The sequence below is a fragment of the Dipodomys spectabilis genome, unplaced genomic scaffold, assembly GCF_019054845.1.
Source record: "Dipodomys spectabilis isolate Male_0828 unplaced genomic scaffold, ASM1905484v1 ptg000231l, whole genome shotgun sequence".
Taxonomy (NCBI): domain Eukaryota; kingdom Metazoa; phylum Chordata; class Mammalia; order Rodentia; family Heteromyidae; genus Dipodomys; species Dipodomys spectabilis.
Genome location: NW_024870908.1, coordinates 3,916,836 through 3,987,397, shown reverse-complemented (window position 1 = coordinate 3,987,397; position 70,562 = coordinate 3,916,836). Strand labels below are relative to the sequence as shown.

Here is a 70,562-nt window from a genome sequence, read left to right as displayed (position 1 = left end):
CTACTCAGGAGGCTGAGATCTGAAGATCAGGGCTTGAAGTCAGCAGGGGTGGGAAAGTCTGCAAGGCTCTTATTTCTGATTAACCAGCACAAAACCGGACGTGGAGCTGTGGCTCAAGTGGCAAAGTGCCAGCCGTGAGCATAAAAGCTCAGGGATAGAGCCCAGGCCCTCAGAACTGGCATGAGAGAGAAAAAGAGGAAGAGCGAGAGCGAGAGAGAGGAAAAGAAAAGAAGAAAGAAGGAAGGAAGGAAAGGAAGAGAGGGAGGGAAGGCAGGAAGAAAAAGGAGAGAGAGAGTAAACGATAAAGGAACCACGGCCCTGACAGGGGAAGTAAGCAGGACTTCTGGAACCTGAGGAGCTGGGTTCAAACCCAGGTCTCCGTCTCTCTGGAGCACAGGGCCTTTGCACTTCCCAGGGCCAGTTTCTTCCAGGCTCATCCTTCTTCCCCTGGGAGGTCCCGTCAGCCCCGGTCCTCCAGGCCACTCTTGGAAACCGCCATGTTGCTTTAAGCACATTTCTCTTGGTGCTCTTTCTCGCTTTCTCCTCTTGCTCTGGCTCCCCGAAGAGGTGGGATTGCTTACAGTAAATGAAAACCAGCCTTGTACAGGAAGTACTGCCTGATCCATTACAGGGTCATCCTAGCCTGTAATGTACCCAGCCCACGAGCTCCCCAGACACGGCCTGATGCACTGGACAGAGGCTGGGAAGGCCTTGAGCTACCTGAGGGGCCACAACTCAGACGCTCAGAGCCCAGGGTGCTCTCTCTGGGCCTCTGGACCATCACCCATTCATGCACCCAGGCTGAGATGGCAGCAGATGCTCTGAGGATTCCTAGACAGCCCTGGGCTCTGACCCCCCAGCTGCCCAGGCTGCAGCCCCAGCTGGTGGTACGAGGCACCCTCTAGCGGCCGTGGTGAGAAAGGAGCAGTTCCCGCTAGGTAGGAGCTGGTCTCAGAGGGCATGGCACTGTCAGACGAGGCTCCTGTCCTTCCTGGGGCCTTACCGGTTACAGGAGAGAGAATTCAGCATGGAAGGCTTCCCTCAGACACCTCATTCTGCAGACTGATGACTTAATAAACCCAGGTGGCTAAACCAGGCATGGTGTTACATACAGGAGGCCAAGGGTAGGAAGATCAACTGAGTCCTGGTTTTGCCAGTTAGACCAAGCAACATAGCAACATTCTGATTCTGTGTTAGAAAATAACCTAAGAACTCTCCCTGATCGTAACAAACTCATGTGCCGTCGCCACATTAGGTCCAAAAGAAATATCTTCTCATAAAACCTGTAATCTTAGCTACTAAGGAGGCTGAGATCTGAAGATTGCAGCTTGAAGCCAGCCCAGGCAGGAGAGTCCATGAGACTCTTATCTCCAATTAATCACCAAAAAGCCAGAAGTAGAGCTGTGGCTCAAAGTGGCAGAGCACTAGCCTTGAGCAAAAACAAAAACAAAAAAGAAAGAAAGAAATCTATTCTCAGTTTGTTCAAACTATAGAATTGAGCTAGGTATAGTACCGTACAATTGTAATCCCAGTACTTGAGAGGCTGAGGCAGGAGGCTTTGGGGTTTGAGGCCACTCTGGGCTATGTAAAAACAAACAGAGAGCTGGGCACCAGTGGCTCACACCTGTCATCCTAGCTACTCAGGAGGCTGAGATCTGAGGATCATGGTTCAAAGCCAGCTCAAGCAGGAAAGTCCTTGAGACTCTTATCTCCAACACACCACCAGAAAACTGGAAGTGGTGCTGTGGCTCAATGGTAGAGTGCTTGCTTTAGCTGAAGAGCTCAGGGACAGTGCCTAGGCCCAGAGCGCAAGCCCTATGACTAACAACAACAACAAAAAGACAGAGAAAAAGAAAAAGAAAGGAAGAGAGAAAGAAAGAAAGAAAGAAAGAAAGAAAGAAAGAAAGAAAGAAAGAAAGAAAGAAAGAAAGAAAGAAAGAAAGAAAGAAAGAAAGAAAGAAAGAAAGAAGGAAAGAAAGAAAGAAAGAAAGAGAGAAAGAAAGAGAGAAGGAAAGAAAGAAATTCCTTTAGCTGATTATTAGAAAAACTTTCTCAAGATCTCTATGGCAGGCTGGGAATGTGGCTTAGCGGTAGAGTGCTTGCCTAGCATGCACAAAGCCCTGGGTTCGATTCTTCAGCATCATATAAACAGAAAAAGCCAGGAGGAGTGCTGTGGCTCAAGTGATAGAGTGTGAGCCTTGAGCAAAAGAAGCTCAGAAACAGCACCCTGAGTTCAAGCCCCAGGACTGGCAAAAAAAAAAAAAAAATCTATGTGGCATGTTGGGCACAGGCAACTGAAATCTGTAATCCTAGCCACCCAAGAGGCTAAGGCCTGGAAGATTGAGTTTCGAAGCGAGTCTGACCACAAAAGTTCTCTGATTCCATCTCTAATCAACTAGCACCAAGCCAGACTGGAGTAGTGCCTCAAAGCATACAGAACCAGCTGTGAGCTGACAAGCCTGGAGATGCAACCCAGGACCTTGCACATGCTAGGTAAATGTTCTACAGTCTGAGCTGTGCCTTCCAGGCCATTTACTTACTTACTTATTTTGATTTCATGTCTTTGACAGAGTCAACAGTGCCTTTTCTTGAGCTTGAGATCTTCCTGCCTCTTCCTCCAAAGTAGCTGGGATGACAGGTATATGACATCACACCGGGCTTGCAGCCGTCTTCCATACCCAGCTCAAGTATCCATGTCTGAAAGCATAGGCATGTGTGCAATGCTCCCTGCCTGCCTTCTCTTCCCCACAGCGTGCAGAGCACCAGCTACCTGACACCCAGCCTCTTCTTCCTTGGGTCCTTTGGCCCTGTGTTTGTGCCAAGCCCAGCCCCTCTGAGGATGACTACACTGGACACTCAATGGATTCCTGGGGAAGTTGTCTTCACCCTGCCACTTACAAGTCCCTCCTCCTCTCCTTGCCTTTGTTTCCCAACTTATGGCTCTCCTAAGGCCTGCACCATCCAGCTGGGCCCCCCTCTGCTTGTGTCGGGGTGGGGCTGGGGCTCCCCATTCCAGGACACACAGATTTCTCTGCCCTCCCCTTGTCTTCTGTCTTCGGTGAACGGGAGTAGCTCTGCCCTGCTGGAGAAGCCTCCTTCTCCTGCTTCTGTGTAAAGCACACGGACTTGACTGGCACATGCCATACACTTGGGCTTGAAATCAGGCCTGGGTGCTGTCCTTGAGACCTCAGCTCTTTTGCACAAGCCCAGCCTCTACCATTTTGAGCTACAGCTCCACTTTCCGTTTTCTGGTGGTTCATTGGAGATAAGAGTCTCATGGATTTTTCCTGCCAAGGCAATCCTCAGATCTCAGCTTCCTGAGTAGCTAAGATTACAGGCGTGAGCCACCAGTGGCCAGCTTGTCCTTGAGCTTTTATGTGCAAGGCTAGTGCTCTATCACTTGAGTCACACCTCCACTTCTGGCTTTTTGGTGGTTAATTGGTGAAGATGAGTCTCACAGACTTTGCTGCCCAAGCTGGCTTCAAACAAGGGTCCTCAGATCTCCTCCTCCTAAGTAGCTGGGATTATAGACATGAGACCCCAGCATCTGGATACATGTCATCTGTGTGCGTGTGGTCCTGGGGCTTGAACTCAGGGCCTGGGTGCTGTCCCTGAGCAATTTTGTTCAAGGCTAATGCTTTACCGCTTTGAGCTACAGTGCCATTTCCAGTTTTTGAGTGGTTAATTAGACATAAGCCTCTCATGGACTTTACTGCCTGGGTTGGCTTTGAACCATGATTGTCCGATCTCAGCCTCCTGTGTAGCTAGGATTACAGGTGTGAGTCACTGGCGCCCACGGCTCTTGTCATCTTTTTAAGTGGGCCACTCATTTGCTTAAGGGGTACTGAGGAACCCCCGGTGGAGTTTCCTTCTCTTGTCCATCCCCTTTGCCCTGTTCTCATCTCCAGATGGCCACTGGGCCCTTCCTTTGGGCTCCTGAACCTCCGTGCCAATCCTCACAGCTGGTTCTATACTGTCCCCTTCCCACATGAACAGTTTTTCAATTTTCCTTAAGGGTAATTCCAAACAGAGGCCGAAGCAGCCCCCAGTCTCTGTCCCCCTCCCTCCCCCCCCATCTGGTGTGTCAGCAGCAAACTCGAGAAGATTCGGTTATTTTGAACAGAATTATTTCAGAATAGGGACTCCAAAGCACAGGCACCATATTATCACATGTAAGGACGGCGCCGTGTGTGCTAGGTAACAAGCACCAAGCCCAAATAACTCATAAACACTAGGCGTTTCTTTTTCTGGCGGCTGTGAAGTCTAAGGTCAGGGCGTCAGAAAGTCTGGTGTCTGAGGAGGAGCTATACCTGGTAGATGATACTGGCTAGGTCTCCTCACCTGGAGGAAGGGATGGTAGATGGCATTCTACCACTTGAGCCATGCCTCCGACCTGGCTTTTTGCTGGTGATCTTGGACATGGAGTCTAATGGACTTTTCTGCCCGGGCTGGCCTCATTTTGTAATCCTCCAGGTCTCAGTGTAGCTAGGATGATGGCAGATGTGAGACACCAACAACTTGTTGGGCCCTTTGCTTTATGCCTGGATTTGGTCCCAGACTGTGATCTTCCTACCTGTACCTGCCACATAGGTGTACTCCAACCATGCCTGGCATTTTTGTTGAGATGGGGTTCTCACTTTTTCACTCAAGGTGATCTACACTCTGGATCCTTTTAATCTCCACTCCTGAAAGTAGCTGGGCTTACAAGCGTGAGCCACTGTGTGTGGGGGGGGAGGGGGGGCACAGTTACATTTTAGTGCAGCCTGCTGAAAAATTCTTCTCGAGACTCAGATAATTCAGGGCATGCTGAGACCCAGCCCTGCTCGGGAATGTAAAGAATATACTTTGTCGGTCTCCTTTCTTCCAGATCCTCACAGGCCTTTCTTCTCTTTGGTGTCAAGATTGCAGCAGTGAGGCAAGCTGAGTTTCCCAAGCTCTGATTCTCTCTTTTCCCTTCCCCCACTGCCAGCCGGCTCCTTCCTCACCTGCCAGCTTCACAGACCAGGTGGAGTTCAGAAGGTAAAGTTCATGGGACCAAATGCCAGCCAGCCTTCAGGACCCTTGTTATGTTTGCGTAACAAGTTAGAACTGAAGTTACTTGTCAAAAGACTTTCCATTTTGAAGCTGGGCGCCGGTGGCTCACGCCTGTCATCCTAGCTACTCAGGAAGCTGAGATCTGAGGATCGTGGTTCAAAGCCAGCCCGGGCAGGAAAGTTTGTGAGATTCTTATCTCCAATAAACGGCTAGAAAACCAGAAGTGGTGCTGTGGCTCAAGCGGTAGAGAGCTCGCCTTGAGCTGAAGAGCACAAGGACAGCGCCCAGGCCCAGAGTTCAAGCCCCACCACCACCAAAAAAAAAAAAAGGACTTTCCATTTTGAGACAGGATAACCTCAAACGTGGGCTCCTCCTGCCTCAGCTTCCCTTGCTGGGATTACAGGCAGGCATGACTCCACCCCACCCAGCTAGCTAAGCTTTTTTTTTTTGTCGGTTGTAGGGCCTGAACTCTAGGCCTAGGTGCTGTCCCTCAGCTCTTCAGCTCAAGGCGAGCACTCTATCACCTGAGAAACCGTGTCACTTCTGGCTTTTTCTGCTTATGTGGTACTGAAGAATCAAACCCAGAGCCTCATGCATGTTACCACTGAGCCATCTCCCCAGTCTGTCAGTTAGCTAACCATAACCACCTTCAACGATCAATTCAGGGGCTGGGAAGGTGGTTCAGTGGTAGAGCGCTTGCCTTGCATGCCTGAGGCCCTGGGTTCGATTCCTCAGCACCACATAAGCAAAAAGAAAAAAGCCGGGAGTGGTGCTGTGGCTCAAGTGGTAGAGCGCTAGCCTTGAGCTGAAGAGCTGAGGGACAGCGCCCAGGCCCAGAGTTCAGGCCCCACAACCGGACCCAAAAAAAAAAAAAGATAAAAAAGGATCAATTCAGTGGTCGTTAATGCAAACACACTGCTGTCTTCTGCTCTTTTGCAGATACACCTAGGAGAGGAATTGCTATTCTCTGTAGTAACTCTGGGCTTGACTTTGGCAGGAGTCCACAGCTCCACTTTTGGCTTTCTGCTGGTTCACTGGAGATAAGAGTCTCATGGGCTTTCCTGCTTGGGCTGGCTTTTGAACTGCGTGATCCTCAGATTTCAGCCTCCTGACTAGCTGGGATTATAGATGTGAGCCACCGGGCCTGCTCCCATAGTTAATGGCAGCAATGTGATAAAGCTGAGACACTCAGGCTGGAGGCCTGCCAGGAGCCCCCCCAGCCCTGCAGTGCCACGGTCTGTGCAGGGTACCCCATCTTGTTCAGGGCACCCCCTGGTCTCAGAAGGTAGCCAGATTTAGGAGGGCTGAGGCAGGCAGACAGGGTGCAGGTGTGGAAAGCAGACAGGGAGCAGGAGAGCTAAGGAGGGTGAGTTCACAAAGGGTAGCCTGAGAGCCAAGCTAGGGGTGGAGCAAGGAATTTTGAGGTCACCCCAACAAGGTGAGCCACCGTTAAAGGGGTTCAGCAAGGCCTTTTGATTAAGACCATGCCAGCTGCAGTATGGAGAGTGGACAGCAGGTGGTGCACACGGCCAGGGCAGGGTTCACTCCCTCCCTCCCCCCCCCAACCAAGTGGCCCAGAAGGGTCCAGACACCTGTTCACCAATCCCGGGCTGGGGCACACTGAAGCAGGAAGGCGTTCCCGTATTGTGCATGGGTAGATAAAATAGCTGGACCAAGGAAGATGAGGTGGGGATTTTATTTTCGCTTTTTTGGTGCTGGAACTGGGCTTCAACTCAGGGCATCTTTGTGGTTTACCCTTTGTGTACATCCTTGCCTATTTCCTTAGAGACTGCTGAGCACTGTGTCTCACGCTTGTAATCCTAGCAACTCAGGAGGCTGAGATCTGAGGATCTTAGTTCCAAGTCAGCCAGGGAAGGAAAGTCTATGAGATTCTTATTGCCAATTAACCTCCCCCCCCCCCCCACAGAAGCCAAAAGTGGAGCTGCGGCTCAAGTGGTAGAGCACTAACATTGAGCAAAAAAGCCCAGGCACTGAGTTCAAGCACCAGGACTGGCACAAAAACAAAAAAATCCACACAAGTATCATTTTAGAGCACCTGCCTAGCAAGTGCTAGGTTCAAACCTCAGGACTGAGAAATAGGAGTAAATGCAATCTAACTCATTTTGATAGGATCCAAACCCACGACTATAGCAGATTGTTCTGCAAGGACTCAACCCTCGGGTGTTGATGTGGAGACCCCGCCTCACGCGCCCTCTAGTGTCTGCCAACCGCATTGCAGCGGTTCTTCATTTGGTGCCAGGGAGGTTGTGCATCCATCTCCATTAGGCGATGGTATGGATGTGTGTGTGTGTGTGTGTGCGTGCGCGCGTGCACGGGCGCCTCTGTCCATGAGATGGAGACTGCACTCATCTTCATGGGTTTCCTGTGGGCTGAGGATCCAACACAGCTGGGCCTTTTGGAGGTGTATCAGGGACCAGAAGCCAAATTCCCTCCTAGTGTAGAGGAAGCTATTTGAGCTCTGGTTCTGTGTGCTGAAACACACCTCCTGCAGGACCACTCTGAAACCGCACTTCTGAACATCTGCTCTGCGCTGGACATGGTGGTAAGGTGGCTGGAAAAGCCGATTCGTGATAGGTGGTATGTAAGACTTCCACCTGCTCCCCACCCCCAGCCTGTATGTTTCTGTTTCTCTCTGTGTGTCTGTGTCTCTGTGTCAAGATGCTTGGTCTTGACCTCAGCCATGGCACTCTGAAGAGGCTGCAGGGCCAAGCAGAGGGAAGTCCAGGCCCAGCCTACAGAAAGCACCAAGTTCCACAGGAGCAGGAGGGAAGGAAGGTGGGGCCTTTGGATCACCCAGAACTTGACCTTCATCTTCAGAACTTGACCTTCATCTTCCAGCTGAGACCAAAGTCCAGGTGAAAAGAGAAAAGACCAAGACCATTGCCCAAATCGAATCTGCATCTGACTTTTCACATCACAGCACCTATAACATGTTAGTGCTAAGTTTTAGGTGCTTTGTTTGGAAGAGTAGCAGCTAGTAAGTGAGGGACAGGGTTGAATGCAGCGATCCAGACTCTCCCCTCCACTTGCCTGTGAAACCTGAGCACCATCCACATGCAGTGGCTGCCTCTCTCCTTGCTCCCTCAGCCTGGTGGCCTCTGACTAATCTCAAACGCAGTCGTTTCCATTTTGGAAAAGAAAAAAGGAAATTCAAAGGCAACTGTGCCCAGAATGTGAAAACACCTCTCCTACTGACAGCTGTAATTTGTGCTATACAAAAGAACCACCAAGCTGGGCACCGGTAGCTCATGCCTGTAATCCCAGCTACTCAGGAGGCTGAGATCTGAGGATTGTGGTTCAAAGCTAGCCTGGACAGGAAAGTCTGTGAGACTCTTATCTTCAGTTAACTAACAGAAAACCAGAAGTGGTGTTGTGGCTCAAAGTGGTAGAACGCTAATCTTGAGCAAAAGAGCTCAGGGGCAGTACCCAGGCCCTAAATTCAAGCCCCACAACCAACAAAAAGCATTGGATAGGCTAAAAGCTACACTGAGAACCCTTTGTCTCTGTTTCCCACAAAGTAAGTTTTTATTTTATTTATTTTTTTTTGGGGGGGGGTCCGGTCGTGGGGCCTGAACTCTGGGCTTGGGCGCTGTCCCTCAGCTCTTCAGCTCAAGGCTAGCACTCTACCACTTGAGCCACAGTGCCACTTCCGGCTTTTTTCTTTTTGCTTATGTGGTGCTGAGGAATCGAAGCCAGGGCCTCAGGCATGCAAGGCAAGCGCTCTACCACTGAGCCACCTTCCCAGCCCCACAAAGTAAGTTTTTAAAAAGTGGAAAATGTTCTGGGCATAGTGGTTCAAGCCTGTAATCCTAATTACCTGGGGGTCAGCAATGGTGGAATTGTCATTTGAGGCCAGCCTGAGGGGGGAAAAAAAAAGGTTTGGGAAACATCCTCTTCTTATTCTCATTTTGAAGCCCAGGTTGGCCTGGAAATAATGATCTTCCTGCTCTGGCCTCCCATATTCTGGGATTACAGGTTTGTATCACCAGGCCCAGCTAGGAATCAACTCTCTCTTTTTTTTTTTTGCCAATCCTGGGCCTTGAACTCAGGGCCTGGGCACTCTCCCTGCGCTTCTTTTGCCCAAGGCTAGCGCTCTACCACTTGAGCCACAGCTCCACGTCTGGCTTTTTTGGCTTCTGTGGTGCTGAGGAATCGAACCCATGGCCTCATGCATGCGAGGCAAGCGCTCTGCCACGGAGCCACCTGCCCAGCCCAGGGAGCGTCTCTTCTAAGAAGCCTTCTGTGGGTTTCTCACAAAAGCAGACAGACCCTCCTCTATGGGTGGCCGTCCCACACTTCCACGTGTTCCCCTCACAGCAATGGGCGGCTTGCAGTGCTTGTGCCTGGCTTATGTTTTTATTACGTCCATGCCCCCACTGCACCATAAAGCAACTTGAGGCCGGGGCCTATCCTGCCCTGCCTTAGGTCCTGTCTCAGGACCTAGCTCCGGGTAGGAGCTTCATAAATGTTCCGTGCACCTGGAGCGCAGCTTTATAATTAAATTAAGGAACCCAACATACGACACACACTGATGTCATGTTTCTGTAGGCCTGCCACACACAAATTGCACTGTTTTCCAAACAGTAATTAATGAAGACTCTGAGATTTCCCTGAAGGCTTGGCTGCCTTGCCTTTGTTCACAGGATCCAGGACACAAATAGAGCGAAATGATTTCTGCTGGGTCACTGGTGACTCAGTGTCTGGGAATAGACACACACTTCTAAACCTTTGCTCTAATTAGTCAAGGTAATTATTAGGCACACTAATTAAGCGGGAATGACCTCAGCAGGCTGCCTGGAAGCTCTGGAATGTGATTTTGTGTACTCATTTTGCTTTATTGACGGCATTCAGGTTGTGGAGCTCAATGCCCCCAGACCCTTCTTACATTTTCTGAACATCATTGTCTTTTGGAAGCATGGATCAGCTGGTAGCACGCCTGCCAATGAGTGAAAGTGGCAGGTACCAAGTTCGAGTCCCAGTCTCACACCTAAAAAAAAAAAAAAGAAAAAAAGTAAAGAAACATTGTCTTTGTCTCAAAATCCAAGGTTTTCAATCATGGATGCTTTGATCAAAGTATTGCCGCATTCTGGAGTTGATTGTCAATGTGTTTCAATCTTGGATAGTGATATGGTCCTTATCTTTAGAAAAAAAAATTTAGCTTTATCTTTTAGAGTCCAGTTTTAGTCTCATTAGAAACTGCTGCATGGAACAGATCTTGAAAACATTTCTCAATGAAATGGTTTTGGAAGATCCTATTTCCATAGGTCTCTGCAATTTGGTCTCTGAAACTTCTAAGATTTTTTGGTTGTTGTTTATTTTAGCTTTGAGGTATTTTTTTTTACTTCTTTTCCTGTAGTGTTGATAATTCTATCTATCTATCTATCTATCTATCTATCATTGATTTTTGTTGGTTGTGGGGCTTAACCTCAGGGCCTGGGCACAGTCCTGAGCTTTTTGTGCTCAAGGCTAGCTAGCACTCAACCACTTTGAGCCACTGCTCCACTTCCTGTCTTCTGGTGGTTAATTGGAGTTAAGAGTCTCAAGGGCTTATCTAGTAACTCAGCTTGGCCTGATTTGAACCAAGATTCTCAGATCTTAGCCTCCTGAGTAGCTAGGATTACAGGGGTGAGCCATCAACATCTGGCTTATTTATTTTTGTGCCTGGGGCTGAAAATGTGACTTAGTGGTAGAGTGCTTGCCCAGCATGCATGAAGCCATGGGTTTGATTCCTCAGTACCATATACACAAAAAAGCTGGAACTGATGCTGTGGCTCAAGTGGTAGAGTGCTAGTCTTGAGCAAAAGAAGGTCAGGGCAGTGTCCAGGCCCTGAGTTCAAGCCCCTGGACTGGCAAAAAATTTAAAAAGTAAAAAAAAAAACCTTTTGAGCCTGTACTGGGGCTTGAGTTCAGAGTCTAGGCACTGACCCTTAGCTTTTTTTCATTCAAGGCTGGTGCTCTGCCACTTGAACCACATCTCCAATTCTGGCTTTTTGACAGTTACTGGAGATAAGAGACTCATGAGCAGTTGGGCGCCAGTGGCTCACACCTGTAATCCTAGCTGTATAGGAGGCTGAGATCTGAGGATCACAGTTCAGAGCCAGCCTGAGTAGGAAACTCCATAAGGCTCTTATCTTCAATACACCACCAGAAAACCGGAAGTGGCACTGTGGCTTAAGCTTGAGCTGAAGAGCGCAGGGACAGCGCCCAAGCCCAGAGTTCAAGCTCCACCACGGACCAAAAAAAGAGAGAGACTCTTGAGCTTTCCTCCTTAGGATGTCTTTGAACTGTGATCCTCAGATCTCAGTAGCTTAGTATTATAGGCATGAACCTATTGAGAGAAGGAAGAGAGGAAAAAACAAGGGACAGAAAAGAAGAAGAAAAAGAAGAAAAAAAGGAAAGGGGAAAGCAATGGAACAGGAAACAAAAAACAAAAAATAAAAGCCTCTCAGCTGGGTGCCGATGGCTCACGCCTATAATCCTAACTACTCAGGAGGCTGAGATCTGAGGATCATGGTTCAAAGCCAGCCCGGGCAGGAAAGTCAATACAACTCTTATCTCCAATAAAACACTAGAAAAATGGAAATGGCAGTGGCTCAATGGGGTAGAGCACTAGCCCTGAGCTGAAGAGCTGAGGGACAGCGCCCAGGCCCAGAGTTCAAGCCCCATGACTGACCAAAAAAAAAAAAAAAGCCTCTTTTGCAAATCTTGCAAATAATTAGTCTTGGCTTTCAAAATTACTGTCATGAGTTCCAGAAACCTTTTTAGGAACTTCTATGAGCCAGAAATTTGGCCCTTTTCTCCTCTTCCCTCTTTCCTTTCTTCCTCCTTCCTATCCCTCCCTCCCTTCCTCTTTCTTTCCTTCCTCCCTTTCCTTTCTCCTTCCCTCCCTCTCTCCCTTCTTTTCTTAAACTAGTTTTGGTCAAGTGTCTCCAAAGGGCTTGTCCCATGACTCAGCCTGAGCTTCCATGCAGAGATTTGCCAAAGGAGGGACTCAGGATTGTTTTTTTGTGGTTTTTTTTGGGGGGTTCAGTCGTGGGGCCTGAACTCTGGGCCTGGGCGCTGTCCCTCAGCTCTTCAGCTCAAGGCTAGTGCTCTACCACTTGAGCCACAGCACCACTTCCGGTTTTTTTCTTTTTGATTATGTGGTGCTGAGGAATCGAACCCAGGGCCTCGTGCATGCAAGGCAAACACTCTACCACTGAGCTACCTTCCCAGCTCGGTTGTTTGTTTTTAAACGAACAAACACAGCTCATCCAGAGGATGGCATCCACTGTGTGTGTGTGTGTGTGTGTGTGTGTGTGTGTGTGTGTGTGTGTGTGTGTGTGTGTTTTATGTTGGGGACAAGACAAGGGCCTGGCACCTAGTAGACAACCACTGAGCCTCACCTCTAGTCTTGCGCTGCTATTTCTAGTTTGTTTCTGTGTGTACTGAGGTTTGAATTCAGGGCCTCATACTCTTGCTTGGCTTTTGTGAGCTCAAGGCTGGCTCTCTACCACTTGAGCCATACCTTAACTTCCAGGTTTTTGCTGGTTAATTAAAGAGTCGAGTTTTCTGCCTGGGCTGGCTGGCCACGAATCTCAATCCTCAGCCTCCAGATTAGTTGAGATTACAGATGTGAGCCACAAATGCCTAGCTCCATTGCTATTTTTAATTGTCAAAATAATAATACTCAGGCTGAGCTGTGGCTCAGTAGCAGTGCATGCACTTAGCACCTGTGAGGTTCTGGGGTCAATTATCAGCAGTAAATGAAGAACTTTTTCAAAACTTTGGTTGTTGTTGGTGGTGGTCATGGGGCTTGAACTCTGGGCCTGGGCACTGTCCTTGAGCTCTTCAGCTCGACTAGCCCTCTACCACTTGAGCCACAGTACCACTTCTGGTTTTCTGGTGGTTTATTGAGATGAGTCTCACAGACTTTCCTCCCTGGGCTGGCTTCGAACTGTGATCCTCAGATCTCAACCTCCTGTCAAAACTTTTTTTTTTTAAAGCACACTTACATTATTTCTCAGAATAGTCACAGGTGATATTTCCCCCTGTAGCTTTAATTTCTTCTATGGAGGTTTCTTTTCTCTTTTTTTTTTTTTTGGTCAATCATGAAGCTTGAACTCAGGGCCTGGGCACTGTCCTTGAGCTCTACGGATTTGAGCTTCAGCTCCAACTCCGGTATTCAGGATTAATTGGAGATAAGAATTCTCACAGACTTTTACTGCCCGGGCTGGCTTTGAACTGTGATCCTCAGATTTCAGCCTCCTGAGTAACTAGGATGACAGGCGTGAGCCACTGGTGCCCTGCTCTGGACGTTTGTTAACACAAGTTTCTCAAGGTGCTCATTGCCAATTTTTCGGTGGAGGGCTCATTCAGTCTTATAGGTGATCTGGGAAGAGAACACCTGGGGCTCTGCCTGTTGCATGCTTGTAGTACAGTGTCCTGCATGTTACCTGTGTCACCCCAAGTCCCCTGTGTCCTTGGGAAGTCTGACTCCATCTGGCCTCCTCGGTCAAAGGCCTTGTGTTGACTTTGCTGTTCGTTACCCAGTAAAACAAAGGCGGACCCTCCTTCAGAATGCCCACTGCAATCATCCATTCATTTGCCAAACCCAACATCCCAGTCCAGGGTGGGAGAATTCTTCTGTAATCCCAGCCCATGGAAGACTGAGATAAGACGACGATGAGTTCCAGGCCAGCCTAGCCACAGAGCAAATTCCAGCACGGTGTGACCTAGGTAGTGAGCCCGAGGCTCAAACTCAAAAATAACAAAAACAAGCACACAAAACTCCCCAAAGCCCAATCTCCTAACGTCACAGACTCCCCCAGACAGAGTGATTCAGCCCCAAACCCGATACCTTCCAACAGAAGGGGAAGGAGGGCTGGTTGCAGGCACAGCCACTGCTGAGAATAGACACTCTCGTGTTTAGTTTCTCCGAGGGCTGGCCAGCAACCTCCCTGGCCACGTGACAGGCCACAGTGGGGCTCAGTTTGCTGCCTGTGGGCAGTTCTCTTGGTGATAAAATCAGAATAGCTTGTAGCTGAAGCCAGATGCAAGAACTTTTTTTTTTTTTTTTTAAAGGGGCCCAATTTGTCATGAATTGCATGTTGCCCATGGCTTTTTAATAGGCATTAAGTTTTAGGACAGTTTTGGGTTTCTAGAAGAGTGATAAAGGATAGGATTCCCGTATCATCTCGTATCCTCGGATTCCCTGTGCTATTCATTCCCTACAAGACCACTGTGGCATCTCAACTTTCCAATATGGAGACATTAGAATTAACCGGAGTTGGGGGGAGGGGGGGCTTGATTGGGTGGGGGGGGAGGGGGGAGGGTGGGAAGGGAGGTGAAGGGTAAACAAAGGAGGAGGCTGCAATGCTTGGTAAGAAATGTATGCATTATCCTGCCCATGTAATTGTAACCCCTCTGTACAGTATGTTCTCAAATAAAATAAAATAAAATTAAAAAAAAAAAAAAAAAAAAAGAATTAACCGGAGTTCATGCCCTGTGAATAGTTCCCTAGTTTTCTTTTCCTTCCTTCTCTCCCTCCCTTCCTTTTCTCCAAGGGTCCTTTATCTGGGCCAGCATCTTAACCAGAATGTCTTCTCTTTTTTTGACAGTCATGGAGCTCATACTCAGGGCCTGGGCACTGTCCCTGCGCTTTTGCACTCAAGGCTAGTACTCTACCACTTTGAGCCTCAGCCCTACTTCCAGTTTTCTGGTGGTTAATCAGAGATGAGTCTCACAGACTTTCCTGCCCAGGCTGGCTTTGAACTGTGATCCTCAGATCTCAGCCTCCTGAGTAGCTAGGACTACAGGTGTGAGCCACCAGTGCCTGGCATTTCTTTTTTTTTTGTTTTTGTTGCTGTGGATGGAACCCAACTTGGAAGGTGGTAAGCTTAGTCCCAGTTTTGCTTTCCTCCTCCTCCTCTTCTTTGCCTGTACTGGGGTTTGAACCCAGGGCCTTGCACTTGCTTGGCTGGTGCTCTACCAATTGAGCCAGTCCAGCTCTTTGATGGTTATCTTGTAGACAGTCTCATAGTCTTTCTTGCCTGGGCTGGTTTCAAACTATGACCTCCAGGTCTCAGCCTTCTAAATAGCTAGGGTTACAAGTGTGAGCCACTGGCCTCTGGGAGCAGTTTTTGTGTAGTCACCAAGTTGTTACCATTACTCTCACCTAATCTGGCACATTTATACCTCCTCTATTAAAAACCACATACATATAAGCCTGGCACCAGTGGCTCTCACTTATAATCCTAGCTACTTAGAAGGCTGAGTTCTGACAATGGCAGTTTGAAGCCAGCTTATGCAGGAAATTCTGCGAGACTTTTATCTCCAGTTAACCACCAGAAAATGGGAAGTGGTGCTGTGGCTCAGAGTGGCAGCCTTCAGCAAACGTGCTCAGAGATGGGGCCCAGGCCCATTCTCCCTCTCTCTCTCTTCCTGTGCTGAGGCAGTGAACTGTCCCGTGGAGAGCTAATTAATACAATTACCATCCAAACTATTTCCTTTCCCAAGGGAAACAGAACTGAGTCCTCTGGTTAACCCCTTTTATTCTCTTTCCTGTCTTCCCGTGTCCTGGGCAAATGGACCAGATCATTTTTGTTTATGACTATAGGTTAGTCTGCATATTCTATACTTTCCTGAAAAAGTATGTTACTTTTGCGTTGAAGATTGAACTTAGGTTATTTCTTGTGCATGCTAGGCATATACTCTACCATTTGAACTACCACCTGTACCCCCCCTCAGCCTTTTGCATCGATTTTAGTGTTTGGTGATTCTGGGGTTTGGACGTAAGATCTCACATGCTAGCTAGGTGCTCCACATTTCTTGTATGTGCATGTGCACGTGGGCTTGTACTAGGGCTTGACCTCAGGGTGTGGTTGCTGCTTTTTTTTTTTGCTCAAGGCAGGCACTCTACCACTTGAGCCACAGTTCCACTTCTGGACTTTTGGTGGTTAGTTGGAGGATCATGGTTCAAAGCCAGCGGAAGCAGAAAAGTCTCTGGAACTCTTATCTCCACTTTACCAGCAAAAAGCTGGAAATGGAGCTGTGGCTTAAGTGGTAGAGCATCAGCCTTGAGTGGGAAAGCTAAGGCCCGGCATCCGGGTCCTGAACTCAAGCCCTAGTATTGGCACCACTATAAGTAAGCAAACATTTTGGCATATAGCTTCAGAGGTCTCGGTCTTGATGAGCTGCCTCCATCACTGTGGTCCTGCCGTGAGGTAGAATCATCATGGCATGCGTGATGCATGGCCGCTGAGCTGCTCACCTCATGGCTGCCCGGAAGCGGAAAGTTGGAGGGAGAGGAACAGGAGGAGCAGGAGGAAGAGAAGAATCCCAGGATAAGATTCACCCTTTAAGGGCACATCCCAGTGACCTGCTTTCTGAAACTAGTTTCTATCCCCGAATGGTCAGCTCTGCAGTGAACTCACCAATGGGTTAACTCATGGTCCAATCACTTTCAAAACCACCGTCCGCTGGGGACCGACCGTTCACATGAGGACCTTTTTAGGGGACCCACCCTTCATCTTCAGATCATCACAAGGGGTGAGGGGGACCTTCTTGCTTCTGCTGTCTTTTCAAATGCCAAGGTGCCACAGGTTGGGGTCAGACCATGCACCTTTACATTCTGAAGTCAATCCACAGTGGCCAGTTTTGCAGGATAGTAATCAGAGTGGGCTGTGGCTGTGCAGAGTAGGTCTCGCCTCGGCCTGTCGTCTTGTGGTTCTCTCGTTTCTCAAAAGACCAACAACTCACTCTTTGTTTAAGGAAGCAGGGTTTCAACAGGCAGTGGTGAATCTCAAGGTAGTGGTTAATGGAGTCAGATGACCTGTTTGCTTCCTATTCTTAACTTTCTCTCAGCACACAGCCCCCAGAGCCTCTCTGGAAGTAAAAGTAAGTGTTTGGTAATCCTGAACTAAAAGGTGGTATTTAAATCGTAAGAACACCTGAACTCAGCTAATTTGCTCTAATCACCTACATCCGCCTGGCTTAACAGCCCAGAAAATGCCTCTGACATGCAGCCATTGGGCATTTGTTGCAGAACCCAAACTGCAGATGAGATCTGGGTTTTTCCCTCCTCTGCAGGCTCTCAAGGCTTCCATTCTCAAACTGGGGTGCAGACCAGAATCCCAGGATTTAAAACAGATCTGCTGAGCTCTGCCCTACAGGGCTCCATATACTTGAGAGGTGCCTCAGAATTTTTCTTTCTCCTTATTTTCCTTCTCTGTCATCTTCCTCTCTTCCTCTCCCTATTTTTCCCCATTTCCCTCTCTTTGTCCTGGTACTGGTATGTTGTGCTGGGGCTTGAACTCAGTGATCCTGCTTAGCTTTTTTGCTCATGGCTGGTGCTCTACCACTAGAACCACACTCCACTTACAGCTTTTTGCTGGTTAGAGATGAGTCTCCAAGGCTTGTTTCCCTCAGATGACTTTGAACTTCAATCCTTATTAGATCTTAGCCTCTTGAGTAGCTAGAATGACAGGCAAAGGCCACTGGTGCCCAGAGAGAATTTCCATTTCTTTTCTTTTTCTGTCAGCCATAGGGCTTGAACTCGGCCTGGGTGCTGTCGCTGAGCCTTTTCAAGCCCAAGGCTAGAGCTCTACCACTTGGAGCCACAGATCCACTTTGGTTTTCTGGAGATAAGTCTCACAGATTTTCCTTCCTGGGTTGGCTTTTCAAACAAGGATCCTCCAATCTCAGCCTCTAGAGAAGCTGGGATGACAGCCATGAGCCACCAGCACCCAGCAAGAATTTCCATTTCTAACAGGCTGTCAGATGGTATGGATGCTGTTGGGGCTGCTTCAAGGACCAATAACCTGGGAGCCTTAAATCCCCTCTAAGAAATGGTTGTACCTATACTGAACATGTGTAGATTTTTTATTTCCCTAAACAATGGGTATAACATTTACATACTATTTGCATTATATGTTTATTATAGGTAATGTAGAGAAAGTATTCAGATAGATGTATGTAGGTTATATGTGAATATCTTTTTTTGGTCAGTCATGGGGCTTGAACTTTGGGCCTGGGTGCTGTCCCTAAGGTGAGCTCTCTACCATTTGAGCCACAGCACCACTTCTGGTTTTCTGGTAGTTACTTGGCGATAAGAGTCTCATGGACTTTCCTGCCGGGCTGCTTTGAACCGTGATCCTCAGATCTCAGCCTCCTGAGTAACTAGGATTGCGGGCATGAGCCACTGGTGCCCAGCATTTATAGAAGGGATGTGTGCATGTGTATTGTGTGTGTGTGTATCCCTACCTCCAATCCAAGTCTTAAGGAGCTACCATACAATGACTGCATGTTGGGAAATCCAGTCTGTCTCTCAGGAAATGCATTTAACTGCCTGTGATTCAACCCTCAGTGAACAGCCAGACTGAGCAATCACAGTGCTGTGCTAACTGCTGTCTTCAATCAGCAGTAACTTGTGGCCACAGTTCCAGCCTAAGGACTGACTGGAATGAAGGAACGTACTGTTTTGCTTGTTTGTTTTGTGCTGTTATTGGAGCTTGAAATCAGGGCCTGGACACTGTCTCTTAGCTGTTTTTGTTCAAAGCTAGTGCTCTATCTTTGAGTCGCAACTCACTTACAACCTTTTCCTGGCTGAATGGAGATAAGTGTCTCTCAGACTTTCTTGCCCTTGCTGGCTTTGAATCTCAGTCCTCAGATCTCAGCTTCTGGAATAACTAGGATTACAGGTGTGAGCTTCACGTGACTGGTTTGGAACACACTGTTTTAGTGGAGAAAGTTGTATAAACACAGTGGGAAGAGCAAAAGAAGAAACAATGACCTCAAATCTCTCCACATTACAAAATATCACAGCTGGGTAGCAATTTGCAAATAGCCATATTTGGTAATATTTAGCAAATAGCCAAATAGTACTATTTGGCAAATAGTAAAACAGTATTATTAGGAGTAACAATTTTAATTAAGTTGGGCACTGGTCTCACACCTGTAATTCTAGCTACTCAGGAGGCTGAGATTTGAGGATCATGGTTCAAAGCTGGCCTGGGCAGGAAAGCCTGTGAAACTCCTCTGATTAACCAACAGAAAACCGGAAGTGGAGCTGTGGCTCAAAGTGGTAGAGCATTAGCTTGAGCACAACAGCTCAGGGACAGCACCAAGGCTCTGAATTCAAGTCTCATGACTTAAAAAAAAATAGAAAACAGACTTGTGTTTAGTTACTTTTATAACACAGATGTTTATTTTTCTCTCTACTTAAAAAAAAAAGAGTTATCTAGGGATAAGGGCCTGGGGAGGCCCACAGATTTATCAGGGGCTTCCTCTTTTCTGCACCACCACTACTAATACTTGTTTCCTTCCTTAAGATTACCTCATGGTCAAATATGGCTGCCAAAGCCCAGGATATCTTGTTTGTGTTCCAGGCTTCAGGAATGCGGAAGTGGCAAGAGCTAGAGGGCAAGCTAGGTCAATTCCTTTTAAAAAGACTTTCCTGGAAACTCTATCCAATGACTTCCTCTTATAATTTCATCATCTCCCTTAGGCTGCAAGGGAGGCTGGGAAATGTGGTTTTTAAATTGGACACACTGCTCACTGGAATAAAACTGAGGCTCTAAGAACCAGGATGGAATGGAAATCAGGATGGAATGAGGAATGGAATGGAAGGAAGTTAGCAGATATCTATTGTGTGTATATTATGCCATCATCTACTCAGTTTTGAGATCGTTAGTGGTACCTTTTCCTACATAAGGTCTGAGAGTATTTGACAATTTTTTTGGTCCAGTCCCAGGGGTTGAACTCAGGGCCTGGCCACTGTCCTTAGGCTTCCTTTGCTCAAGGCTAGACCTCTACCACTGAGCCACAGGGTCACTTCTGGCTTTTTCTGTTTATGTGACACTGAGGAATCGAACCCAGGGCTTCATGCATGATAAGCAATCACTCTACCATTAAGCCACATTCGCAGCCCTATTTGACAATTTTAAAGGTTCACTGTTCAGTGTGAAGGATACATTGATAGCAAACTTGAGGCCTTGGGTTATACTAGTTTTTTTTCCTTTATTGTTTTTGTGCCAAAACTGGGACTTGAACTCAGGGCCTCACACTCTCACTGGCCTCACACTTTCACTTGGCTTTTTCTCAATTTGGTTCTACCACTTTGAGCCACACTTCCAACTTGTGGCTTTTGCTTTTTGGTCAGCCATAGCTTGAACTCTGGGCCTGGGCATTGTTCCCGACTTATTCTGTTCAAGGACAGCACCCTACCATGTTGAGCACCAGTGCCATTTTTGTTTTTTTTGCTGTTTTAACTACAGATTAAGTCTCAAGGCTGGGCGTCATTGGCTCACACCTGTCATCCTAGCTACTCAGGAGATGAGATCTGAGGATCACAGTTCCAAGCTAACCTGGGCAGGAAAGTGTATGAGACTCTTATCTCCAATAAACTACTCAAAAAAACCAGAAGTGGAGCTGTGGCTCAAGTGGTAGAGTGCTAGCCTTGAGCAAAAGCAGCTCAGGCACAGCATGAAGGCCCAGAGTCCAAGCCCCATGACTGGCAAAAAGAAAAAAAGAACATCAGATCTTGCTTGTGACACTGCAAGCAGCAGTTGTTGTTGGAAAGCAGCGAAGTGAGCAGGTTGTGTTCTTTTTTTATCAAGTTGACAGTGAAAAGCTGCTTTCCTCTCATCCCGCTGTGAAGAGTGAAATGCAGAACTGACAAGGCACACTTCGCAACACTGGCCCTGGATTTGAGGTTACAACAACACAGAAAGACTCCTCTTATTTAGATGCATTTGATGATTTCCATGTTGTTCTGTAGACATTTTCCCCCTCAGCTGAGCATGGTAGTGCCTGTCTGTAATCCCTAGCACTGAAGAGGCTGAGGCAGAAGAACCAAAGCGTAAAGCCAGCAGCTGTACAACTCAGAAAAGAATAGCCATGTCCTCCCTGGTGGATCACACCTACTCAGGCAGCTGAGATCTGAGGACTGAAGTTCAAAGCCACCCTAAGTAAACTAATCTTTTTTGTTTGGGTCCGGTCCTGGGGCCTGAACTCTGGGCCTGGGCGCTGTCCCTCAGCTCTTCAGCTCAAGGCTAGCACTCTACCACTTGAGCCATAGCGCCACTTCCGGCTTTTTTCTTTTTGCTTATGTGGTGCTGAGGAATCGAACCCAGGGTCTCATGCATGCAAGGCAAGCGCTCTACCACTGAGCCACCTTCCCAGCTCCAAGTAGACTAATCTTTGAGACTTGCATGCAAGGTTAACACTCTACCACTGAACCAGCTTCCCAGCCTCCTTGAGACTTTTATCTTCAATTAACCAGCAAAAAGCCAGAAGTTGGAGGTATGGCTCAAGTGGTAGGCTACTAGCCTTGAGTGAAAAACTTAAGAACTCTGGGACCCTGAATTCAAGTTCCAATGTGAGCACAAGGGCTGGGAATGTGGCTCAGTGGTAGAGTGCTTACCTACCATGCATGAAGCCCTGGGTTCAATTCCTCAGTTCCACATACACAGAAAAAGTCAAAAGTGGCACTGTGGTTCAAGTGGGTGGACTGCTAGCCTTAAGCAAAAGAAGCTCAGGGACAGTGACCAGGCCCTGAGTCCAAGTGCCAGGACTGACAAACAACAAAACAAAAACAACAAAAAACCCACAACAAAAGAGGAAGACAAAGAGAAAGGAAACTAGAGTGATAAAGAGTTGGGATATGCCTGATGTGGTATAGAACTTGCCTAGTAAACACAAGGCCCTGAGTTCAAACCCTAGCACCACAACCATCACCAAGAAACAACACAGAAAACCCGGAAAAGATGGAAAGGATATTATTGAAATAATATAGGACAAATGAAACATCTTGAAACTCCATTAGAACGAGGGGAGATGAGGGGGAGAGGAGCTGGACGAGGAGAGTACACAATGGAGTAGCATTGCATACTTGTGTGGAACTGTCACACTGAAATCTCTCCTTGTTTTGCTAATGTACACTTAACACGAGGAAAATGAAGACGTTTTATCGTGTTTGATTTTTCAGACTTAGAATCGTATTTCATTTTTCTTTAAGCTTTCTAGGGTTAATTGTGCAAGGGGTTCACTGTGATACTCACATAGATGTGTAACCACACACTTTGGCTCATGGCCTGTCTCTGTGCGCTGTGGTCTCCCAGGCTGGATGACCTCAAGGACTCAGGGTTCACCATCAAGCCCACTCCCCGCTTTCTGACAGCTTTACACCACGGCACCTCTTTCCTGTTCCTTTTTTTTTTTCTTCTTGCCAGTCCTGGGGCTTGAACTCAGGGTCTGGACACTGTCTCTGAGCTTCTTTTTGCTCAAGGCTAGCAGTCTACCACTGGAGCCACAGCGCCACGTCTGGCCTTTTCTGTGTTATGTGGTACTGAGGAATCGAACCCGGGGCTTCATGCATGCTAGGCGAGCACTCTACCACTGAGCCACATCCCCCAATCCCCCTGCGGTTCTTCTTAAGTCCACACCTGGGCCCTCTTAGAACCTGTGTGTGCGGTGGGTGGGTCCCGGGGCTTCCTTCTGCTGCAGGATAATGCTCTACCACGTGAGCCACGGCGACACTTCTTTTGGGGGGTGGTGGTTGAACGGAAGTGAAGAATGTCCAGGACTTGGCTGCAGGGACTGGCTTCAAACTCAGATCGTCAGGTTCCCAGCCTCTTGGTGACTGTGAAGAGGGTTTGTGGGCTGGGCCCCCGGGCGGCCGTGAGGTGGCCCTCACCCGGCCTGGTCAGGCCGCGCCCCGGGGCCGGACCCCTTCCCCCCCCCCCCCCCCCCCCCCCCCCGCCGGCCCGCGCCCCCTCCCTCCCCTCCCGCTGGGCCGGCCTGCGCCCCCGCCCCTCCCCCCCGATCCTCCCTCCCCCCCCCCCTCCCCCCCCCCCCCCGGCTGGCCCGCGTCCCGGACCCTCCCTCCCTCCCTCCCCCCCCCCCCCCGCCCGCCCGCGTCCCGGATCCTCCCACCCCCCCCGACCCGCCCCGCGTCCGGGACCCTCCCCCCCCCCCCGGCCCGCCCGCGTCCGGGGACCCTCCCCCCCCCCGGCCGGCCCGCGTCCCAGATCCACCCCCCCCCCCGCCCGCGTCCCGGATCCTCCCCCCCCATCCTCCCCCCCCGTTGGGCCGGCCTGCGCCCCCGGCCCTCCCCCCGATCCCCCTCCCCCCCGGGCTGGCCCGCGCCCCTCCTTCCCCCCGCCGGCCTGCGCCCCCGACCCTCCCCCGGATCCCCCCTCCCCCCCCCCCGGCCGGCCCGCGTCCGGGACCCTCCCCCCCCCCCCCCGGCCCGCCCGCGTCCGGGACCCTCCCCCCCCCCGGCCCGCCCGCGTCCGGGACCCTCCCCCCCCCCCCGGCCCGCCCGCGTCCGGGACCCTCCCCCCCCCCGGCCGGCCCGGGACGCCGGGCTCCGGCCGCACATGGCTGGGAGCGCGGTTCGCGTCCCGCCGGCTCCGGCCCGTCACTCCGGGGATCCCCTCTGCCCCCGGGACTCCCCCCCCCCCACACCCTTCCTCCCGGGGACCGGGAAGGGGCGGACGGCTGGCCCTCGTCCCGCTCCGACGCGCTACTTGCCCGGCTGCGTCGCGGGAATCCAAGGCGCAGCCTCGCGTTCTCCGTTCCCTTGAATAAGCTCGCGCGGGAGAAGCCCGCCAGGCCCCGCAGCGCCCCCCCCCCCCCCCCCGCACCGCGCCGCCCCGCCGGCCCCGACTCGCCGGAAAAGCCCCCCGCCGGGCGCGGTCGCGGGGTCCGGTCACGTGCCTGCCGCGCCTGCGGCTCCGCGACGTGGGAAGGGGGGGCAGGAGTAGTGCCACAAGGACCGCGCATGCGCATCCCCGGTCCAAATTTATTATTATTTTTTCCTCCCTCTCCCCCGCCCCCTCCCCTTGGCAGGCGAGACGCAAACTCCCGTCAACTCCTCCCCCTGCTTGCCGTCTCCGTCCTGCGTGACATTTACTTCCCTTTCCCCACCCATTGATGACGTCAGGCAGACGGGCCCAGGAGCCAATCAGGACGTTGTGTTCTGGGGCCGGCACGCGGAACCGGTCGGATCGCACCAATAAGAGGCTTCGGAGCGGGCGCGCCCTAACCGCCCCGGGCAGCCGCGGCCCGGTGGGCGGCGCTTTCCAGTCAGCATGTGGGCGGGGGAGGGCGGGGACCAGCAGCCGCAGAGGCGTCGAGGGCGGCGAAGACGACGACGTTGCTCAGTCTCCGGGGTGGGCTCGGCGGCGCGGGCCGGGCTGCGTGCAGGAGGGTTCGGCGGGCATCGGCGGCGGCCCTAAGCAGGCCGCGGCGCCATGGGCGGGCGGTAGCGGGGCTCCCGCGGAAGACGCGCAGGGCGGCGGCGGCGTTGTTGTTGTTCTTCCGGCCCGCGGCGTCCTTCAGCGGGGCCCCGGGGGTTGGGCCGGCCCCGGGTCGGGGTCGTGCGGGGCTACGCGGGGCGGGGTCGCCGGCCCGTCGGGGTGTGGGAGGAGGAGGAGGAGCCGCCGCCGGCCGCCGGGCCCTGTCTCCGGGCCGCTCGACGACGACGCTCCCGCGGGGCCCCCGCCTGAGGAGGACGCGGCGGCGGCGAGGCCGCGGGAGGCCGCGGGGGATGGAGGAGCGGAAGGAGGAGGGCGAGGCCGAGATCCAGGAGCACGGGCCCGAGCACTGGTTCTCCAAGTGGGAGCGGCAGTGCCTGGCCGAGGCGGAGCAGGACGAGCAGCTGCCCCCCGAGCTGCAGGAGGAGGCGGCGGCCGCCGCGCAGCCCGAGCACAAGCAGCAGAAGCTGTGGCACCTCTTCCAGAACTCGGCCACCGCCGTGGCCCAGCTCTACAAAGGTGAGGCCTCGCCGCCATCTTGGCGCCGCCCGGCCCCCCCCACCACCCCGGGGTGGATCCCCGACGATTTCAGACTCCCCCCCACCCCCCCGCCTCCCCCCTCCCACCCCCCACCCCCGGTGTCCGTCCGACCGGGAGGCCCTGGGAAGAAACCCCGGCCACAAAATGGCGAAGGAGGAGGAGGCGGCCCTATTGTGCCCCGGGGCCGGCCTCGGGGTGGGGACTCCGGGACAGGGGCGCCTCCCTGTGGCTTTCCGGTCCCCACCGGGGCCTGGCCCCCCCCTCCTTACCCACCCCCCGCGGCCTGGTTCTCCCCCCTCCAAGTGTGGCCCCCATCTTCCCCTGGTTCCCGATCTCCCGCTGCCTCTGGGATCCTGAAACCCGTGAACAAAATGGCGAAACCTAATATGGCCGTTCTGGAGTGATTGACGCCCAAATAACATTCTGTTTTCTCTTTCTCTCCTCTCCGTCCTCGTGTGTGTGTTTTTGTTTGTGTTTGTGTGTGCGTGTATGTGTGTGTGTGTGTGTCTTTCTCTGTCTCTTCTCTGTCTCCCCCCCCTCCTCTCATTTCTGTGTTTTTATCCCCTTCCCCCTCTTCTGTTTCTTCTCTTTTTTTCCTTCCAGATCGAGTATGTCAACAGCCAGGACTTTCTCTCTGGGTCCCCTTCCAAAACGCAGCCACGGCCGTCACCAACCTCTACAAAGGTAAAGATAACCTTGGTCTGCATTGTCACCCAAGGGGAAATTGGGGAAGGGGGGGGGGTAACAAATGGCCGTCGCCGGGTGTTTTCTGTTTCTCTTGTTAACCTTGAATACTTTCTTTGCAACGTGAGAATCTTGGTGGTGGTCCAGCTAGATCAGTTCTGGACGATTTTGATCCCTCTGCCACCTCCCTAAGATCTGGGGTTGTGACTGGGGACATTGGGTTGTCGTCGTTCAAGGGTCTGCTGTTAGCATTCAGTTGGTAGAGGCCACTGATTGTACCCCAGGGCCTAAGCCCCCTAAGACCCTCAGGGCTCAGTTAGGCTTAAGCAAGCTGTATCCCCAGGCTGACCCGTGGGTGACTTGGAACAGGCCTCAGGCAAGAAAGAAGGGTTCCAGCCCCAAGCAGGCCTGGACCTAGACCTTATTCTGGCCACTTAGAGCATGGTAGTATGGTAGTGTTGAGGTGAACACTCACTAGTTGCAATTATTCTTTTATTAGAACTGTTGCTCTTCCTTAGCAGTTTCATATGCTGTTTTTTTTTTCCCAACTACCTCATACCTGCTTGTACATTACCAGCAGGAAATCTGCAACGAGTTTTGAAGTGCTAGTCTTAGGTTTTTATAGTGGTGCCTTTGCTGGACTTCATTTTCTTTCTCCTTTGTGATGGCATGAAGTCTTGGCCTTGGCCATTGTACTCTCTTTAACAATGAACTTGATTTTGTGCCTTGCTGATGGGGTAAGATTTGGAGCTCCCCTCCCTTCCCTGTTTTTTGGGGGGGGGCAAGGTTTCTAAGGAAAAAGATTAAAGTTTTGACTGTTAATAAAATTGTAATTAAGTCAAATACATTCAGACTTCTGTTGATGGGGAACCGGGCGCTAGGCTAACCTTCCAACCATTTGAGCCACACCCTTAATCTCCTTTCAGCCATTAAGAGCTGAGGAAAGTAATGGGATTTTGTTTTGATTCGAAAATATCAAAATAGGTTGAAATAGGATATAGAACATCTCCTTGGTTCTCAGATTATTTTTGCCTAAGAATTTGCAAATGATGGCACTTTTTGTAGGATGAATGTCTCCTATTGTGAGAATCTTGAGTTTTTGAGGACAGTATTTGAGAACTTTAGCAGAATCTTGTGAATAACATTGCCAATTTTAGGAAGTCAGGAATAGTCCAGCTCTGTGAAAAGTGGTGTTTCACTGGCCAGCTTTTGATTTTGTGTAGCTGAATTGCTTACTTTTATTTTTTGTGGGGGAAGGAGGTCTTGGGGATGGAAATCAGGGTATCATACTTGCTAGACATGCATTCTACTGCTAAGCAGCATCCCGTGTATTTTGACTAATGAATAGATTGCTTACTAACATCCATCAGTACTTAAGAGTCTTAGCATACCCTTTGGAATGGCTTTGATTTCATCTGAAAGGGAATTTTGAACATGTACAAAATTCAGTTTTTGAAAGTTTCTTAGAGTATAATATATATATATATATACAGTAAAATTCCTTTTTTTAAAAGATGTAAACACTTGTAAGTGCCTACTATTAACTAAACAGAAGATGCTCATTCCCTCCCCTGGCAATGGCAGTCGCTTTTCTGGTTGCTGTGTATTTTCTGTATATAGTTTTCCCTTAGGACCAAATGGTCTGTAGTCTTCTGTTGGTGGCCTTGACTTAGTATAATGATTTTGAGATGGATCCACTTAGTTTATATTGCAGGCAGTAAGGGCCCTGTGTTTTTTAATTACGGAGTATAGAATTGTGTTGTTTGGTGGTACTATGGCTTATCGTTTTGCATTTATGTGAAGGGAAAGGCAATCTATTTCTAGTATTTCTTTGTGCTGGGCTCTTATACCAAGTTACCTATAAACATGAATGTCCTGGTTTTGGTGCCATTGTTACAGATGGATTATAACCTTGTGGGACTAAAGCTAGCAAGTTTCTTTAATGCTGATTATAGAAGAAGGTGTACTCAGAAATGAATGCTGAACTCTTTGTGTTTATAAATTTTGGTTGTTTAAGACATTTTACTCTTGGAGACTTGCAAAGAGTGGATTAGTGTGTGTGTGCACCCAAGTGTGCATCACTGGTCCTGAATCTTGAACTTTAGGGTGCTGCTCAGGTTTTTTTTTGGGTGGTGACTTGGAGTCTCATGGACTTCTGCAACACTTTTCCTGGCTTCCAACAGAAATCCTCAGATCTCAGCCTCCAGAGTAGCTAGGATTTCAGGCATGAGTCACTAGTGCCTGACTTAGAGAGTGGATTACTCTTATCCTTTCTCCTTTCATTATTTTTAGGACTTTTTAGAGAATGGGCTGTAGGAATACTTCGTTACCTTAAATAGAACTAATAACAGTGATAAATTTAAATCAGATTATTCACAGTTTTCATTAAATACAAGGGAGAAGATTAAGATTTGGGGTATTCTTTTTTTTTTGTCAGTCGTGGGGCTTGAACTCTGGGCTTGGGTGCTGCCCTTGTGCTCTTCAGCTCAAGGCGAGCCCTCTACTGCTTGAGCCACAGCGCCACTTCCGGTTTTCTAGGGGGGGGGGGGGTGTTTATTGGAGATAAGAGTCTCACGAACTTTCCTGCTTGGGGTGGCTTTGATCCGTGATCCTCAGATCTTAGCCTCCTGAGTAGCTAGGATTACAGGCATGAGCCACTGGCGCCCGGCTTGGGGGTATCCTTTAAGATAACTTGATGAATTTTATGTAATTTGGACTTAGCTGGCAAGCTAAAAATGGCTCCTTTTGTAACTGGGGAAAAACTCATACCATCTTCTTGATAACTTCTAAAATGATTGGCATGAAGGAAGGTCAGAATTGAGGTAGAAGTTAAGAGGGTTGGGGCTCTTTTAATTTCAGTAGGCTTCTGAAGAATTGAAGGTTCAGTTGGTTTGGTTGGAATACACTAGCTTGAGAATGTAAGATGGTCTTGTAACCTCAGTGAGGACAGATGCAGTTCAGTAAATGGAATACATGGGCCTTTACTCCACATAGCGATCAAACTTTGGCTTCCTTATTTTGAAAAGGGGAAGAAGGTCTTGATTGCTGGTTCTTCTCCCTCCCTCCCTCCCTCTCTGTCTTTCTCTCTTTCGCTCTTTCTCTCCTCTTTCTTTCTTTCTTTCTTTCTTTCTTTCTTTCTTCCTTTCTTCCTTTCTTTCTTTCTTTCTTTCTTCCTTTCTTCCTTTCTTCCTTTCTTTCTTGTTGGTTGTGGGGTCTGGGCGCTGTCCCTCAGCTCTTCAGCTTAAGGCTAGTGTTCTACCACTTGAGCCACAGCACCATTTCCAGCTTTTTCTGCTTACGTGGTGCTGAGGAGTCGAACCCAGGGCCTCCTGCATGCAAGGCAAGCCACCTTCCCAGCCCCTGATTGCTGGTTCTTGATAGTTCCAAAAAAATGAAGTCTCTTCAGTATTGGGGAGGCCCTGGCAGAAGGTTGTTTTTAATAGCTGCAACTAAAGGGAGTGAAAAGTTAGAGGTCATTTTAACTTTGACAGGATTGATGCTTACCTGGGAAATGGGGTCAAGTCTGAGTTTGCTTTGTTGGGGGCCTGAGTACTCCCTGAGCTGCTCTTCTAGCATGGTGCAGTTTAAATCCAACTCCTCTGGCCAGGGTGGGGGTGGGGTGGCGTATTTCAGACCCAGTCTCCTGATTTCTCCATAGGAAGGAATTCTGTCTAATCTGGAATTCCTTCTACTGTTTTGGGCTCCTTGCTCATTTACTTATTCTTTTTTTTTTAAGTTCTTCTTAAACTGGAATTTGAATTCAAGTTTTACACGTTAGGCAGATGCTCTACCACTTACGCTATGCCTACAGCCCTACCTTTACATTTTTATGTGCATTTGAAGCATTGATTGTCACACATATACACACATCTTTTGATGCTATTTTTTTTTGGGGGGGGGGTCCGGTTGTGGGGCTTGAACTCTGGGCCTGGGCACTGTCCCTCAGCTCTTCAGCTCAAGGCTAGTGTTCTACTACTTGAGCCACAGCGCCACTTCCGGCTTTTTTTTTTCTTTTTGCTTATGTGGTGCCGAGGAATCGAACCCACGGCCTCATGCATGCAAGGCAAGCACTTTACCACTGAGCCACCTTCCCAGCCCTTGATGCTATTTTTATTAAAAGATAATTCTGAGTGTCCTTGAACAGATCTGCCCCCAAGTGTCTGTCCTAGCAGTACTGAAGTTTCATTATGGTTGAGTCTTGGAAGTCTGCTGTCAGACTGAACTCAGATCTTGGCTCCAGTACTTGTTTGCTGTGTGGTTCTGCAGACATGTTGGAGCCAGGTATTTCTCCCATTGTGCGCTCTGGTTTTCTTAACTGTGAATGGGCCTAAGTGCCCACAGATTACAGTACGAGCTCTTAGTTTTGTGCCTTTCATGTTGGGAGTAAATGTTGATGGTGCTGTATTAGTGATCAATTTTCCTCCAATGTCTCCTACAGTAAGTAGGCAGTGTTTAATAGGAAAGGAAGTAACTCTAGTTTTTTGTGTGCTAGAATAAGCTTTGTTGGTTGCACCTACTTCTATCTCCTTTCCTAAGATGTAAACATGCAGCCTTTCTCAGTTGGCTCAAGGCAGGAGGGCTAAAAGAACTCTTATTTTGAATGCATTGGCATCAATTTGAGGCTTTCTATTCCTTGAAATAACTGAAAATAGGTTAATTTGGTGAAATGAGAGAATATATATATACTGTTAAACCAAGTACTAAACTAAGTAATGAACTCAGTGCAAAAGGCATGTACCCAAAGACCTTAAAAGTTGTTTCTGCTTCTTTTCTCTTGTTCCTTTCAGTTTGTAAATGCTTATACAATTCCTTTTTTTTTTTTGCCAGTCCTAGAGCTTGAACTCAGGGCCTGGGCTCTGTCCCTCAGCTCTTCAGCTCAAGGCTAGTGTTCTACTACTTGAGCCACAGGGCCACTTCTGGTTTTCTGGTGGTTTATTGGAGTTGAGTCTCAAGGACTTTCGTGCCCAGGCTGGTTTTGAACTGTGGTCCTCAGATCTCAGGCTACTTACTTAGTAGCTAGGAATACAGGCATGAGCCACCAGTGCCCAGCTCTACAATTCATTTTAAAAAGTTAAAAAAAAAAATCGAACTCTTGGATCTTTTATTGAGGCTTGGTCAGAATGGTTGGTTAGTGGCATAATTTCATAAAGAGGTTGAAAGGGCTGGGAAGGTGGCTCAGTGGTAGAGCGCTTGCCTTGCATGCATGAGGCCCTGGGTTCGATTCCTCAGCACCACATAGGCAAAAAGAAAAAAGCCGGAAGTGGCGCTGTGGCTCACTTGGTAGAGTGCTAGCCTTGAGCTGAAGAGCTGAGGGACAGAGCCCAGGCCCAGAGTTCAAGCCCCACAACCGGACCCTAAAAAAAAAAAAAGAGGTTGACATTTCTTTTTTTAAAAAAGTCTTTTAAACCATGGGTGAAAATTGAGTTTTCCAGGTTCAAATCTATGCCCATTGCAGACTGACAATTCTTGGCCCTCTGTCAAAATAACTTAAAACTTGGCTGTCACTTTCTTCCAGTACTAATAGCTTTTTTTTTTTTTTTTTTTTTTTTGGTTGGTTGTGGGGCTTGAATTTAGGGTCTGGGCTATGTCCATGAACTCTTTTGCTACCACTTTGAGCTACAACTCTACTTCTGATTTTTGAGTGGTTAGAGATAATAGTCTCCTGAGGACTTTTCTGCCCAGGCTGGCTTGATTCTCGGATCTCAGCCTTCTCATTAATTAGCTAGGATTATAGGCTTGAGGCCCCAGTGTCTGGCTTTTTTTTCTTTTTGTTGGCCAGTCCTGAGGCTTGAAATCTGGGCCTGGGTGCTATACCTGAGCTGCTTTTGCTCACGGCTAGCGCTCTACCACTTGAGCCACAACACCTTTTCCAGCTTTTTAAGTAATAAATTGAAGATAAGAATCTCACAGACTAGGCTGAGGGCCTTGCCTTGATCCCCGATCCTCAGATCTCATTCTCTGGAGTAGGATTACAGCCATGAGTCGGATTATAGCCATTGCCATCAGAGTGTTTAGCAGCTTTGGGGGTCCTCCCTTTCTGGAGTTTTGTTGTCTTTTTACCTCTGACTTGCTACATTTGTTTCCATATCTACTTAGTTTTCCCTGTCCTGCTTTTCTAGTTGGGGCTGACCATCCTCTGGTTTTTCCAGAAAAATAAAAAATTTCTTCATGTACTTTGGAAGCAGAAACTTCGATCTAGTGGACATTTAGATAGGACAAGTTTGTAGAAATTTAATTGCTTCTAGGTTTGCACATTTTGGGTTTATCCTCTTTATTTTTTTGGGGGGGGGGGTCTGGTCGTGGGGCCTGTACTCTGGGCCTGGGCACTGTCCCTCAGCTCTTCAGCTAAAGGCTAGCACTTGAGCCACAGCGCCACTTCCCGGCTTTTTTCTTTTTGCTTATGTGGGTGCTGAGGAATCAAACCCAGGGCCTCATGCAGGCAAGGCAAATGCTCTACCACTGAGTCACCTTCCCAGCCCCGTATCCTCTTTTCTTTGGTTCTATGTATAGGGTAGGCTTGAGAGATAACTTCATTTCCCTTAAATGATTTTTAGCTCATTTCAGAATCATTCAAGTTCTACATAGAATTTTCTAGTCATCTTAGGCTTATCTACTCTTTTAAAGTTGGGGTTCCTGTACATCTTTGCTTGAAGAGAAGATAGAGTGCTGTTTCCCTTTAAAATGGAGTTCATTCCTGTTCTGTTATGAGGAAATGAGAAATCAGATACTGACTGTCGTGGTGACTTGGCCATTATTCAGATTGTGAGACGTGAGAAATGGCTTCCCTCTTCGTTTTTTTTTTTTTTTTGGAACTAGGCTGACTTGTAAATTTTCTGCTTCAGTGCTGCAACAGGATTCAGGCAGGTGCCACCACATGACCTTATTCTTGAGCTACTATTTTTCTCTGGCTATACTGGGTCTTAAAATCAGTGTTGGATGCTTGCTTGGCTGACTTGCTCAGCTGTCACTCTTATTTTTTTGGTTGGTCATGGGGCTTGAACTCTGGGCCTGGGTGCTGTCCCTCAGGTCTTCCAGCTCAAGGCTAGCGTTTTATTGAGCCACAGCCCCACTTCCAGTTTTCTGGTGGTTCATTGGAGATAAGACTCTCATGGACTCTCCTGCCCTGGCTGTCTTTCAATAGCGACCCTAAGATCTCAGCCTCTTGAGCAGCTAGGGTTATTTGCATGGGTTACTGGCGTCCTGCTCACTCTAGTTCTTGAGACACACTTCCAGCCCTGCTTTTTGCTGGCTTTTGTAGAGATGGAGTCTCAGTAGACTTTCTTCCTGGGCTGGCTTTGAACTGTGATTGTTTAGCGCTTAGCCTCCTGATAAGGTAAAATTATAGCATCAGCCACCTGCATCTAGCTTAAGCTTTTTATTACCTGCAAAATTAGGTTAATTTTCTCAAAGTTACAGTGATTTAAGTGATATGTAAGTGAAAAAAATTTCTCACTTTCTTTTGAATCTAACCATGAAGACTGGTCACCTGGGGCTGGGAAGGTGGCTCAGTAGTAGAGTGTTTGCCTTGCATGCATGAGGCCCTGGGTTCGATTCCTCTGCACCATATAAGCAGAAAAAAGCCGGAGGTGGCGCGGTGGCCCACAAGTGGAAGAGTGCTAGCCTTGAATTGAAGAGCTGAGGGACAGCACCCAGGCCCTGACTTTAGGCCCCATGACTGGCAAAAAAAAACAAAACAAAAAAGATTGACCATTTGTTGAGACGGTCTTGTACACAGCTGTACTTACTTTCCTCTGAGGATTGAACCTTGGGATTGGTGTGGGCTGAGCTACCTCTGAGCTAGAGCCTAGTCTTTTTCATTAACACAGATTCAGTCAGTGTGAGATTGATTCATGTTTTCTTTCTGGGACATAGGTCTTTATGGTATGACTGATTTTGCTTTTAGTCTCCTTTACATATGGCATACATAGAAGTAAAGCCAGGAAAAGTAAGAGACAGAAGGTTCAAGGATAAGACAGCAGCTTACTGGATGTCTTTAAAAACACTGTTGATGTTTTGCTAGCACAGCAGCTGACTAAAAATAACTTTCAGTGACTTAAACTTTCAAGTATGTTTTTGAATTCCCAGGTTTGCTACATACCTCAAGTCCAGAGGGGAATTTTAAGGCAAAGTTACATAGGAAGACCTTGTCTCAAGGGAGAAAAAATCACTTCTCCAGCATTTTACTAACAAAACAATAGCCAAGTCATTATGCCAATCATGTATCTGATTTCTCATTTCTTCAGACACAAGCCAGTCATAAATGAATGGAAAGCAGCATTTTTGAAGATTTTAAGTTAAAAAAAAAAACTATTGGGAATTAGAAGCAGAATGATCAAAAACTTTGTTAGTCAACATTTTTTTTTCCTATTCTAAAATGTTTACCGCAGTGTGTGTATTTCTATTTTTGGTGCTGAGCCTTTTGGTAGGACTGCATCTCCAGAATGACTTGGTAAAAATCAGATGAGCATGGATGGCCTGAGTTGTGTGTAATATTTAGACATCTGTTCAGTGGTGTGCTTGGTGCTTCTAGCTAGCTAGCTTTCATGAGAATTCATTCTTCTGAATTAAAGTGTGTCCAACTGTTAAGGAACCCCCTCCATTACCTTGCTTTCCTCATTTGTAGCAAAGGGAACAGAAAAACCTGTCTCAAGGTACACCATGTTACTTCCTCTCTTTTCTCATGAAGTTTTAATAAGCACTTTATAACTTTACTGATAATACTGTTGTTATTTTAGGTAACTTGGCTTAAACAAAAGTCTCTGTATTTCTAAGTTACTGCTCTTTTTTTTTTGCCAGTCCTGGAACTTGAACTTAGGGCCTGGGTATGGTCCCTGAGCTGCTTTTTGCTCAGGTTAGCACTGTACCACTTGAGCCACAGTGTCACTTCTGGCATTTTCTGCTTATGTGGAATTGAACTTAGAGCTTCATGCATGCCAGGCAAGCAGCCTTACCCCACTAAGCCACATTCCTAGCCCTTGTTTTGTTTTTAAAGAACAAGGTAAGCTTTAGGACTTGTAATTTGTGAACTCCAAATTTAGACCATTAAGATTAAATAAGTGAGCCTGGTGCCAATGGCTCATGCCTATCCATAATCCGAGCTACTTCAGGAGGCTGAGCTTTCAGGATTGAAGTTCAAGGCTCTCCTGGGCAGCAAAGTTCATGAACTTATTTCCTAATTAACTAGCAAAATGCTGGAAGTAGAGGTATGGCTTAAGTGGTACAGCATCAGATTTGAATGAAAAAGCCAGAGTTAAAGCTCCCAATATCAATACACACACATACTCAAGCACTCATGCAAAGATTAACTGACATTCCCAAGTACATATATTTCAAATTACCAGATCACTTACAGGTAGGGTAATTCATTTTTATTAACTCATAAACAGTTTTCTTTAGGAGGAAATGTAATGTGGCTGTAATGATCATCCATGTATCTTTTCTTTTTTCCTAATAGAAAGCGTGGATACCCATCAGCGAAGTTTTGATATTGGAATTCAGATTGGCTATCAGCGACGCAATAAGGATGTGTTGGCTTGGGTTAAAAAACGCAGAAGAACTATTCGTAGAGAAGATTTGATCAGCTTCCTGTGTGGAAAGGTTCCTCCACCACGAAACTCTAGAGCTCCCCCAAGACTGACTGTAGTGTCCCCTAACCGAGCTACTTCAACGGAAACTAGCTCATCTGTAGAGACTGATTTGCAACCCTTCCGGGAAGCCATAGCCCTGCATGGTAAAGCCGTTTAAACATATTTCTTTGGAAAAATGGTTAAGATGTGCCTGTGGACCTTTTTTATGTTAGGGTTAGGTCTAGATATATCGGCTGTTTCTGTCTATTAAGTAAACAACTTGCTCTAGAAATGTTAAGTAGACTGTAGGCTAAGGATTTAGGGGCAATTTTTGACTGTCAGCCAGTTTAAAAAAAAAAAGTTTTTAGGAGCTTAATTTGACCTCGTTTATGTTACAGTATTCTTTCTGCAACATTAACTAAAATTCAACTTACTGTGTGTTGTACATATTCTTTTCTGAATCAAAGAGGAAGTACTTGGGTCTTAAGAATTATATTACATGTTTAGTTTCTTCAAAAGCTGGTCTATGACAAGCAAGCACAGAAGGTAATTGTTGAGTTAGTCCTCACAGGAACTGCCTTTAACACCTCTTAATCAGTGTGCTGTGGAGGGCTAGATAACCCAAACGAGAGGGAAATGTCATTGATTGTCCTCCTGCGCGCTGTCCTTTGAGTCCTTACTTCGATAGGATTGTGTAGAGGTGCAACTGCACCTCTCCAGATCCAGATCCATCATCAGAGGGCATTATTGGCTCAGAGGCTTCACTGTTACTGGAGAAGCCTGGGAATGCCCTTATTCATACATCTGTTTCTCTCTGCTTTTTACTACAGACTTACAGAACAGACTGTTAATGTCTCTATGATGATATGTCAGGAAAAACTAAAACAATAGCAGCAAAATGAAAAAGGTAAAACAGAGAAGCAAGATGAAAAAAATTGATTAAATCTAACAGATGATGGAACAGGTAGAAGCAACTGCTAGTGAGGCAGGCCAGTGAATCCTGTTAAAAGTCTTCCTAGGCCATGGAGTGGGTCATCTGAAAATTAGCCTGGTAATTAATAAATATAGTGGGATATGTATGATCCAACTTTTAATGCCTATAATCTGAAAACTTTTTTTTATTCCTTTTTGTAACTAGAGTATGGAGTTGGGAAGTAGTTTTTCCTGATAGCAAGTTTTTTTTAAAAAGAAAAAACACTGCAAGAATCCCCTCTTGTATGGATTCACTGCTATGCATTCTACACTGTTTCCAAATACTAGAATAGTAAAGCTGCTCAGAACTCTTTTTTTTTTTTTTTTGGTCGGTTGTAGGGCTTGAACTCTGGGCTTGGGCGCTGTCCCTCAGCTCAAGGCGAGCGCTCTACCACTTCAGAACTTTTTAAACTTGGGCACAAATGAGCTTAATCTGATCCTACTGAACTTGGGTTTCACATATTTCTTCTTTGGGTTGGAAAGTCAGTTACAAGAGGGATACATAGTTGGTCAGGTTAATGTCAGTGATATAGTGAGTTTTCTTATCTCTTGACTTTTCATTAAGTGGCATTTATGATTCATTCCATGCTAGTATTCTGTCAAAGACAGCTTTAAGAAACAAGCCTTGCTTGCTGTAAAATCTTTTGATCTTTTATTTAAAATTTTCTGAGACTGGGACTCAAACTTGGTACTTGACACTTGATAATTGGCTAGCAATCTACCACAGTTCCAACCCCTGTAAAACCTTGTGTGTGAGTGACACTGGGTCCTGCTAGACAGACTATTGCTGAGCCACACATTGGCCTGCTGTAAAATCTTTTTTTTTTGGGTCCAGTCTTGGGCCTGAACTCTGGGCCTGGGTGCTGTCCCTCAGTTCTTCAGCTCAAGGCTGGTGCTCTACCACTTGAGCCACAGCGCCACTTCTGGCTTTTTTCTTTTTGCTTATGTGGTGCTGAGGAATTGAACCCAGGGCCTCATGCATGCAAGGCAAGCGCTCTACCACTGAGCCACCTTCCCAGTCTCTGCTTTAAAACCTTAATGCAATAGTGTGTATAGTAAGAAGGGCAAGCTATCCTCCTCCTCAAGAAAAAACTCTGCTCTTGACTCCTGTTACATTTGCTCAAATTGAATCTGCTCAACCAGTGACAATAATAGCTACATTTGAACTTTGGGAGTTCCAGTGATGATACAGTTATAGAAGAGACAGTTTAAGCACAAATTGTGAGATGGGGGCTGGTTGTTGAATTCAGGGCCTTGTGCTTGCTAGGCAAATGCTTTACCACTTGAGCTAGGCCTGCAGCCCAGTTCTCCCCGCTTTTGGAAACAGTCTCATCTCACTCAGAAGACCAGGCTGGCCGGGAATTGGAAATGGTACCCCACTCTGCATCACACAAGTGCTAGGATTACTGGTGAGCATACTCTGCTCAGTTTTAAATAGTGATTTTTTTTTTCCAAACTTGTCAATGCTGGGCATGGAACCAATGCCTTGTGCATGCTGGGCAAGTGCTGTACTACTGAGCTGTATCCCCAGCCCAATTCTGAGGGTTTTAAAAAGCCGAAATAGGGTTGAGGACGTTGCTCAGTGATAGGGTGCTTGCCTAGCATGCATGAGTCACTGGGCTCATGCCCTGTCACTGAATAAAACCAAACAAAAATTTTAAATATAAAACTTTTGGGGTGGAAAAGTAGTTATAAAGTAGCTATACATGAGAGACAACTTACTATTCAGGTTCATACCTCTAGTTCATGCAAGTAAGATTAATTAAGTAATAAGGCCTCTTGAAACAACAAGTAGTATACTGAATTTTACAGCTTTAGTGATTTGCAAGAATATCAGTGTGCTGAAAAAGCTAGTCTGATCTGAGTGTTTAAAGGTAAGCATTTAAAGGAGGTTTAGGAAGAAGGCCTTCCTTACTAGAAATGTATATTCACAATTATCTTTACCTGGTATCCTTATGAACTGATTTGTCATAGTTAGTAAATTTGAAGTAAAAACTGTTAGGGAGGTCTTCTATTTTTTAGTTTTTTTTTTGTTATTACAAAGGTGATGTGCAGAGGACTTAACAGTTACATAAGTCAGGTTAAGAGTACATTTCTTTTTTGGCCATTTCTGGGGCTTGACCTTGGGGCCTGGTCACAGTCCCTGAGCTCCTTGGTTCCTCAAGGTTAGCTCTATCACCCAGCCAAAGCACCTCTTCTGGTTTTGTTTTTGTTTTAGTGGTTAATTGGAGGTAAGAATCTCAAAGACTGGCACGTAAAGCCTAGGCTGGCTTCAAACCCATGATGCTCAGATCTCAGCCTCCCGAGTAGTTAGGATTGTAGGTGTGAGCCAGCAGCACCGGCTAATAGTACCAATGGACAGTGTTACCCCTGCCCTTGTTCTATCCCAATTTTTTTCCTCTAAAGCGGTCTTTTAAAATGTATTTGGAAGCTTTTCATAAAATTTTTTTTTTTTTTGGTCATTTATGGGCCTGAACTCTGGGCCTGGGCGCTGTCCCACAGCTCTTCAGCTCAAGGCTAGTGCTCGACCACTTGAGCTACAGCAACACTTCCGGCTTTTTCTGCTTATGTGGTACTGAGGAATTGAACCCAGGGCTTCATGCATGCAAGGCAAGCACTCTACCACTGAGCCACCTTCCCAGCCCTAAAATATTTTTCTTATTGGTGGTACTAGAGATTGAAACTAAGTCTCCATAGGTCCCCTCCTGGCCATAAGCTATGGCAATCTGCCTTTTAGGTCTCCCGTCCTTGCTGGGATCACAGGTGTGTGCCACTGAATTTAGCTTCCCATTTAACTTGGGATAAGTGGACACACTGGATTCAGCTATGGGTTGAGGAGTAGTCTTGCCAACATTTCTTCATGCAGACCTCCCAGCTGTCATTCTAGCCTCCCAAGTAGCTAGGATTAGAGGTGTGAGCCACTGAATCCTTCCTTAAGGAAACATCTTAATTAGGGTATATTCTGTGTCAGAACTTAGTTTTGCATATAGTTGACTTTGTCAAATTTGAAATATTACTGAGGACAAACCAAAGTTTTTCAGATCTTTCCATTTGAGGAAAAGTCTGCATTTTAGGTTTCCATAGAAGGAACAAAGAGACATGGGAAAAGAATATGAGGCAGACTTGTTCATAAAGTATATTTCACTTTCCTCCTTTTATCTCTTTTCTGTCTTTTATCTCTTTATGGAGGTGGTTTTTCTCTTAAGTATTTTCAGCATTTTCCAAACACTGCCACAACCAATATCTACACCAAACACACCGGTGTACCAAACATTTGTGTTTTATTTGAAGAAAAAGATGAGGTATTTGCAGAGTAATTCATGTACACAGAGTGTAACAGTAAGTTAGAGCTCCTGATAGATAACCTCAATGAATCTTGGGGTGGCCCACTTTAGCAAGAGAGAATAGGTAAAGAATTTCAATCAAAAGCACATCGTTCAGTTAATGGTTCTTAAAACAGTTTCAGTCAAAACAGCTTTAATTAATGATTGGCAGAGTGTAAAGCTATAACCAGTACTTATATTTTTGACATATCTTGAACTTGTTAATACTCAGTTGATTTTTTTTGTGTGTGGGGGGGTCTTAACCTTGTTAATCTTCATCTTAAAATAACATTGAAAATTTACTGAAAGCTGAATTAAACTCAGTATAAACAGATTTCAAGTGGATTAAAAAAATCCCCCTCGACTACTTTGGTTCTCGCCAATGTTTTTCATGATAATTCTTGGAGCCATCCTTGCTCTAAAAGAAAGAGCCTCTCCTTTTCTTTTGCTTGGGTCTCAGGATTCTAGGAATAGCTACCACCTTTGCAGGTCCTTCAAGGGGCCAGATTCGTAAGTCTTTAGATTTCCCTAGTCTTTCAAACTAGTCATTGTCTTCTATCATTGTCCTGTGGAGCACACCTCCTAGTGGATTCTGTAGTCATTTGTCTTCAGATGACATTCTCACACAACTCAGCCTTCTGTTCCAGTGATAGCTAGCACACATCAGCTCCTACAGCTTCTTCAGTCAGGAAGATAAGCAACTGGAGAGCTTCCTTTTTTCCTCCCTCATAGTTGTTGGATTTGAAGTCCTAAATGTGATATGTGTAAGATAAAACCTTAGGGTTTTGTTTTCCTTCTTACTAGTACCTGGATTTGAACTTTCAGGCCTTGCTTTTTGCTGATTATTTTGGGGATAGAATCTCAAGAACTTTTCTCCCTAGGCTGACTTTGAATGTCTGTCTTCTAGATCTCTGTCTCCCAAGAAGCTAGGACTAGCTAGGATTATAGACATAAGCTTAGGCTAATCTTTCTGCTCTTGCTTCCCATTTCTGAACTGTCAGTTTTTCATGAGATCACTGTAGGTATCTTTTCTCTTGTCACATTTCTTCTAAACATTACAAGGTAGTATGGTCCCCTCTTAACTTGTCAGAAATTCCAGCTATACCATGTTAACCCTAAAGTGCTGTGTGTGCTCTTGTACAAGTCTTACCTCCCCCACCTTTTCATTCTCTTTAAGACTGATCACCGGGGTGGGGGAATGTGGCTTAGTCATGTAGAGTGCTTGCCTAGCATGCATGTGGTTCAATTCCTCAGTACCACATAAACACAAAAAACTGGAGTGACTCAAGTGGTAAAGCACTAGCCTTGAGCACAGAGGCTCAGTGACAGTGCCCAGGCCCTAAGTTCAAGCCCCAGGACTAACAAAACAAAACAAAAATCACACAACGCTTCTGTAGTGCTGCTTTCCTTTTTTACTTTTTTTTTTTTTTTTTTAAGCAGAATCTGCTGTGTGGGCTAGAGTGGACTCAAACTTTTGCAATCTTCTACTTTAGTTAGCTTCCTAAGTGCTGGTATTTCCAGTGTTTGCCACCATGACCAACCGATTTTCCCTTCCCTCCTTCTTAGTGGGGTTTGACCTCTGTAAGTTAGGCGTATGTAAATTGACACTGTAGAATTGACACTTAATTCTCTCATTCTTAAAGCCTTTCCTAAATTAGGCCTTACTTAATATCCAGGCAGTTCCTTCCTGTTGATTGGGGCTATGTTAGTGTGGGGCTCCTTGTTTGGTTCCTTTTGACTTCTGTAGAACCTACCAGAGTCTGGTACAGTTGTAGTTTGAAGTTATTTACAGAGGTAACACATAGATCTGAGAAGCGAGTGACTTCACGCAGTAGGATCTGAGACCTGGAAAGAGTTGAGGATTGCAGTCCCCAGATGACTAGAGGATGAAACCTGTGTGTAAATCTAAGGATGCAAAAAATAGAATCTTAAATTAGAATAAGCCCTTTGAAGGGCTTGAGGCCTTTCTTTAAAGACATGAGCAAATAGACAAACTTCCTGTGTCTCTGATCTAGATTTGAAGATGAATATGAATGGTTTGTGGCCAGTTCACTCCACTATGTGTCTTTGGCTCACCATAGCGGGAAGAATGCTGTCATGCCCTATAGAATCTTGAACCACAGTGCCACTCCTGGCCTTTTCTGTTCCTTGGGTACTGAGGAATCCAACCCAGGGCTTCATGCATGCTAGGCAAGCACTCTACCACTAAGCCACCTTCCCAGCCTCCCAAGTCATCTTTTCGAAGGTAATACACTTATGTAGTATGAGAGCCTGTTCTCTATGGTACTGTGTTCTTTTCCTTGAGAAAAGGTTTGTTGGTTAGTTCTGAGTCTGGTGTGGGTGTCTCTGCCTGCTCGTGGTAGACAGGACATAAAATAGTGGACTTAGCACTTAACCCTGGATGTCATGTCGCAGTGGTCTTTGAGGATCCTTTGCCTCTATAAACTGCAGCTTTCAGCGCTGTTAATTTAGACAGCCATACTACTCCTTCCTTAGATATTACTTGCTAAGCTCTTGGACTTGTTACCTGTTGCCAAGCTAGGGAAATAGGTTACATGCTCTTTCACCTCACTGAAGAGACATTAGGGTAGGTAGATAGGTAGGTGTTTGTTGGAGTAGAGGAAAAACTGCTGGGATTTGAATTCAAGGCTTTGCCAGGCAGGTGCTCCACCACTTGCCATACCACCCGGCCTGAGAGCTTCTGAGTTCACTTGCCAGGCTTATGTTGTCTCAAAAGCTTAGTTTGAATTGTTTGTCTTTGTGAACTCTGTTGTCATTGCTGGAATTGGTTCAAGGGTACATAGTGAGGAGGGGCATGTATTCTGAAGGCAGAGCCAGATGCTGGGTGAAACTTCACTTATCTCTCCCCCCCCATCACGTCACTTCAAAGCCCCCATCATTTTGTAGCTTGCTGACCCCGGCTCACGGATATTTGCTGCTGGGTGCCATTAGCTCAAGCCTGTAATGAGGGCTGAGGCCTTAGGATTGAGGTTTGAAGCCAGCCCAGACAGAAGAGTCTGTGAGACTCTTTAACTCCAATGAATCAGCAAAAGACTAGAAGTGGAGGTGTGGCTCAAGTGGTAAAATGTCAGTTCTGAGTGAAAAAACCAACCTATAGAAGCCTGAGGCCCTGTGTTAAGCCCCAGTACAGACACACAAGAAAATCAGATACTTAGTTTTTATTGGCTAGATAACTGACCATCTTGACTGCAGTACTTGGAATCAACATCAGTATGCTAGAGTTTTTAACACTGAAATGATGCCTCATTTCACACAAAGGCCAGTAACAGGCAGGATCTGGTGTTATCATTAGGCACTGATGGGGAACACTGCCAACATTGGCACTTGACTGACATTTTCTTAGCAAAGAATAAAGAACAACAAGAAACAGTATCTTCTCGATTTCAAGTTTGTCTAATGTTGAAAGCAAATTAATAAGACTGTGGGCTAGTGCTTTTTGCCAGCATATGTGCTGAGAGGGACTTGAACAGATTCAGGCAATCCAGCCTTTACTGTGACACTTGGGAATTTCAAGAACAAAGCAAGAGATTGAATAGGTATTTTTTCTTTTCTTTTCTCTTTCTCTCCTTTTCTCCCCCCCCCCCCCCCCCCCCAATGGGATTTTGCTGTATTGCTCAGAGGATCTCAAACCCTTGTGTTCCAGCAGCAGTTGGTTGAACATTGAGTTTGGTGTTAGGTTTTCTGATTTGTGCTATTAAGTCCTGCAGAGGTGTGGCGGTGTTGTTTCTGGCCATTCTATAGCCCTTTCTATAGCCCACCACTATCTAATTCACAGAGTACACAAAAACACTCTTCGTTGGAGGGATGGGCAGGTGGCTAATAAAGATGGATAATTGTTTCTGACCCATTAGGAATCTGTTAGTGTGAAGAGTTTGATCAACAGGGAATCTGTTAAGGTCTAGTGGTTTTTTTTTGTGTGTGTTTTTGTCGGTTGTGGGGCCTTAAACTCAGGGCCTGTGTGCACTGTCTCTGAGTTTTATTGCTCAAGGCTAGGGTTCTACCATTTTGAGGGACAGTGCCACTTCTGGTTTTCTGGGGGTTAGTTGGAGATGAGAGTCTCAAGGACTTTCCTGCTCGGGCTAGCTTGGAACCATGATCCTCAGATCTCAGCCTCCTGAGTAGTCAGACTTACCAGGCATGATCCACTGGTGCCCGGCCAGGCCATTATGTCTTACATACCTTAAAACCTTCATTTCTAGCCTTTGCCCTATCTCAACTAACATCCTATGGGCTATATTTTCTTAAGGTCATTAAATTGCTTGACATGGTTGGATCTGGAGAATCTGGGTGTGGGGACACTGTTAGAAAAATGTGACTATTTGGATTTGGATTCAGGGGTTTTAAGTGAAGTCAGAAAAACAGTTCACCATGAAAAAATACATAAGGCAAATTCCTAAAATGGCAACCTCTTTAGAGTTCGTAAAAAGCTGTAATTTTTTTTTTTTTTTAGCTAGTTGTGATTTTAGCTAAACTTGAGTCAGCTTTTTTTCTTCTGAGTACAAGTGTTTTTGTAATGCCTTCTTTCTTTCTTTCTCTCTCTCCTTCTCTCCTCTCCTCTCCTCTCCTCTCCTCTCCTCTCCTCTCCTCTCCTCTCCTCTCCTCTCCTCTCCTCTCCTCTCCTCTCCTCTTCTCTTCTCTTCTCTTCTCTTCTCTTCTCTTCTCTTCTCTTCTCTTCTCTTCTCTTCTCTTCTCTTCTCTTCTCTTCTCTTCTCTTCTCTTCGAGTGAGTAAAAACGTTCTTTGGCCCAGGTATGCCAGAGTGAACCACATTTGTGAGAACCAACCTTTCCTGATGAAATTCCAGTTACTTGATAACACAGGAAAGAACTTTGTGTTTGGTTCTCTCATCCTCCCTGCCACTCACCCATCCCTCACATTGATGTAGCTAAATGTTTGGAAACATATTTTGACATTAAAAAAGAGAGAAACTTCTAGAAATTACCAGTGACAAAAGGGTTTATGTCCTCCCATCTTGCACTCCTGGCAGTGTGTGGAACATAGTATGTATGTGGAACGTAGTATGTCCATCGATTCTTGATGATGCTAATTGAATATTGCTGTCTGAACTTAAAAAAAAAAAATCAGTTGTGGGGCTTGAACTCTAGGCCTAGTGCTGTCCCTGAGCTCTTCAGCTCAAGGCAAGCACTTGAGCCACAGCGCCCCTTCTGATTTTCTGGTGGTTTATTGGAGATAAGAGTCTCATGGACTTTCCTGCCTGGGATGGCTTTTGAACTGTTATACTCAGATTACAGGCGTGAGCCACCAGCACCAACCCAGCTTGTCTGAACTTTTTGAAGTAACATAACTGATGGCTATTTACACTGAAGTGTGTCTCTGAAAAGCTTATCTAGAAATTAAGATGTAAGAAATTAATGCGCCAAAGCAATCTCTTCATTGTTCTAATTGATTATACTATAATTGATGATACTATTTCAGTCTTAAGTTCCCCCTAAAGGCTGGAACTTGTAACTAAATTGCTTTTCTTCCACTAGCCTCTAACAATGAGAACAAGTCAAGGCAATTAGATGGCATTAACAGTTGGAATTTTTTTTATTGAGGTGAAGTTGTTTGAAGTAGGACATTAGATTCAACATCAGTAATAAGAGTTGTCTTGAACGTGTAGTAATATTTTGTTGCCCTTTTTTTTTTCATTACAGTGAAAGAGGAGGCCATGTCTCAAAGCCAGTTTACTTACGTAGCACTTAATTTAGTAGTTACTGAGTTTAATATCCTTTTAATATACTCATTAATTTTCTTAAGTAAATTCTTGGAAAATTTGAAAATTTCCAAAAATAAAGTATTCAGTATCTTGTGATCTTACTATATAGCGATAAATGCAGTTCAATGTTTGGTGCATTTTCTTTTTTTAATGTATAAATATTAAACTTATTTCATAGTTGAGATCATATTGCATATATGGTACTGTATCTTGCCTTTTTCATTTTAACATGAGCATTTTTTTCTCCCATGGCTTTAAAAACTGTCTTCGAAAAATGGAAAGCATTTTGGGCTGTCAGCATTAACTGAAAATGTTTTCTTGGTGTGACACATGTATCTTTGTAATTGGTTTGATTTATTTAGTGTGCTTTACTTCAATAAAAATTCAGTATTTCACTGTACAGCTTGGGGTGGGGAGTGGTATCTACTTCACATTACCACTGTCTTCCTAGTAGAGTTGTTTTTAAGCTTGAGCTCCCTGCACATGTAAAACACTACATCCACACCACAGTACTTGTCTGCCCTGTGTGCACATTTGAATAGTGAGTACACTTCATTCCAAGGAGTGGAAATGCCAGGTTAGGGCTTCCAGGCAGGGTGGTACCCACTTTGTTCCAGCTTTGGGGATTTCAGATCCTGAGCCTGTGCTGGTGGGTCTCCAGTGCCTGTTCCCTTCCACCGGGCGGAAGCCCCTCTGGCCACTGCAGTGGACCAGTGCAGTGAGATTGATTGGGTGGGCATTCACTCCTCTGCCTGTGTGTGACCTGTGTGCTAGAGGATGAATTACATGTAATTGACTTTGCGAACAGCATTTTATGACCCTAAGCATGAATTTGGTATGACAATAATAGCTGTGCTACTTTTAATAATTGCCATGTAACTTGGATTCCTATAATCTGGACTGTTAAGTTTGTTTTAGCTCCATTGAAAGTTTTCAGAGTATGATTAAGTCATCCTAATATTTTTCCTACTCCTGCACTAATCATTTTAAATGAATACAAAAGCTTTAAGACTGATGAGTTTTATTTATCTTGTATTAAGCAATTGAGACTTTTCTGTCTAATGCTACTTGTTCTGCTTGCTTTTTGTCAATTGATATTCCCATAGCCATTTTGAAAAAGTGTGTTTTTAGTAGAAATTAAGTTGTATGCCCTCAGGACGTACAACTTAGTTTTTTTTTGTTCTGAAGCATGTTTAGATTTTTTTGTATTTGTATAGGCCTGTGTTCATGTGGCTTAGCTAATAAGGTTTCCTAAAGCAACTTCCAGTAGTTGTCATTGGTTTATAAAATAAAATTTGGGCTGTTTAAAATGCATATTTTTTTTGGTTGTTAATCTTCAATTTTTTTTGTTTTGATACTTGTGAAAACTTTTGGGGGACTATTAGTGAGTCAAACTTTGAAAAGATTTTCACTACTTAGAGTAGGTTATGTGATTTTATTTGAGTTGTTAAACCCTAAGTCACAACCCATTAGAGAAAAACAGATTTTCCAGGAATAACAGCATTTTTCAAATTGGCCAAATGATGTTTAATGTGTATATATTTTTTAATGGAGAAGTTGAAACAAGAAACATTTGCTTGAAGTGAGTAGTCCCCTTCTGATGTAATGTTTTTATGAGGCTTTGGTATTTGTTTACTGCCATGGGACCCTAGGGACTCACCATTAACAATGGGTGGTTGTGTTGAATTCTTTGTGTAGTTTCAAACGATAAAAGGGGATCCTGAGTGTAATAACTGAAGTAGCCCAGTTTATTGCCAAGTTCTCAAATGTAATAGTTACCTCAGAATCTTTTGTATTATGGAGCAAATAATAAAAAGGGTGTATGAAAATATTGGATACCTTCTAGTAGTATATTATCTTGTGAGATTAGGGGAAAGGAACAGACAGACAACTCTCTCCCTGAAGAGTTTGTCTACATGTAGAACTGGGGATAAAAACCCCCCAACAATTTGTGAGTAATTGTAAGTGTGGCATTTGGTTGACTGACAAACTTGATTTTAGTTTAGTGAGCAGCCAGTAGCCTTCATTTATTTGCTTATTTGTTGAAGTCAGCAGCTAACTGAGTTTTTATTTCAGTGTATTTCAAATTGTGGGATAGGATTTTAACATATTCTTCTGCAGTATTCAGTGTTACTATGTTAGTTCACTAACCAGAGATGAAAAGACTGCTTAGAGGAACAAGAGATGATTTTCTTAGCCCCTTTTACCTTCTGTGTGTGTGTGCGTGCGTGTGCGTGCGTGTGTGTGTGTGTGTGTGTGTGTGTGTGTGTGTGTGTGTGTGTGTGTGTGTGTGTGGCGGCTGGAATTTCCTTTTTATTTTTTTGAAGTGAGCTTGTGGGTTGGGATGAGGAAGGTACAGTTCCCCTTTGAAGATGTTATTTGAAGAAGCAGGCAGTCAGAACTAAAGTGTGGGCCTTTGAGCATAGGAAAGAGGTTGCTTCTGTGGTCCAGATCTGGAAAACAGCTGCCCACAGGCACGGCTCAGGGCTGGGGTAGCTCACCCTGGTGACACCTGTCTGGTAGGCGGAAGGGAAATGCACAGAGGGGAAGGAAGCAGCTGGCAGGCTGGAGAACAGGAAGGAGTGGGAAGTTTGAGTCAGGAGAGGAGGCCACAAGTGCCTGGGAAAAAGAGGAGGGACAGGTTAGGAGAAGCAGGGAAGTTGCTGGAGGAGCTTGCAGGCCTTGGGTATTGGCCTGAGTAAAAGAATGCCAGTTACTGATGCTGGCGCTGCGTGATTCATTCTTAGGGTGAAACAGGAAGGAAGAGCTACTTATGGATCAGAGAGATGCTGCTGCTTGTCCTAGCCCCTAGGCTGCTGCCGCTTTGCCTAAAACAATTGAGGCTTTAAGAGGAGGTGGTGTAACAGTGAAGTTGGAGTATGGATTGCACCTGAAGGGCTGGTCTAAGCCCTTGCCTTTTGACCTTGAGTATAACCTTTTTTTGCTAGTCCTCCAAATGTTAGTATCTTTACCTTTAAAAAAAAATAGGTGATGGTCTTTTAGAGGTAGTAGAGGAAGGGACATGTAATTTTCTGAGATCATCAGTGGGAAGAGGGGGTGCATCTTCTAGGGAAGGCCGGGGGGGGGGACTGGTTGGGTAAGTGCAGAAAGGAGAAGTAGAAGCTGCCTGGAGGAAGGTCAGCAGTGGGAATTGGTTGGGGCCATGGAGGGGAACATTGTTCCAGAATATTTTAGAGAGAGAACATTTTAGAGTGAGAACTAGTGTAGGGGGGGGCCAGAGATTATTTTGTGTGTGTGTGTATGCGTGTGCGAGCGTGCGTGTGTGCGCGCGTACTGACTTTGGGGCTTGAGCTGTTGTGCCAAAGGCTGGTGCCAGAAGCCCCAGTTCTAGCTCTTGTTGATTAATTGAAAATAAGATTTACATGGACTTTTCCTGCCTGGGCTTGCTCCCAACTGTGATCTTCAGATCTCAGCCCCCTGAGAAGCTAGGATTAAGAGCCACGAGCACCTGGCCAGAGATTTTTTTCCTTTCAATTTCATTTTTAAGTTTAAGCCACATAATAGTTCAAAATTAGAGCAAATGGGCTTCTACCAAAACAAGCCACTAAGCTTATATTAAAATCTCAGGTACAGGCCCCTAGTCTTCAAACATGGGTTAATAATCATTGTAAATTTAGTCAGTAACAAAGTCTCTAGGTGAGGTTGGAGTAATCCAATGAAAAAGTCATATAGGTGGAGAGTCCACAGGCCAATTTAGGCTTCCAAAATTCAACACTATTACGATCTTTGTGGTCTGACCTGACTCAGGCCTTGCACACACAGTTTGATCTTGATCATTCAGTGTTGGAATATAAGTTTGCTCCTTAACTGTTTAAGATTCTAAGGAATGAGTGTTCCACAGTTAGTACTGGGCCTGTTGTGGGTTTCAGGACTTAATAGTAAAGCAGAATTCCTTACCCAACCCTGCCTTCCAGACTTGGGGTGTCCTGAGGGTATCAGATAATGTCCACACCTGGGAGTGATGATGATATGCCATCTGCCCAGGGCTTTGTATTCAAATGTCCTGGCATTTTCAGCTTGGCTGCGTGGGCACCTTGCCTAGGGGGCTTGTGGGACCACTCGGGCCTGGTAATGATTTCCTGCTGCCCCCATTTATTTATATTACATGTAGACGTGGTCCACGGATTGCGAAATGAAATGATCATGATCCAGTGATCATGAAATCACCGTGAAATGGTGATTGGATAACCAGATGTTCTGGTTAGAGCAAGCACTTCCCATCCTCATCTGAAAGTCACATAGAGTATCCCCCCGAAATAATAAGGGAGAATTTCATGATGGATATGACACATAGTAGGCTTTCTGTAACTGCTGTCAATATCACACCTATTGGTAGTATTGCCAAGGTCAGAGCTAGAGGAAGAGTTCTTCCAGAATAAAATGGTGACCCCTTACCAATATAACCAGCAGACATCGTTGACACTGACAACATGAAAGAAAAATAAAGTGGGTTGCTTTCGTAAGGGTCAAATAATTGAGCAACTCTAAAACCTCTTTTCTTCTTCCTAGGTCTTAGTGGTGCAATGGCTAGTATAAGCGTGCGTTCGAGTACCCCAGGCTCTCCTACACATGTAAGCAGTGGATCGAATGCTAGTCGAAGGAGAAATGGACTCCATGATGTCGATTTGAACACTTTCATATCAGAAGAAATGGCACTCCACTTGGACAATGGTGGAACTAGAAAGCGTACCTCAGCCCAGTGTGGCGATGTCATTACAGACTCACCAACCCATAAACGCAACAGAATGATCTAAACCGCAAACATTTTCACACCCACCATGCTGCTTGAGAGCCACTTGATCCTCAACATATACTATTATTGCAAAGGAAACATGAGGCCATCTTCCCTTGTTCACTGTTTAAGACAAGTGAATTCTATAGTGGTTGCCATAAAAGGAAGTTCTAGGTATTTACAGTAGATGCCTCTTGTAACTATGGCTTTCTCTCAAAACTATAACCCTAGCGGAGGACACCAGATATTGTATAGTCATTAGCAAGATCATCATAGGCAAACATATCCGTTCCAAGGCTAAAAGTGACCTTAACTGTATTTATTGTCAAAGGGAAAGGAAATATCAGATGTTTATTTGGTTATAGAATGCTTTTTTTTTTTTCCCCTCGTATCTTCCTTTTCTCCTTTTTTGGGGGTCCATTTCCTGCTGTGTTAATTTTGTTTCAACAGTATTGCCAGGTTCTTATAATTGTCTAAAAACATGATTTGGCTTCCTTGTCAAATCCACAGGCTTCCATTTTTGCAACCGGCACTGTACCATGCACCTGGTTTTTAGTTAGTTTTTTTTTTTTTTTTCTTCCAGTTTCTAATTCTGGTAATTGTGTGATGTAAAGAGGTGCTATGATGGTCATGCAATTAATACTTAATACTGAATCAATATACAGAACTCTATTGGATTCACTTTGTGTGTCTTAGTGCTCTAAAAATAGCAATATGATTAAACTGCCCCAGATTAACCCTATAGGCTTCAAATACTCAGTTTTCAGACAAGTACTACTTCCTGTGGGGGCTTCTTTCCCTAGGGTAAATGGAAACTGTCTAGACTGCATTCGAGGGGACGTGAAAGAGGGCATGACCTTTGAGAGTGGGCTTCCTTTTTGGTTCAGTGTTGGCTGGTGGGAGATGGATAGTGGGGCTCGCTATTCTAATCTTTCCTGTCCTGTTTTCAGTTTTCATGGATGCCCCACTGTTCAGTTTCCATTGTAGTGGGTGAAAGATGACAGAGCTCTTGTTTTACCAACTACTAATGTGATCACAACTTACTCTACCTTGTCCCTCCTCTCCTCAGAAGTACAGTTTGGAATCTCATCCTGGAAAAAGATGGAATCGCATGGAGGTTCTCTAGACATTAGTTAGATCTCAATAAAAGTGCTCATTAGAGTCCTCTTTGGGTAAATGTAAGACCTCTTGTAGCTACAGCGTTTTAGAGCATGCTTCATCTTCATTTTTACTATCTTGACTTGAATGATAGTCTTTTTTTAGATGAAGAACTGATGTCAGCCTGCCAGGTACTGTAATTTATTCTATCCTATTATTATATTATATATCAAGTTAGGACAGTGAAAAAAATGTTTCCTTGCAGACTTAGTCCAGTATCAGTTACTTCCTGTTCCTTAAATGACCATTGCAAATCAGTGTAAGGGTTTTTCAAGTAATTACTCACAGCACTTTGTTAAAAGTTTGCAATTTTTTCAGCCATTTAATAATACCTTTCTGTGAAGAAACTTTGCTAAGTTAACCATTATTGATTGGGTGGGATGTGAGTGGAATGTTAGAAATGTGGTGTGAATTGAAGTTCTGTATTATTAGATATAGCCCTTATTTAAAACAGTGAAACTCAGACTCAAACTAGGAATGAAAGTGAGGTATTCCACGATTTATTTTTTTTTCAAAAGTGGATCATTTTTTTGGGTTTGTTTGAGTATAATAGCAGGAAGAATTATAGCAATCTGTCATTTTACCTGAAACGGACAAGCCTATGTATTTTCAAGTTTCCCTTTGGAATATTCAGAAAGACATTTTGAGTTATCTTTGCTTTTTTGTCTTTGTGCATTTAGTCTGGATTTGGGTTTTGGCAGTGTGAGGTGTTGCCCCTGAGAGGCCAGAGCTCCGGTTCTGAAGGGTTTTGAGATAATCCCCCACATCTTGGTTCTATTTCCTCTCTCCAAGTTGAATAACAATATTTTTGGTTGTTTTGTTTAAGTTGGTGCTCTGACGCTTAATTAATCTTAGGGCCCTTTACTCTCAGTTGTCAAATTTTGATAAAACATGTGCCATTTTCTTTGGTAAGAGAAAGCAGGTCTTAATGTCTGCCAGAACACAGTTTATATGCCCATTGGCTCCATTAAACTTTTTAAAAACTTTAGCATCCGTTACTTTTTTCCATTGCATTAATACCAAATGCTTCTTGTCATCTCATTGTCCGCTTCCCTCCGGTCTCTGACCCCACTGCACGGAACAGCCCTGCGGGCTTCCTGGTCACAAAGGGAAATGATTTCTAATCTTGGAGAATTTTAGTCTTGACAGCTTAGTTCAAAATTTTGGGGAAGAATTTCTTTGTGCCTGTTTAAATGCAAAACAAATCATGAAAGATTGCACAATTGTTTGGTACTTTGAAAAAAAAATAACATTTGCTTTTCAGCCTTTTTTTCCTTTTTGAGACAGGGTTTTGCTATGTAGCCCCTGCTGGCCTCGACCTCTTACTCCTCCTCCTGCCTCAGTCTCTGGGATGCTGGGTGTAGAGAACAGAACAGGCTCATTTCACGCCTGGAGGTTTGTGTGGGGAACGCTTCCTTCGTGAAGGGGCGGGTCTAATTCTTAGTTCAGCTCCTGTTGCCCTACTTCACACTCCGATCTGTTCGCGTCTGCACTGCAGCGTTCTGAGCGTGGCTAATACTAAAGAACTTTATTATGATGTTTAGTATTTTGCACAGCAAAAGTAATGGAAAGCATTTGGCTAAACCTAAAGACCTGCAAGACAGCTTACTTCTTCAATGTGATTTACCCAACTGGAATAGTGACACACATCTTTTAAATCATAAAGTGAATAAATCATTGAAGATAACAATCCTGGGGTCGTCTGCAGTTTTGTTTTGGACACCAACACATGAGCAATTTATGGATAGAATCAAATGAAGTGTAGACTTCTGAAAAACTTCCACCCTTTCTACATAAATTCTGAGGGCAGTTGGGAGGCAGTAACTGGAGTGCTTGTGGCTGTAGGCCTGAAGATTTTTGCTCAGCAGAGAACTCAGTTAAGTTTTTAAAAAGAATCATTAAGTTGCTAGCATGATTTCTAACCTCTTTTTTTGGGGGGGGGGGTCCGGTCGTGGGGCCTGAACTCTGGGCCTGGGCGCTGTCCCTCAGCTCTTCAGCTCAAGGCTTGTGCTCTACCACTTGAGCCACAGTGCCACTTCTGGCTTTTTTCTTTTTGCTTATGTGGTGCTGAGGAATTGAACCCAGGGCCTCATGCATGCAAGGCAAGTGCTCTACCACTGAGCCACCTTCCCAGCCCTGATTTCTAACCTCTTACAGGTGTGGGTGTTGGGGTTTGAACTCAGAATTTCACTTTCTTGCTTGGCTTTTTTTCCCCCCTTCCTCAAGGCTGGAGTTTTACCACATGAGTTCCACACAGCTCCACTTCCGTTTTTTTGGTGGTGAAAAGGTAAGTCTCATGGACTTTTCCTACTGTGGAGCTGTGGTTCAAAGTGATAGAGCACTAGCCTTGAGCAAAAGTAGCTCAAGGATGGCATCTGGTCCCTGACTTCAAGCTTCAAGCTCCATGACCACCTACTCCCCCCCCAAGTCAGAGTAAGTGTCTGGATATGCAGCTAATTGGGTCATCATCTGTCCATGGAGCCAGCCCTGAGAATTCTGGGATGTGATTAATTCCCCCCCCCCCCCCCCCCCCCCCCCAGTGTACTGTTGATTTGATTGTGCCATTGTAAAACTGACACGTTCATTTCGGGGAAGAAAATTTAAAATTTCAGACCTTAAAGGATCTTTTGATTTCCCCAAAGGTAAAACACTGAATAGTTGTGAGCCGCAACCTCGTAAATAGTTGTTTGTATATTTACTAGTCTTTCAACTGAAGTAGGTTGAAAGTAGGCGGTGATGGTAGAAGTCAGTGCTAGGTGAAGCGCGTTAGTGATGTGCGCACCCTCACCTGGGGGCAGCTGGCGGGATGAGCCCGCGGGTACTAGCAACCCGCTGGTTCTCAGGCTGAGTGCTTCCACGTGTGAGTGGTCTCACTCGGCAGACTGAAGTTGATCACCTGCCAAGGAGATGCCCCGCTGGGCACAGCTCCACTGCCTCACTTCCTGCCTCTGACCTGAGTGGAGAAGGCGCTAGGTACTGGTGCAGCCACACGGCAGGGCTGTGGCTTCCCTGTGCCACAGGTCCCCGGGGGCTCCAGTCCCTCCTGGGATGAGCTTTCTTTCAGGAGTCCTGAGCTGTGCTGGGTGTCAGCCATGAAGAGGGCTGTTCTGGCTCTGCCTGGCAATCTACAGCTTGAGGGGTACCTGGTGTCCAGCGGCCTCGGGGTCTGCTTGTGGGCTCAGTGCAGACGCCTCCATGAATCTGCCAAGGCGTCTGCTAGTGCACCTGACCTCAGGAAAGATTCAGACGACTATTCTCTGATCCTTAGGGATGGTGTTGCGGGACCCCGGCCCCCAGCCGAAATCCCTAGGGAGAGAGGAGCCTGTTAGCCTGTCCCCCTGTGCCCTACCCCCCTGCCGTGAACCTCAAGATGACAGCAGTCATGTAGATTTCAGGGTAAATTTGGTGGCCACCAAGAGGTTGCTCTGCTCAGCCTCTTGGGTTAAGATCAATGGTTGAAGTGTTTTTACCACCCCTCCTCCCCCCAGTTCCACTGGGGTCTGTGTGAAAGCTTGCCTCCTGCCTGTGTCTACAGTAAAACACTCTCCCACCATTTGGGGGGGGGGGTGAGGATCCACACACGCTGCACTCGGGGCCCACACTCTGCTTTAGTTTCTTGGTATTTACATGTGATTGTGTAACCACGCCCACTTCACAGCCTGAAAACCTGGACTCTCCCGGTGACTCCTGGCACAAGGTAGGTATGGACCTTTCTTTTAGTGATTTATTTATTTGTCGGTGTGGGGCTTGAACTCTGGGCCTGGGCACTATCCCTCAGCTCTTCAGCTCAAAGCAAGGGCTCTACCACTTGAGCCAGCCACAGCGCCACTTCCGGTTTTCTAGTGGTTTATTGGGTCTCAGACTTTCCTGCCTGGGTTGGCTTTGAACCGTGATCCTCAGATCTCAGCCTCCTAAGTAGCTAGGATTACAGGTGTAAACCACGAGTGCCCGGCTTTTAGTGATACACTTATGTCGGTAATGGGGCCTGAACTCTGGGCCTGGGCGCTGCCCCTCAGCTCTTCAGCTCAAGGCGAGCACTCTACCACTTGAGCCATAGCACCATTCCTGGCCTTTTCCGCTTATGTGGTGCTGAGGAATTGAACCCAGGGCCTCATGCATGCAAGGCAAGCACTCTACCAATGAGCCACCTTCCCAGTCATACCCCTCCTTCCCTCCCCCCACCTTTCCGGCTTTCTTTTAAATGGCTAGAAAAAACTTTCACAAAATCCCTGCTTCTCCTTTTTCTGGGCCTTGAGTCAGCTGAGGACAAGGATGAGAGCATGGATTAGAGCTGGATGAGGTAGCTCAAGCCTGGAATCCAAGCTGCGTGGGAAGCAGATACCAGGATTGTGGTTTGGGGGTGAGACTAAGTAAAACAAAAATGGAAGGATTCCATTTGAACCAGTGGCCGCAGGGTACAGCCAGATGTGTGCCTGCCTTCTCAGTGAGGGCAGAAGCACAAACTAGGATCATCTCCGCCCAGGCCAACCTATGTGTAAACAAGACCCTAGCTCACAAAATGAGGTTGGAAGAGATGGGAGAGTTCTGAAAGGAGTGACATTGATCACGATGCATTGTACTCAAAAAACAGACCCGCTAAATCGAAAGCCCTTTGTACAATTTTTTTGTCAGTTATGGGGCTTGAACTCTGGGCCTGGGCGGTCCCTCAGCTCTTCAGCTCAAGGCTAATGCTCTGCCACTTGAGCCACAGCGCCACTTCCAGTTTATTGGAGAGTTGCATAGACTTTACTGCCAGGGCTGGCTTTGCACCGCGATCCTCAGATCTCAGCCTCCTGAGTTGCTAGGATTACAGGCGTGAGCCACTGGCACCCGGCTTTTTTGCACAACTCTTAAGGGTAATACAATGGAGCTTGGCAGAGCCGGGGGTGGGGGGATGTGGGGGGGAAGGCTGATGGAGTGGCTCAAGTGATAGGGCACTCGCTGGCAGGTGCATGGCCCTGAGTCAAGGCCCAGTGTTGTGACCCCCACCCCCACCCCACCCCCAGTCAAGGCTCTGGGGTTGGTGAGGTGTGGTTGGCATGGCAGCTCTGCCCTGGTCTGTGAATGTGGGGCACATTCCCTCAACCCAGACATCCCATCGGTCACGTGATTGCCTGGTGTGGGCCCAACAGGGGACCCCTCCCACGCTCCTGTGGCTTCTATACCAGCTCCTAGCCGTGTCCCTCTGTTCCTTTAATGTCATAGCTTCAGCCTGCCTGCACGTTTGAACCAGCCCTGGGCCACATCCTAGAAAAAAACGAGACTCCACTGTGGTGAGGCCTAGGTGCCAAGATCTCTTGAGCTCTGCCAGCAGGAAGCTGCCAGCCTGGAGCGGAGGGAATGTTGCTTTGGCGCCTTCTCTGTCTATCTGGGCGGGTGGCCAGTGGGTGGGCTGCGGGGAGGGGGTTGAGGACCCCTGTATTGTGCTGCCTTGGCCCTACTCTGAGGGCCCCCAGGCCTTGTAGAAATTGGAGTGGGGTGGGTGCCATCTTGGGGGCGCAGTGGATTGCTGGGCTTGGCAGCAGGAAGTTGGCACCCACAGGCTCCAAGGTGAGCTGGCCGGGGGCAGCTGTGTCACCTTGGGGTCACTTTAAAACAAGTTTCTGGGCTGCATGTCGACACACACCGAGACCAAAGGTCTAGGGCAAGATGGCAGCTTTTCTTCTTTCAGGGCAAATTAAAAAATCTTAAGTGTTCACTCTCCATCTTGCCTCAGCCAGTGCTGGGATCACAGGCATGTGCTACCATACCATGCCAGGCCCCCGCTCAGGATTGTACAGGGGGTGCAAGGGAGTTTGTGAGCAGTGTGCTGCCCCTGGAGCCTTAGAACTCCAAGGACACTAGGCAAGGTCGAGGCCCTGGGTTCTCAGAAAAGGAAAAGACCTGGGTCCGGAAGCGTGGCCTAGAAACGATGGGAATTCTGTTCCCATATCCCACAGGTGGGCCCCCGAGTCTCAGAGGAGCATGTGCACGTTCCTGACAATGACACGGGATGGTAGGCTGTAGCTGCTCTGCCAGCTAACATCTGGACGGCCCGTGGCTGGGTGGCCAGGTTGGCACCAGGTGCCTGGCGCCTGGAGCTGCTTGGGTGGGGCTGTTGTCAGTCAGTCCTGGTCACCCGGCTTTGAGATAGGGGTCCTCCTAAAGTTGAAGCAGTTGGCCTTGGTCTCCTCACCTGAAAGTGGGGCTAGCAAGGGAAACTGAGGCCCCGGCCAGTGACTATGGTCAACTCAGATGCACCCGCATCCGACTAGGGGTCTCCCCATGTCCTACCTCACCCACAGGCAGTGCCCCCGGGGCTCCCACGGGGACCTCCAAGGTCTGGCCTGGGCTCCCCCTTAGGCCAGGAACCCTACGTTCTCTCTGGGTGACTCACTTCCTGTTTGGGCCCAGGAATGTGGGGACAGACACCACTCTGAGCCAGCTTGGGGAAACAGCAGGGCCCCGCCTGCCAGAGTCTTAAAGAGACAGTTCTCCCAGGCAGGGCTTCTCTAGGGCTGCTGGTGAATAGCTCCAGAGCCGGGGCAGAATTTGAATCCAAGATATCTGCTGCCAGAGCCGGTGGCCCAGCTGTCCCCTCCATCTCCTCTGACTTCTCTCCGAGCCTGGGGGCTCCCCCGGGGCTCCCCACCCTTCCTCCAGGTTGGAAGAGTCCTGTATCCCAAGGTTTGCTGGCCTGGTTTAACTTGCCCTGCTGAGTTTTGGTGCCTTTAGAGAATGGTCCAGCTCTCTGGGTCTCACCTTCCTTCCCTGTTCCTAAGCTAAGCCTTCTGGCCAGACCTGGGTTTGGGGCTCCAGGGCAGGGGGTGCTGGGCCCTGCACTGCACAGATGCCCATTCGCTGGCTTTTGGTTTGGCTTCCTCCATCCATGAACTCCGGTGGTCTCATTCCTCCATTACCAGGTGGTGGCGTGGTGCGCCAGCCATTGTCCAGAAGTCCCTGCTGAGATCTCAGGTGCCCAGCCTTCAGCAGGTCTTCAGCAGGGGACAAACCCAGGGAGGTGTGGGAAATAGGCAAGGGTGGGGTGTGGGTGGAGTGGAGCTGGGGCAAACAGGAAGCTGGCCAAGGCTGTGGGAATCTCAGCAATGCCCCGCCCCCCTGGGCGGAGCCCTCCTGAGCCCCAGCCTGAATCCCAAACAGCCCAGCAGTGTCACCAGCCTAGAGGCCCGAGAGTTCAGTGCCCTCCCTCCTCCCCCATCAATAATAACCGCAACAATAACCATACTGATGCTGAGGTCCAACTTCCCAGAGACGGGCCATCAGAGGCTCTGCACCTCGGTTTCCTCATCTGAAAAGTGAGTGATAGTTTTTCCTTTGAGGTGTTATGATGTTTGGATGAATTCGGTGACTCCTTCCCATTGTGGAGTGGTCAGGGCTATGGGTGCCCCAGCCCCCCTTCCTGTGGGATGGGCCTTGAGGCTCATCCCCTGACCACCGCCCCCCCCCCCCTTCCCACACCCCTTCTGTCTCTGCAGCCCCTGCAGTACTGTCCTGCTGGCCATCAGTGGACTCTTGTTGGCTGACTGCTGCCATCTAGAGGTTCCTGGGCCTCAGGACAACTGACTCCTGCTGTCCTTTGCCTGTTTGCCTGGGTTCTAGCCCTTCCCCACCAGGGGGCAGACAGGGCCCAGCGTTGCACGCACAACTCCTTGGAGGACCGTGCATTTTCTGGAAGCCATTGAGGATGTCACAAATGCTTATGTGCAGAATCTTCGGGGGAGCAAAGAAGCCGTTAGGGCAATCATTCTCTAAACTTGGTTCTTTTTCTGTGCCAGCCCTGGAGCTTACATGCAAGGCCTGGGTGCTGTCTCTAAACTTTATTTTTGGGCCCATGCTGGTGCTCTACCCCTTGAGCCACAGCTCCACTTCTGGATTTTTGGTGGTTACATGGGGATCAGAGTTCTGCAGAATTTCCTGCCCAAGCTAGCTTCACACCTGGATCCTCAGATCTCAGCCTCCTTGTTAGCTGGATCACACCTGTCATAGAATTACAGGTGTAAGCCACCAGTGTCCAGCCCCAACTTGTTTCTGAGGTGAGGTCTCACTAACTTTGGTCTGGACTGGCTTCAAATGGTCACTATCCTACGTCCACAGCTGAGAAGCTGGGATTCTAGGATGTGCTGTTGTGTACAAACCCCACTCCCTCCTAAACAACAACAACAACAACAACAACAAGGTGAGAGTTCTCTTATTTTAAACTGAATTCTAGTACAGGCTGGGGAAATTAGTCTTGGGAACATTGAGATATGCTGTATAATGTGTATTGAAGCAATAACACCTTGTCAACACTCAGTCAATATTATGCATATATATGCATATCGATATATATGTGTATATCAGCATGATCATACAGACCCCATTCAAGTAGAAGTGCTGTCATTTGCAGCGCTTCTGTTTGCAGGTTTTAGCTGACAAAACTCAGCCTTGGAAATTTGTACGGCCTTCTAATTGGAAGAAGCGCCTTGCCTTCTCATTCATAGCTGTGTTTACAAACTCCGTAGCTCGATTTCTCCGGCTTTCAAAAACAAAGCTTCAATAGTTTTATTATTTTTTTCCAAGCACCCATGGCCTCAGTTCAACTCTGGATTTCGCCACCTATGGATTTATGTATCCTACCTTTCAGTAGCGTCTGTGTGGAATAAAGGGCAGTCCCTGCCATGGGCCAAGATCCTGACTAACTCTCTCCATCTCAGATTGCACAAAGAGTTGCCAGTCACCCCAACACAAAACTCCATCGCCAAGGAACCCCCAGGGGAAATGAGAAGGAGGGGAAACTAAACTGAAGAGAGGACACGGTGCATGAAGGCCAAGAGAAGTTAAAAGGATGGTTAGGAGCGGGTGGGGGGTGGTTGCTGGAGGCTCTCACCTGTTATCCTAGCTACTCAGGAGGCTGAGATTTGAGGATGTTGTTCAAAGCCAGCCTGCGCAGGAAAGTGCGTGAGACTCTCCTCTCCAATGAACCACCAGAAAACCGGAAGTGGTGTTGTGGCTCAAGTGGTAGAGTTCTTACCTTGAGCTGAAGAGCTGAGGGACAGTGTCCAGCTCCAGGGCTCAAGCCCCAGTTTGTGTGTGTGTGTGTGTGTGTGTGTGTGTGTGTGTGTATGTGCTGTCCTGGGACTTGAACTCAGGGCCTAGGTGGTGTCCCTGAAATTTTGTGCCAAAGGATTGTGCTCTACCATTCAAGCCATAGCTCCACTTCTGACTTTTTTTTTTTTTTTTTTTTTTTTGCCAGTCCTGGGGCTTGAACTTGCCACCTGGGCACTGTCCCTGACCTTCTTTTGTTCTCTACCACTTGAGCCACAGTGCCACTTCCTTTTTTCCCCTGTTTATGTGGTTACTGAGGAATTGAACCCAGGGCTTCATGCATGCTAGGCAAGCACTCTACCACTAAGCTACCTTCCCAGACCATGAATTTTTTTTTCTTGTAAAGATGGTGTACAGAGAGGTTACAGTTACATGAGCAAGGTAATGAGTACATTTCTTGTCGAGCATTGTTACCCTCTCCTTTGTTTTTCTCCTATTATCCCTTCCCTTCCCCACCCTGACTTTTCTTTTTATGGTTATTGAAGAGTCTAGTAGACTTTTCCTACCTGGGGTTGGCTTTGAACCATGATCCTCCGATCTCCTGAATAGCTAGGATTACGGGTGTGAGCCATGGGTGCCTGGCCAGATGGTTATTCTAATCTTTAGAAAACAACCATGATAATATAGCAATATTGAACTTTATATCTGAGGAAAAAAATAATCCCTGTGGTTATTCTACATTGATGTGGTACCCATCCATCCATCATCCATCCATCCATCCATCCATCCATCCATCCATCCATCCATGCTTCATTCATCCATCCATTGCCACCCACCTACCCATCATCCATCTATCCATCTATATCTAGCCATGTGATTCTCAGCAGTTCTGAGACTCACTAATTTTGGGGGAAGTCCCAGCAGTTTTGGTATCTGGTTGAGTCATTGCCCACCTCACCCTAAGGTCAGGAGGCACCTGTTCCCTACACAGGCCTGCTCCACGAGAGCAAGGTCTTTCTTGAGGGTCCCCAAGGAAGAAGATTGGAGATCATCACCCCCTAGTTGCATTTGATTTTGCTTCCTCTTTTTTGTGGCCAGTCCTGGGGTTTGAACTCAGGGTCTGGGACTGTCCCTGAGCTTCTTTTGCTCAAAGCTACCACTTGAGCCACATCACCACTTCCAGTTTTTTTCTGCTTATGTGGTACTGAGGAATCGAACCCAGGGCCTCATGCATGCAAGGCAAGCACTCTACCACTGAGCCACCTTCCCAGCCCCATCTCCCCCCCCCCCACTTTTTTTTTTTTTGCCAGTGCTGGGCTTGAACTCAGGGCCTGAGTGCTGTCCCTGAGCTTCTTTTGCTCAAGGCTGGCACTCTACTACTTGAGCCACAGCGCCACTTCTGGCTTTTTCTAAGTACTTTAGTGGAGATAAGAGTCTCAAGGATTTTCGTGCCCTAGTTGGCATTGAACCATGATCCTTAGATTTCAGCCTCCTGAGTAGCTAGGATTATAGCCCTGAGCCACCAGCACCCAGTCTCATCTTTCTGGGAAGAGCTTCTGGAAGTTCTTGCATTTACTGTGGCTCCTCCTGAGATGCACTTGGAACTTTTGAAAATGGAGGCTTCCTGAAACACATCACTTTGGGTTTCAGATAAACCCAAGGGACAGTGGTCAGGGGACTTCAAAAATGTGCTTCAACCACTGGCTGACAGTGGTTGGCTAGATATGGATGGATGGATGGATGGATGGATGGATGGATGGATGGATGAGTGGGTGGGTGGGTGGGTGGATGGATGGATGGATGAGTGGGTGGGTGGGTGGGTGGATGGATGCAATGATATCAATGTAGAATAACAAGGCCTGGAGTTTATAGGCATCAATGTCATTAATCCATACATCATGAGTCCCATTAGTGCCAAGGGTCCTTTGAATTCCTCAGGACTTGGGGTCCCTACCTATTCCCTGCCAAGGGGGCTGGTGTAGCTAAAATCAGTCTCCTCTCAATTCAAAGCTGGTAGGCTGTGAAAGAGGAAAAGAAAATCAGAGTCTTTGATTCAGCTGGGATCCTCTGCTGGGACTTTGTAAATGAGACGAGGTTAGCGAGATAAAACCAGCGATGGCGGAGCTGAGACCTGGCCCCTCCCTCCTCCCCAGGGCCCTCCACTTTCCCCCACCCAGCGAGTTGGAGGGGCACCTGTAGTGTGGGGCCTGGATAGAACAATTTGCAGGTAGGTAGTCAGTTGAACTCTATGCTACTCTATGCTCTGAGACTTCGGCGTCAGGCATAGTAATAAGAGCTCATGTCAGATCCCTCTTTATTAAAATCCTTTTTTTTTTTGGTTGGTCATGGGGCTTGAACTCTGGGCCTGAGCGCTGTCCCTCAGCTTTTCAGCTCAAGGTGAGCACTCTACCACTTGAGCCACAGCACCACTTCTGGTTTTCTAGTGGTTTATTGGAGATAACAGTCTCACTGACTTTCCTGCCCAGGCCAGCTTTGAACCTCGATCCTCAGATCTCAGCCTCCTAAGTAGCTAGGATCACAGGCGTGAGCTACTGGCGCCCGGCTTTTTATTAAAATATTTAAGTAAGTTCCACTGGCCAAGTGTCCACAGCCTGCAGATGGTATCAGCACAGCCAGGCATTTAAAGATAGGCTGGGGTGGAGCTGGGGGAGAAGTGTGGAGTCTTAGCTCTATCTTGGGGCAAGACTGGATGAAATGCTTACAGCTTGTCCACCTCCTCCCCTACCTCCTGCCTGGACTGGCTTTGAACTGTGATCCTCAGATCTCAGCCTCCTGAGTAGCTAGGATGACAGGCGTGAGCCATTTGTCCCAGCAATATTCTTTTAAAACGTACTCTTACTTGTAGGCCACACAATGACTGCAGGGTGGGTTGCCTGAGGCATGTCATTGGTATGGTGTTAGAATGAATGTTTCTGGGATCTCAGTGCTGGGAATAGAACTGGGGACCTAGAGCATTCTCAGCAAGCACCTTCCCACCAGACTACGCCCCTAGACTAAGGCAGTCTTGGAAGATCCCTCAGGAGGAATAAGCCAGGAGTCCCACACCAATGACCTTAACCTGGAAGTTTGTGGGCGTCTCAGCCATTCCCAGCTCAAACCAGCAGAGGGCAGCAGGGAACCGCGTTCCTCTGGGTACCAGGAGATGGAGAGATGTTGGGAGACGGCCCAGGTGATCTCTGAGCATCTTCTTTCTCCATTCAATCCCAGTCTTTATTCTTTACCCAAGGAAGGTCCAGGGGCTGAGCTGAGCTCGTTGGTAGCTGGAACTTTGATGGGAGCAGAAGATGGAAGGAATGAAATACAAGAGAGTGTTGTGGGAAGTAGTGACTCTGGGCTTCCCACGGGGTCTACTGGGCTCTTCTTTTTGCATAGGATGTGTGTGTGTTTATAGGATATCGAAGGGGAGGGAAGCGTGCCAGGTTTTCTTTGACGAATGACGGGCTACAGCATCTCCACACAGCTGCTCCTGGGAGCACCTTCTTGTGCATTACCATCACCTGGCTTTTGATTTTTCTTTTTGGTTCTAATGGTCTTAGGGTTTGAACTTAGGCAAAGCAGGTGCTCTGCTGCTGAGCTATGCCTCCAGTGCTGTTTTTTTTTTGCTGCCGCTCTTTTGGACAGGGTCTCAACTTTCCAGTTTGGCTTGCACCCATACCATCGATTTACTTAAAATAGCTTCCTCACCCCATCTCATTTTCCTCTGTGGACATGGAGTTCCTGGAACTGTGATAGGTCCAACCTCAGCATCTCCTGTAGCTGGGATTCCAGATGGGATTTCCTAGTATGGAAAGGAGGCGGGGTGTGTACGTTGCACATTTCAGAGTAATTACACGAAACGTCCTAGAGTCGGGACCAGAATTTGTGCTTTCAAAAAATTACGGGGTTGGGAAGTTGGCTCAGTGGTAGAGCGCTTGCCTTGCATGCCTGAGGCCCTGGGTTCGATTCCTCAGCACCACATAAGAAAAAAGCCGGAAGTGGCGCTGTGGCTCAAGTGGTAGAGCGCTAGCCTTGAGCTGAAGAGCTGAGGGACAGCGCCCAGGCCCAGAGTTCAGGCCCCATAACCGGACCCCCCCCCCCCCCCAAAAAAAATTAATTAGCCAGGCGCCTGTCATCCTAGCTACTCAGGAGGCTGGGGTTTGAGGATCATGGTTCAAAACCAGCCTGGGCAGAAAAGTCCGTGAGACTCTTGTTGCCAATAAACTACTCAGAAAAAGCCAGAAGGGGTGCTGTGGCTCAAGTGGTAGAGAGCTAGCCTTGAACACAAATCGGCTCAGGGACAGTGTGCAGTCACTGAGATCAAACCCCAAGATCAGCAAAAAATGAAAAAATTAATTGTTTATTTGGCAGTATTAGCCGCAGGTGGTCTACCACTTGAGCCATGCCCCCAGACATAACTTTAGGTTATTTTTTTTTTTTTGGGTCCGGTCATGGGGCCTGAACTCTGGGCCTGGGCGCTGTCCCTTAGCTCTTCAGCTCAAGGCTAGTGCCCTACCACTTGAGCCACAGCGCCACTTCTGGCTTTTTTCTTTTTGCTTATGTGGTGCCGAAGAATCGAACCCAGGGCCTCATGTATGCAAGGCAAGTGCTCTACCACTGAGCCAAGATACAGTCTTGTGCTTTGTACTGGGCTGGTCTCAGACTATGATCCTCCTACTTCCACCTCTTACATAGCTGGTATTACAGGCATGCACTACTGTGCTCAGTCCCCCCATGGGCTGTGCATTTCCCAAGTCACGTCCTGTGACTTCCCACATCCGGGTCTCTCTGCCCTTTCTCTGCTGCCTGGCCAGTCCTGGGGAGCCGCTGCAGGATGGAACTCCGCAGTTCACCCCTGGGGAATGTCTTGGTCATCCCAGCTCCTCGGGAGGCTGAGGGCTAGAGGATCGCAGTCTGAAGCCAGTCCAGGCAGTGAAGTCCAACAGTCTCCATCTCTAAAATACCAAAGAAGCAAAACTGAAGGTGTGGCTCAAGTGGTAGATAGACCAGCAAGTCAAGCAAGTGCGTTCAAACCCTGGTACTGAGGGGGAAGGGGGGACAGGGGGAGGGGGAGAGAGGGAGAGAGAGGGGGAAAAGGAGAGAGGAAGGGAGGGAGGAAGGGAGGGAGGGAGGGAGAGAGAGAGAGAGAAAGAGAGAGAGAGAGAGAGATCTGTGCCCCCTCCAGGCTTTGGTGGAATGTGGCAAATTCACAGACATTAAAAAAATATCGTTTCAGGGCTCAGGGGTAAATGCAAAATGGATGTCCCTACAAAGAGTTGTGAAATTGAGGGACATGTCCCCTCCTCCCCCCTTTTCCCCCGGTGACCTCCAGCTTTTAGCACTTACAGCCGCCTGAGTCGCATCTCGAGATTCAACCATGTCTATGTGTGCTGTGTGACACACCGATGCCCCAGAGACCTCTGCCCACACTTGCCATTTGTTTCTTGTCAGGCCGTCTCCGGAGCCCATTCTTACTAATGGGATCTTCTCACATCTGGAACCTTCCGCAAGCAGCCACCTAGAAATGGCACAGAGGACATCAGCCACCGCGGAGCCCGGTGGTACGCAGCAGATGCCAGGAGAGAGCAGAAATACTGGATTGGGTCCCAAATAATTCATTACCTTTCCCAGCTTGGCTTAGTCTGAGGCACTTAAATAAGTCATTTCAGCTGGGTGCTGGTGGCTCACACCTGTCATCCCAGCTACTCAGGAGGCTGAGATCCCAAGTCCGTGAGACTCTTAGCTCCAATGAAATGCTGAGAAGCGTCAAGTGAAGTTGTGGCTCAAAGTGGTAGAGTGCTAGCTCCTCTTTGGGAGCTCATGAGTTCGAGCCCCAGGACCAGCACCCAAAGCAAACCAACTCCCATCCCTGGGAACTTCCATTCCAGACCACAGCCAGCTGGTGAGGAGCTGAGGTGGGTTCCATTGGGGTCTGCCATTCAGAAGCCCCCCCTTGCTGTGTGGGGGACCCCAGGCCCGAGTCTCCCATCGGTCTCTGAGGCCATGGCTCTGGCCGCAGCTGCGTCTCCTCTGATGGGGCCTGACACCCAGGCCCCAGTTGGTTCTGTGTGCGCTGTCATGGAAGGAAGCCAGGCTTGGCCAACGCCACTTTTTCTGGGAAAGGGAGAAAACTGATGACATTTCCAGTAGCTGATATCACTCCCCTCCCTTCAGACTGGCAAGTGCTGTGTATACCCAGAATCCTCCTCCAACACCTGGCAAGTAGTGACTTTGGCTTTGCAGATGATGATGATGATAAAAACCACCAAATGGACATACTTTCTTTTTCTTTTGGCCAGTCCTGGAGCTTGAACTCAGGGCCTGGGCACTGTCCCTGATCTGCTTTTGCTCAAGGCTAGCACTCTACCAGTTGAACCACAGCGCCACTTCTGGCTTTTTCTCTGTGTTACTGAGGAATTGAACTCAGGGCTTCATGCACACTAGGCAAGCCCTCTAACACTGAGCCACATTCCCAGCCCAACATACTTCCTTTCTTAGTTGTTGCATTGAGTCTGCCCTAATGTCTTTTTGATAAAAGGAAAGGCTCTTAGGAAAAGGTTTGGGCTAGTGCTATGTCTCATGCCTGTAATCCTAGCTACTCACGCATGAGCAGGTGTATAGCAGGACAGGTGTGATAGTATTATAGGTGTGAACTACTGTACTTCCCTTTCTGTGTTCTAGTTTGTTTGTTTGTTTATTTATTTATTGGGTCTTGTCGTGGGGCCTGAACTCTGGGCCTGGGCGCTGTCCCTCAGCTCTTCATCTCAAGGCGAGCGCTCTACCACTTGAGCCACAGCGCCACTTCTGGCCTTTCCTGTGTATGTGGTGCTGAGGAATCAAACCCTGGGCTTCATGCATGCTGGGCAAGCACTCTACCACTGAGCCACCTCCCCAACCCCGCCTTGTGTCATTTCTATAAATAGAAAGCCACATGGCAAAAATGAAATAAACACGAGTATAAAAATAAATGCAGTGTTTGGAGACGCATTGGCTGGCTTATCTTCCACGCCTGGAGGACTTTGCTTTACATATGTTTTTGTTTGTTATTATTACGGTAAAGTACATCTAAAAGTGGGCAAGCAATTACAATGCAGTGAGTTTAATACAGCTTTGTGAGGCTTTTGAACCATATACCAACACTGCAGAGTTAAAAGGGAATTGCCAATGGAAAAAATTAAAGTGCACATGGGACCAGAAAGGCATTGCAAAGGGCCACAATGCAGTCAGGTTATTTATTTATTTAATTTTGTTATCAAGGGGTGTGGGATTTAAGTTGGATCCATTTCCCGGTGCAGAGTGCACCTGTGAGGGCTCCAGAGTAAAATGAGATTGGGGGGTTCGCAGTTCAAGGCCAGTCTAAGAAAAAAGAAAGAACCTCTCTCAGTAACACATTGGCCCCCATGGTTCATGTCTATAATCCCAGCTATGAGGGCAGAAATGGCAGCAAGACCTCCATGTAAAGCTATCCTGGGGCAAAAACTCAAGACCCTAGCCAAAAACTAGCTAAGGTATGAAAGGGCTGGGGGGCGTTACTCAAGTGGTAGAGTGTCTGCCTCACAGAGAGTAGGTCCTGAGTTCAAAACTTAAAAAAGAAAGAAAAGAGGAGTACAGGAGAATAAAATAGGCTTGGATGGGGAGGGCCAGGAAAGAGTGTGGAAGAACATGAATACGGCACATACAGTTGGCTTCTGTGTAAGGAAATAGACCAGGGAAACCCCTGGCATTATTTTAAGAAGGAGAGTGTGGAGGGTTGAGCAAGATGCATTGTTTGCATATTGGAAAGCCCTTCTGGCACAACTCACATGAGTGAATAAAACAGGCACAACTCACATGAGTGAATAAAACAGTACCATGGGGGAAAGGAGAGGGGGGGAGGGAGAGCATGGGGGGTGGGGAAAGTTATTCTTAGATACAAGCCTTCACCCAGTGAAAGCTTTCCAACTTTTTGTTTTTGGGAGTAACTGAGGTTTGAAATTACAGCCTCAAACTTCGCAGGCAGGTATCCACATCCCTAGCTCTTTTCGCTTTTATTTTTATTTCTTTATTGTGTGTGTGTGTGTGTGTGTGTTTCAAATAAAGCCTGGCCTAGATCACGCTCCTCCTACCTCTGCTATCCAGATTCTTATTGGTTGAGATGGAGGTCTTGTGATCTCTCCCCTCCTCATCCCCCAGGGCTGGCTTTGAACCATACTCCTCTCAATCTGAGTCTCCCTTGTAGCTAGGTTACAGACAGGATGTAGGCTCCCATAGTCTGAGAACCTCTCCTGGGACCTCACTTGTAGCTTTCTAGTCGCCATGGTAACTCACAAAACGAGCAGGGAAATTGGCCGCCATGTTGGGAGGAAGCCCAAAAGTCTGGTAGGAGGCCCAGGTAAAGAGGGCCCGAGATTTGCCCACCCCAACCTCTTGGCTAAGGGCCCAGGTGAGAGAACCTTCCAGTCTTGTGCCTCACAATTGAGGCCCTACTGAGGGCTGCTGCCACCCAGCTTGGTGGAATAGTTTGCTGCTTTCAATAGAAATTGTTCAAATCAGGGTATTTTGCTGTGTGGCAGGAAAATATTCACCAATTTCCTATCTCCATCATGTACTTCCATTTTTTTATTTTTTAAAATTGTTGTTGTTGTTATTATTATTGTTGGCTGTAGGGCTTGAACTCAGGGCCTGAGTTCTTTTGCTCAAGGCTAGCACTCTATCACTTTGAGCCACAGCACTACTTCTGGTTTCTGAGGATTAATTGGAGGTAAGAGTCTTACAGACTTTCCTGCCCAGGGCTGGCTTTGAGCCATGATCCTCAGATCTCAGCCTCCTGAGGATGACGGGCGTGAGCCACCAGTGCCTGGCTCAATTTTTTTATTTTTTGTGCCACTCTGAGGCTTGAACTTAGGGCTTCACAGTCTTGCTTGGCTTTTTTCTGCTCAAAGCTGGCACTCTATCACTTGAGCTCTACTACTTAAGACTGAGTGTGTGTGTATGTGTGTGTGTGTGTGTGTGTGTGTGTGTGTGTGTGCATGTGTGTGCGTGCACGCGCGCGTGCCAGTCCTGAGACTTGAACTCAGCATCTGGGTGGTGCTGTCCTTGGCCTTTTTTTGCTCAAGACTAAGTGCTCTATCCCTTGAACCTGAGCTTTTTTGTGTGTGTGGTTAATTGGAGATAAGCCCAAGCTGGCTTCAAACCACAATCCTAAGATCTTAGCCTCCTGAGTAGCTAGGATTACAGCTTGTTTCGAAAAGATCCACCTTCCCCCAAGACAAAACATAGAAAACAAGTTCCTGGACACAGCTTCTGGAAAAGAAGGCATAGGAGAAGGTAGGCAGGGCAGGTACAGCGAGTGTCAGTTCATGAAAAGCCTGCAACATGAGAACCAAAGCTACCTTGGGATGCTTCCAGAAGAAGTTCCTGGGCAACTCAGCCTTCCCTTGCAGCCTCCACCCCCCTCGGTGCCCGCCCCCCCCCCAGGTGAAGGGAGAGGCCCGGGCGTGTGGGAGGATGCCACCCGGGGCTTCATGTTCACACCCCCTCTTTCTTTCTCTCTTCTTGGCTATTGATTGCACCAAGACTTGCAATTGTTGCCTTAAAAGAATCAATAGTCCATTAGTGAAAACGTTTTTTGCGGCTGCAGGAACACAGGGGGCTGTCAGGAGGCTGTCAGGAGCTCGTGGGAGCCGCAGGACCCGAGTGGGAGCTCAGCCAGGGGTCTGTCTGAGGTGTGGGTCACTGGCACTCACCGGGAAGCTGGGAGGGCTGCTGGTGATATCTTGCCTGAATGCCCCTGTAGGGAACTTTGGCTAGTCACAAAGAAAATTAGGAACAACTTTGGAAGGAATCCCTTCATTCAAAAGAATATTGGTCAGATTCTTCCTAGAAGAGTGGAGTGTGTGTGTGTGTGTGTGTGTGTGTGTGTGTGTGTGTGTGTGTGTGTGTGTGTGTGTGTGTGTGTGAGCTGGTACGGGGGCTTGAACTCAGGACCCTGAGTTCTGCTTTTAGCCTTTTTTTCTCAAGGCTGGTGCTGTACTAGTTGAACCATGCCTCTTCTTCTGGCTTTCTTTGCTGGCTAATTGGAGATTAGAGTCTCATTGTTGTTTGTCTGCCCAGGTTGGCTTTACACTGTGATCCTCAGCTCTCAGCCTCCTGAGTGGCTAGGATGACGAGGGAGCCACCAGCTCCCAGGGGAGAGAGAGGATTTTTGATCTATAACAAGCAATAGTTTGGAGCCCAGATCACCCCCCACCATGATGAGAATCTGGAGTGTTAGGTGTCTGATGAATGACTGGTCCTTGTCCAAAAGGTGAGGAATTCATTCTCAGAACCTCTTATATGGGCAGAATCGTCTCTGTGTTAGGAAATCTGCAATCTGGACTCTCTAAGCAGTGCCCTTGGCCACCGGGGTTTCTCAGCTCCCTTCTAAAGGGCAGCAGGGATGTTTCTAGAATCTCGTACTACACCTTCACCCCTATCCCGCCTTTGACCACCAATCCAAATGTTTTCTTCTCGAGGCTAATTATACCCATTTGCT

The 70,562-nt window shown here is 47.3% G+C and overlaps 1 protein-coding gene across 1 annotated transcript; it reads left to right on the top strand.

Annotated features, from left to right (window-relative positions):
* The first annotated feature begins 24,164 nt into the window (after positions 1-24,164).
* CUNH16orf72 (chromosome unknown C16orf72 homolog) lies at positions 24,165-52,718 on the top strand. Its single transcript, XM_042698383.1, has 4 exons — positions 24,165-24,812; positions 25,437-25,517; positions 34,972-35,247; positions 49,648-52,718. The coding sequence occupies exons 1-4, from the start codon at positions 24,587-24,589 to the stop codon at positions 49,890-49,892; spliced, it is 828 nt and encodes a 275-aa protein (XP_042554317.1). The 5' UTR covers positions 24,165-24,586; the 3' UTR covers positions 49,893-52,718.
* The last annotated feature ends 17,844 nt before the right edge of the window (positions 52,719-70,562 follow it).

Bases quoted from the DNA above. Each gene is read 5' to 3' on its own strand.
- CUNH16orf72 (XM_042698383.1), top strand. From the start codon at position 24,587: ATGGAGGAGCGGAAGGAGGAGGGCGAGGCCGAGATCCAGGAGCACGGG. The intron at 24,813-25,436 runs GTGAGGCCTCGC...TTTTCCTTCCAG, and splicing joins CGTGGCCCAGCTCTACAAAG to ATCGAGTATGTCAACAGCCA. The intron at 25,518-34,971 runs GTAAAGATAACC...TTTTCCTAATAG, and splicing joins CGTCACCAACCTCTACAAAG to AAAGCGTGGATACCCATCAG.